Source organism: Lynx canadensis, chromosome A1 (assembly GCF_007474595.2).
Source record: "Lynx canadensis isolate LIC74 chromosome A1, mLynCan4.pri.v2, whole genome shotgun sequence".
Classification (NCBI taxonomy): domain Eukaryota; kingdom Metazoa; phylum Chordata; class Mammalia; order Carnivora; family Felidae; genus Lynx; species Lynx canadensis.
In genome coordinates, this window is record NC_044303.2 from 155,991,476 (window position 1) to 156,063,564 (window position 72,089).

A 72,089-nucleotide genomic window follows, 5' to 3' on the forward strand; every position below is an offset into this window, starting at 1 on the left:
AAGGAGATATCATCTCATACCGGTTAGGATGGCTATTATCAAAAAGACGAGAAAAGGGAATATACGTTGAAATATAAATTGATACAGGTATGGAAAAAGTATGGAGGTTTCTCAAGAATCAAAATTGGAACTACAAACTGTGGGATGTCTGGCTGGCTCAGTCAGTAAAGCATGTGACTCTGGATATTGGGGGTAGAGTTTATCCAAAAAAAAAAAAAAAAGGAAGGAAGGAAGGAAAGAAAGAAAGAAAGGGAGGAAGGAAGAAAGAAAACAGAACTACCTTATGATCCAGCAATCCTACATCTGTGTACATATTCAAAGAAAATAAGATCATCTCAAAGAGCTATCTGCATCCCCATGTTCACTATAGCATTATTCACAATAGCTAAGATATGGCAACAACCTAAGTGTCCATCATGGATTTTTAAAAAGGAATATTATTTAGCCAACAAAAAAAGGAAGGAGGAGCACTGGGGTGGCTCAGTTAGTTGAGCATCCAACTCTTGATTTCAGCTCATAGTCTCATGGTTCGTGAGTTCGAGAGCCCTGAGGGGGGTTCTATGCTGACAGCACAGGACCTGCTTGGGATTCTCTGTCTCCTCTCTCTCTGCCCCTCTTCTGTTCGTGTTCTCTCCCCCTCTCTCTCAAAAATGAGTACATAAACATTTAAAAAAAGAAAAAAAAGGAAGGAAACCCTGCCATTTGCAATAATGTGGATAAACTTGGAGGACATTGTGCTAAGTGAATTAAGTCAGGCAGAGAAAGACAAATACCATATGATCTCATTTTTATGCAGAATCTAAAAAAGTCAAACTCATAGGCTAGAAAGTAGAACAGTGGTTGTCAGGGTTGGGGGGCGGGCGGAAATGGGAAGATGTTAATTATAGGGTATGAACTTTCGGTTATAAATTCTGAAGATCTAATTATACAGCATAATAGTTAATTATATTGCATTGTATACATGAGATTTGTTAAGAGAGTAGACCTTAGGTGTTCTCAACCACACACACACACACACACACACACACACACACAAAGGTAACTATGTGGAGTGATAGATATGTTAATCAACTTTACTGTGGTAATCGTTTCACAATGTATAGGTACATTAAATTATCATGTTGTACACTATATAAGAGTAAATTTTTTAAAACTATGCTTTTTCCTGGTTTTGGCACCAAAAAAACCCAAAAAGCAAAAACAAACAAAACTATGATTTGCCATTAAGAAGTTACTGTGATACACAATATACTTCAGAAAAGTTGTTTAGAAGCTAAAGTGTATACACAAACACAAAGCCTGACATTAGTGAAACAAATATTCATAACTGAAACAAAGGCCAGAAATGATTAGTCATTATATTCTTGTACTATGAGCTAAATAATTGTGTCCCCTCAAAGTTCATGTGTTTAAGTCCTAATCCCAATTTAATAGTATTTAGAGGTAGAGCCTTTGGGAGGTAATTAGGTCTTGGGAGTGAAACTCATGAATGGGATTAGTGTCCTTACAAGACATGAGAGAGATGATCTCTCTCCCCACCACGTGAGGATACAGCAAGTAGGTAGCCATCTGCAAATCAGGAACAAGAGCCTCACCAGACACTGAATCTGTCAGCACCTTGATCTTGCACTTCCCAGACTTCAGAACTGTGAGGAATAAATGTTTGTCATTTAACTCACCCAACCAGTTTACGGGATTTGTTATAGCAGTCTGAACTGACCTGAACATATTGAAAAAGCAGCAACTAATTACTTATAGGACCTAAGAAAGAAAAATACAAGAATATGAAATTGTGCTATGCTTTCTTACAGAGATACAGGTAAAAGATCATGCATAAAGTAATGCAAATGAAGAAATGTTTGCCAAATCCTTTGGGAAAATGACAAATTTCTAAGCAACGAGGGTCAGTATGACCATTCATGCATCACATAATACTATTAATGCATTAGTAACATTTTTGTCTCTTTTAGTGGTACATAAATAAATGGTACATCTTTCAATTGACGGTATTTTAGATTTATGAAAACAGTACTTGAAGAAATCAAAAATTTTCCAGAACTGATCAAAGACACCAATCCACATAATCAAGAAACCAAAAGTTCCCAGGCAATATAAATAAAAGTAAATCCACACTTAAAGACATCACAAAAAAAACTATTTAAGTCTAAAAGAAAAGAACAGGACCTTAAAAACAACCACAGTGGGAGAAAAAAAAGGAAGGTTACCTTCAAAAGAAGGTCAGATGCCAGGTTTATGAAGCACATAGTTAAATATTGTTACAATGGCAATTCTCCCCAGGTTGATTTATATATTCAACACAATTCCTACCAGAACTTTGGCAGCCTTCTGTAAAAGATTGGTAAAGATAATCCTAAGATTTATATAGAATTGCAAATTACATAAAATTGCAAAATTTACATAGAATTTATACAGAATACCAAAACAATTTTGACAAAGGAAAATAAAGCTGGGGCACCTGGGTGGCTCAGTCAGTTGAGCATGCAACTCTTGATTTTGGCTCAGGTCGTGATCCCAGGGTCGTGGGATCAAGCCCCACATTGGGCTCCACCCTGAGTGGGAGCCTGCTTGAGATTCTCTCTCTCTCCCTCTTCCTCTGCCCCTCTCCCCTACTCACACTCCCTCTCTAAAATTAAATTAAATTTAAAAAAAGAAAGACAAGCAAAGCTGGACAACTTACACTTCCCAATTTCAAAACTTAATATAAAGCTACTTCAGTTGTTATCAACATGATGTTGTACCGGCAAAGGACAGACATGTAGAGGCACCTGGGTGGTTCAGTCCGTTAAATGTCCAACTCTTGATTTCAGCTCATGTCATGATCTCATGGTCATGAGATCAAGCCCTGAATCAGGCTCTGCACTGACAGTGTAGAGACTGCTTGGGATTCTCTCTCTCTCCCTCTCTCTCTGCCCCTCCCACATTTGTGCACGTACACACACACACACTTTCTCTCTCAAAAAAAAATAAATAAACTTAAAAAAAAAGATATGTAGATCAGTAGAATAGAACTGAGTACAGAAATAAACACTTGTATTTATAGTCAACTGACTTTCAACAAAGGTATAAAAGAAAGTCACAGAGGGAAAGGATAGCCTTTTAAATGAATGGTACTAGGAAAACTGAATATTCATATAAAAATTAACAGAAAATAAATCAGAAATTTGTTAGAGCTAAAACAAATTTTTAAAAGAAAACACATGTGATTATCTTTAAGACCCTGGGCTAGGCAAAAATTTCTTAGATATAACAAAAAGATTTTTGATAAAAGAGACCTCACCAAAATTCAAGTCTTTTGTACTTCAAAAGACGCCATTAAGAAAATTAAAAGACAAGCAACAGAGTGGGAGAAAATATTGCAAAATTTATATCTTATAAGGGACTTGTATACAAAATAGTCAAAGAATTCTTTGTATATAAGAAAAAAAACAATCTAAAAACAGTAAAATTTTCAAAAAAAAAAGCATTTCACCAAATATATATGAATGAATAATAAGCATATGAAAAGATATTCAATATCATTAGTGTAGGAAATGCAAATTAAAACTACAAGAAGCAATTTCACACCCACTAGGATGGTTATAATATTTTTTTTTAATAGATGATAATAGGGGCACCTGGCGGGCTCAGTCAGTAGAGACTCTTGATCTTGGGGTCATGAGTTCAAGCCCCATGTTAGGTGTAGAGATTACTTTAAATAATAGATGATAATATGGGGAAACAAGAATCCTTACACTTTGCAGGTGGGAATGCGAACACTTTAGGCAATAGTTTGACAGTCTCATATAAAAAGTTGGAAATAAATTTGCCAAGGGATGCCTGTGTGGCTCAGCTAGTTAAGCATTCAACTTCGGCTCAGGTCATGATCTTACAGTTCGAGAGTTCGAACCCCGCATCAGGCTCTGTGCTGACAGCTCAGAGCCTGGAGCCGCCTTCGGATTCTGTGTCTCCCTCTCTCTGCCCCTCCCCTGCTCACACTCTGTCTCTCTCTCTCAAAAATAAATAAACTTAAAAAAGAAAGAAAGAAAGAAATTTGCCAATTGAGTGGGTAATTCTACTCTTAGGTATTTACCCAAAAGAAATGAAAACATATACAAAGATTTACACATGAATTCTTTTAGCAGCATTATTCATATTCACAGTCAAAATCTGAAAAAAACTTAAATGTCCATCAACTGATGAAAAGAGAGACAAAATGTGGTATATCTATATAGTGGAATACTATTCATCAATAGAAAGAACAAATTACTGGGGCGCCTGGGTGGCGCAGTCGGTTGAGCGTCCGACTTCAGCCAGGTCACGATCTCGCACTCCGTGAGTCCGAGCCCCGCGTCGGGTTCTGGGCTGATGGCTCAGAGCCTGGAGCCTGTTTCCGATTCTGTGTCTCCCTCTCTCTCTGCCCCTCCCCCGTTCATGCTCTGTCTCTCTCTGTCCCAAAAATAAATAAACGTTGAAAAAAAAATTTAAAAAAAAAAAAAAAAAAAAGAAAGAACAAATTACTAATACATGCTTCAACATACACGAAACTCAAAAATATGCTAAGTGAAAGAATGCCAACACAAGAGATCACATATTGTGTGACTTGATTTATACAAAATTTCAAGAAAAGGCAAATCTACAGAGACAGAAAATAGATTAGTGTCGTTTGGGGTCAGGGAGAGGGAATGGGGATTAACAGGTAATGGACATGAGGTTTCTTATTAGGGTGACAGAAATGTTCTAAAACTAATCGATGATGGCTGCACAAAATTGCTGAATTTATTTTTTAAAATCACTGAATTATATACTTGAAATAGGTGAATTTATAATATACAAAATATATCTTCAAAGCTATACACACACACACACACATATATATCCATATATACATATACATATGTGAAGGTCAGATCAATAATTGACATCACAAAAACAACAGCAAAAACCAGAAAACATGGAATGAGATCTTAAATATGATGACAAAAATTACTGCTAATCCTGAATTTTACACCCAGCAAAATATGGTTAAAGAATAAAATAAAAAGACTTTGTCAGAACAATAAAAACAGTTTGTCATCAACACTTTCTAGAAGAAATGCCCAAGAATAAACTACTAGTAGCAGAAACATATTCCAGATAGAAGATCTAACATGGAAGAATTAACAGCAAATAAAGTGCTAAATATGTGAATATTTGTACATAAATATAACATATAAAAAATAGTAACAAGTCTCAAGGGTTAAAAAATATACAAAGCACAATAACAATGTCAGGTGGGGGGATAAATGGGGTTAAAGTGTTGTAAAGTTTTTGTATTATCCAAAAGGAGGTAAAAGGTACTGATTAACTTTAGACTATGAAAATTATGTTTATTATTCATTCTAGAGTAACCAATAAATGAACAGAGTGTATAACTTCTAAATTACATGGAAAATGGAAAATTTTTAAATTATCAATTGTATTCTTCAGGGATATCCAGAGAAACAGAACTAAAACCAACAGGATGGATATATACATATTGGTTCATGAAATTATGAATGCTGACACGTCCCAAGAGCTGCAGTAAACAAGCTGGAGGCCCAGGACAGCTGATGGTGTAGTTCCAATCCAAGCCCAAAGGCCTGAGAACTAGGTGAACCAATAGTATAGTTCCTGTCTGAAAGCCAGCTGGCTTGAAACCCAAGAAAAGCTAAATGTTTCAGTTCTATACAAACCTTCAACAGATTAGATGAGGCTCATCCATACTGGAAGGGCAAATTTCTTTACTCATCTACCAAGTCAAATATTAATCTCATCCAGAAACACCCTCATGAACACACCCAGAATTTTTTACGAAAGAATATTTGACCAAGTTTCTGATTACCATTCTGGCCCAGTGAAGGAGACAAAATTAATCATCATGTCGATCCAAAGACAGCAAGAACGGAGAGAAAAACAGAAAAGACATGTCAAATAGAAGATGTAAAGACAGCAAAGTCTACCATGTCAGTAAATACAATAAATGTAAATAAATTTAAATTCTACTTAGAATCTGCTACATGTCTAAGAGAAAATATATTAATTCAATCCACTCCTTCACCAGCATCTACTCTGTGTTATCTATGTTTTAGGTACTTGGACACATCAATGAACAGAACAAAACAATCAGATTACACAATAATAAATAAATGTCTTACATTTGTTTTTGTCTATCTAGAATATTTAAAAGACTGTGGTGATTTAGAACTTAAGATATTTGTATATAACAGGTTAACTTAAAAGTAAAGGAAGAGCTCAGTAATTAAACGAACAAACCATAGGGCATGATTACATGAGGTACCACAGACAAGGAAATTACTGAAAGTATTATGAGCTTATGGGCAGCCAAAACAAAAAGGGCAAAAGTTACATACTTTTAATTATTTGGCAAAAGCTTCATACTCTATGGAAGACAGAAACCTTTATTAGCCCTAAATTACAATGAAAACTAACATGGATCCTTCTATATTAGGGGATACCTAAATATATAGGCTATCCCAAAAGATCCAGTAGCCTTGCTAAGTTTCCTACAAAGACAAGCAGATTCAAACAGAATCTAAATTAAGTCTGAATCCTGTTCCATCACTTACTGTTTGTACAACCACGGGCAAGTTCCTTAACCTCTCTGAACATGGGTTTCCTCATCTCTAAAATAGATCTATGATTGATGGAATTAGAGAGAAGTTTCATAAAGTATCATGAAGTTTCATAAAGTAATTTTAAAAGAATTTTTGTTATTACTATGGCACATAATCAATAAACCTAACAGCAATATAAACGGATACAGACTAGAGTTTCTGCTTCTAGATTATAAGACATGGTGCTTTATTTTTTTGTTGCCATATAATTATTTTTAATGTCCAGCATTTATAATATAGGGCCAGAGTTTTCTTTGCAACTCAAGTTTATAAATTTTCGATTGTCTTGTGAGGCGAATAGGGATACTTCTTCTTGTCTAAGCTGCTTTCTGGGAAGACTTCATTCAGGTCCTCAATGGTCATCTGATCAAATGGAATTGTGTTCTTCATCTTCTCCAGCTCTTTTTCATATTCCTCAATCCTGGCCTTTGAGAGAGACAAAAACTCAGCACAACTTTTCACATCTTCTTCTTCTTCAGCATCCACCTAAATGGTATATTTATCCTCTGGCACAGGAATCTTCAGAGCATTAAACTTCTTAAAATCATCTACCTACCCAGCCTTCACCACACTGGCCTTATAGTAAGCCCCGTTGAGAGCAGGTAGATTGTCAGGGAGAAGAGCCCACCTGGAGGTGAGTGTCTCATTCCAGGATGTCAGGGAGTTAACAATGGCCTTCGTGTCAGGGTATGATCTCCCCAAAACCTACTCAGTATATGGCTTTTAAAGCAAGTTTTTTTCCCAGCCATCTTGAGATCCTTCACTGAACCCCACTGGCCCACCAAGACACAATGCTTTAAAAACAGTTCCACAGAACCAGTGAACTAAAATATGAAAAATTTCCAAAAGTGTTCTTAGAAATCTCTAAAAAAAACAGTATCAAATATAAATTATTTAACTAAAGAGATAATTGACAATTTTAGATCTTGAGATATAAGGTTTATGTACTAAAAATTTGCATAAGGCAAATTAGTAAAGTTGGGCTTTTGTTAAATGGGTTTGTCTTTGAGTTAACAACCACTTTGTCTCTTTCCTAAGCATCAACAATAATCATTATACGTGAAAGTAGAGTCCATTTGTGGTTTTGAATGCCATTCTTTTGCAATACTAGCACATAGAGAGCACTCAATTAATAATTCTTAATGAGCAAATGGCTATTGGCTATTATCTCTGGAATTAATAGTTTTCACTTCAAGGCAGTTGCCTAATATGTTCTGTGGTGACAGTTTGATAGCTTGACCCCAGGCATTTTTGTGACTTGTGACATAAATACTTTTTAAAAAGGCCAACTGTGATGATTAATTTTATTCGTCAACTTGGTTATAATTTATGTAGTGCCCAATTATTTAACAAAACACTAATCTACGTGTTGCTCTGAAAGTATTCTGTAGATGTCGCTACTATCTATAATCAGTTGACTTTAAAGAACGGGCATTATCCTCAATAATGTGGGTGGGCCTCATCTGATAAGTTGAAGACTTTAAGAAGAAAAATTGATGATCCTGGACAAGAAGGTATTTTGCCTCCAGACTGCAGCATTATCTCCTCAGTTTCCAGCCTGCCAGCCTGCCCTACAGATTTTAGACTTGCAGGCTGTACAAGACTGTGAGCCACTTTCTTAAAATAAATCATAAACATATACGTGTATATGTATATGTTATATGTATCTTATCAGTTCTATTTCTCTGGGGAACCCTCAGTGATACACCAATAAAAGTGAATGATGTTTTTTAGGCTGTAAAGTACTACATAGACATCAAAAATAGAACACACCAAATGATACTATATATTGGCTTCAACCTTTTGTTTTAATTAAAACAAAATGTTTTTTCTTTGATATCAATCCTAGATTACAGATACCAACCAGCATCTATCACCTTTAATATTCATGTCCCTTGAGTCTTCTTGCATAATAATAGTGATTTCTCAGAATCAAAACCATACATCATTAAATCCAATTAAAAGGAGATTCTAAAACAATTCTTTTAAAGATTATCCAACACATCAACAACACAGACAACTGAAATCATACAGAATGCATTTATACTATATCAGTACTCATGTAATAAAAAAGATACCATAATTGTGTACACCATACCTATTAATCTGTAGTTCTACCCTTTAGCATCCACCTAAGGAAGATAAATAAAGACCTTATCAAATCTAGGCCCATGAAGGATTAACCAAAAATACTCAGTATTATTTATTTATTTATTTGTTTGTTTGTTTGTTTATTTATTTATAAAGATTTTATTTTTAAGTAATCTCTACACCCAATATGGGGCTCAAACTCACAACCTCAAGATCAAGAGTCACATGCTCCACTGACTCAGCCTGCCAGGTATGCCCTGCCCAATGCTATTTAACAAGTCAGTTCATATCACCAAAATAGAAAATGTCACTTTTAACATAAAAACTAGAATAGGTACACCAACATAATGTTGATCTCGAGAAATGCAACATATTTAATTACATAATCTGAGACACTGGACCATGTTACAAAAGTGCACATTTTATTGTCTTGTACATTTTGTGGGATAAGGAAAGCAGAATAAATATCAAGGATTAAAGTATAAACTGGAACACAAGTCTTTGGCAGATTTTCTTTATACTGGACATCCTGACCCCCTTTATACACTTACCAAGAAAGACAAATACCAGAAATTCCTTCTTGAATATTTTCTTTCAGTTTCCCTATAATCTCCAGATACTCCCATTCTCTCTCCCAATGATTGTCCTAATGCTAAATTGTTCAAAGGAAGCAATTAATTGAAAAGCAATCATGTTGTACATCACAAAATGGAAACAATCTAGCAATCTCTTTTATTTAATCAACATAAACAAATGATCAAAATAATTCAGTCCATTTCTGGGGCCTGAAAACATATTCTTTGTCTCCTCCTTTCCACCCCACTCTTCTTCTATTCCCAAGTCCTATGGCCAGGTCACGGCAGCAAAAGCCCACTTTATCATATACTGCTTACCTCAATCTACATGAAGAAGTACAATGATGCTGCTAGATTCCAAATGTACAGCTATGTCGAAGTAAAAACCATCAAACCAGGCTTGAAAATGGCAGTATTCTATTACCTCAGTGGAGCTTATGGTCATTCTACAAAATCTACTGAAGTTATAAAACACTTAAAGTTTTTTCTATAATTAATAAATTGATCCTCTGTCTCTCCATTTCTAATTCCTTAATTCCAATACCCAGATGGCTTATATTGTTAAAAACATCTATGGAGGATTAATCTTTTGGTCATAATTTTTAAATGGATGCAATAATTGATTATATATATAATTCACTGCCTAATCAGAAATAAAACTGTAATCTCATAAAAGATGTTTAATAGCAATTTTAACTACTAGGCACATAATTAATGGTTAGGGTATTAAAAATTAAACTTCAAGGTGGCTAAAGCATAAATTTAAAAACTTTAGACAATTTCAAAGAAAACAAAACATTAAAATAAAAAGTGCATAATTGTGTTTCTAAAAGTATGTGTAATAATACATTGCTATTCTACATTTTCATATAAATTAATAGTAGATAGATATTATTCACCAAAAAAATTTTGTAAAATATTTTTAAAGACAGTGGAATAGCAATAAAACATTTTTAAATAACTGAATAGCAATAAAACCATTTTTAGTTATAAAGAAATCTTACATATAAAAAGAGCAAAGAAAGTAAGTTAAAGGCAATGGAACGCTGCAACACTAATTACTCTGTTTTTATATAAGGGAAAATATGGCAGCACAATTCGGTGATTGTTATATATGCAAAGCTTCCACTAACGTTGATGATGTCGTCCTCATAAGAAATACACAACTACCTTACCATATGTAATTTTTTTTTTATTAGTAAGGGGATCCATAACAACACCGTTACATAATTGGGGCCCTACATTCCCATGCCTGACAATTTTCAATGAACAAACCTCACTAAGGCAATGACTGAATTTTGTGCAAGATTCTCAAATTCTAAATATATCACATTAAGGAACACCCATTTTATTTTCAATTGCTTGAGTGGATGGGATTAAAGCAAATGCAGTTGTACTATAGGAATTTTCTGCCACTCAACTGCCAGTGAAGTAATGCATGAAGAATTCTTATTAAGTCAAAAGAGAAGAGAATGCATTTGAAAGCATAATTTACCCCCTTGATTAAGTTTTACGAATGGAAAGATTCAAGATTCAAGGCACTATGGACCCTTTTCCCAACTCAAAAAGAGACCCTTTTTATTAATAACCATTAAAATGCTCCACATTTTAAAGTATGCAACATCATGGCCTCATTACAAATTAGGTATTTAGGGAAAACCGCATTTCCTTCAAAGGAAAATGTTAACAACATACAATTCCTTCATCATGCATTTTTAAATACTAAGGAAAGTTATGCAACTGTTTTCACAACCCAGGCTCAGGCAACTGCCCAAGAAGCCTATAGAATTGATATCAATAGGAGTTTTATGCCTGATGGAAAACCAGTCTACAGATTTTTTTAATCTGAAAAATAATGTCATCACTGTGAATTCCACTTTGGAATACAAAAGCAAGGATTACACTGTGTTGTTAAAATGTTAACAAATGCATTTCATTCTTTGAAAAGGCTATATAATTTTCCTAAAATAAAGAGTTGATTGTATCTCTTATTACTGTTACAAGAATTTGATATATCACAAGGTTTAAGAGTTACAGCATGTGCCAACTATCAACCAGAAAAAATGAACCTGATTCATAATTCACTTTGAAATGTCTAGTTAGTCAATCAAGTGATTTGTAATCATGAAGACTGCCAGAAATGTAGTGAATAATGAGCTACAGTAAAATCCCTGGATTTTTTTTAGTATTCTTTTTCATTATGTGACTTTTGTTGCCATTTTTGATCACTGTTTCTCAGCAGCACACATATTTACTTACAAGTTTTTGACTATTAAATAGGTTAAAGGATATACAAGTTGAATGACCAGAGTATTTAATGTCTTCCCACAAAATTAAAAGTCTTACTGTTTGGGGTGCCTGGGTGGCTCAGTCAGTTAAGTGTCCGACTCTTGGTTTCAGCTCAGGTCATGATCTCACGGCTCATGGGATCGAGCTTTGTTTCAGGCTCTTCACTGTCAGCATGGAGCCTGCTTCAGATTCTCTCTCTCCTACTCTCTCTGTCCCTCCCCCACACACTCTCTCTCACTAAATAAATAAATGTTTTTTAAAAAGTCTTACTGTTTATAGCTTGAGCAAAGAAAATTACATTCCATCCAACTCCCTTCACGCACACCTCATTTTACTTATTTAGTGAATATGCTGTTTCAGCATAGCAAATTTTAATTCAGTACATTTTCATAAGTTGTTTCTATATAGCCTAAAACAAATAAAATCACTTAACATAATATAGTTAATCTCAGAAGCCATAAGCTTCCTTTTACTATCTTCATTGTATAACATTCCCTTAGTTAAAACTAATGTAAGCTGATGGCCAAAGAACATTTGACCTCTAACTAATATAATCTTATTAAATTATAAATAAACAAAATATAAATCAACCCAAAGTTCGGCATATAACTAAAAAGGTAATATGATAAATTAGTGTTTTTCTAAATGTAAAACTACTAACCTATGTTAGAATCTGTCATTCTGATAATACTGGCCATCATAACCATTTTAATCAGGATTACATGACATAAGAATTACAGTTTTAAAGCAAATAGAACTTTAGGGGTGCCTAGACAATGGCTCAGTCGGTTAAGTGTCCAACTCTTGATTCTGGCTCAGGTCATGATCTCACAGTTGGTGAGACGGAGCTCTGTACTGAGAGCACTAAGACCACTTGGGATTCTCTCTCTCTCTCTCTCTCTCTCTCTCTCTGTCTCTCTCTCTCTCTCTCTCTGCCGTTCCCCCACTTGTGCGCTCGCTCACGCTCTCTCTCTCAAAATAAACATTTAAAAAAAAACCTCTGAAGCAAATGAAACTTTATTTTTTTAATGTGTATTTATTTTTTGAGAGAGACACACAGAATGTGAGCATGGGAGAGGTACAGAGAGGGAGACACAGAATCTGAAGCAGGCTCCAGGCTCTGAGCTGTCAGCACACAGCCTGACAAGGGGCTCAAACTCACAAATGGTGAGATCATGACCTGAGCCGAAGTCAGACACTTAATCAACTGACCCACCCAGGCATCCCATGAAACTTTAAATGTGATAAGAAATAGGTTCATTCTTTCACTTATTTTTCATCATTTTCAAACAGGATCCTTTTCCAACTTTAGACTGATCATTATACCAAAGCACATGTGGATCTCCTTAAGGGAATTAATAGAGTCCTTAAGTCAAGATATATTACACTTATTATTAAAATATATTATTTCAGAAAAAATTCAACTATTGAAATTTTATGGGTAAATTTCCAATAAGTGGTTAGTTGTTTAAGATAACAAAATTGCAGACATACACTATACTGCCTCAAGGAAGCTAGTATGACCATGGTGAGACTTCAGGAACAATACTGTTTATAACACTGAATATCCCAGAAAAGTGTAGTAGCACTCCACCTTGGAATTCATTTTATCACCATTATCACACCAACTGTGAGGAAAATCTTTTCTTTCCTTGTAGGTTACCCATCTGTTTAATTCATTCACTTAACAAATGCTTATTAAGCATCTATATGTACCAGGAATTGTACTAAACCCTGGGGATATAAAAATGAATTAAACACATAGCCTTTGCGCTTGCCATTAAGATATGTAACAGTCTAGGGGCACCTGAGTAGTTCAGTTGATTAAGCTTCTGATGCTTGATTTTGGCTGAGGTCATGATCTCATGGTTCTCGAGTTTGGAGCTCTGTGCTGACAGTGCAGAGCCTGCTTGGGATTCTCTCTCTCTATCTCCCTCTCTCTGCCCTTCCCCTGCTTATGCGCGCTCGCTCTCTCTCTCTCTCTCTCTCTCTCTCTCTCAAAACAGATAAATAAATCAATAAATAATCCTTAAAAAAGAAAGAAATCTATAGTCTAGAGAGATATAATAAGTACAATAAAATGTAAAGGTACATAAATATAAAATATAAGGTTCCCGGTTTAACTGAGGTAGACATGTAAGGAGTATACATGACATGGGAGAGTAAGGAAGAGGGCTGCCGGAGGCAAGCTTGAGACAACATGGAATGGACCACTAACAGAAAACCTTGTATGTATGCTAAAGAGAACACAATCTGTACCTTAAAATCCTTCAATGGTTTCTCCTGTTTGTGGAGGGAAAAATCATGGGATCATAGGTTTCCAGAATGTCTATTCAATTTATGTAATATGGCTTTCCTCAACAATGGTCACACTAACATTTCATATTGCATTATACACCTGTTAGAGAACTAATATCACCATTTTAGCCTATCTGCTTTATATCAACATGTAAATAATCTCCCAGAACAAGGATCTCCAGCTCTAGCAAACTTGCAAATTAAACAACAATTTTACTACCTGAAGAGCGGGGCAGACACTAAAGTTATAGCAAGTTTTCCAAGAAAGCATTATCAAGAATCCATACACGTGATAACATGCACGCAGCATACACACAACACGAAGTATACATAATATACTGGCAGACTGTCCAACGTTATGTCTACATAAAGTCACAAAAGCAAATGTTTCAGCCAGATACATTTTGGTGTACCTCAGTCAGTCGTACAAAATCACTGTGAACTGGCCAGACTGTGCCTCAAAAGTGAAACAGCGCATTCTCAAGTTGCGTAAGTAAACCTTTCAAGCAGCTTAACACAGCACTTATAAATAGGAGCTCTGGGCAGAAGTTCTGAGGCCACATAGTTCAGGACTGAAATCCTTCGTCATTCACTGACCTTACGCAAATTATTGAACTCTGGCTCTAAGTTTTCTCGTCTATAAACCTGAGATAATTATTCCTACCCCACATAACTGTTGTAAAAATATAATAAAATATAAAAAGCACTTAGAGTGGAACAAATTACATCAGTTTTAATAACAATTATATAATTATAATTATTAATTATTCAAAAAGTAGTATCACATCACTACACCTACAATAGAAATTATTCTAGTAAAGACAAACTCAAGTTTATACACTAAATAAGTTTAACTTCCACTATAATGTTAAAGAAATTTCCAAAGTCTAGTCCAACTGAAAATGTTTGAGCTAGGCCTAATGAGAAAACAATAATACTGAGACAATCATCTTAAAATAATGCTTTCAAGAAATGAGACTTTTGAAAACGCAATGAGTTATACTTAATAACTACTTATAAAGCATGGGAAGGGAAAGCCCAATCTTCCTACAAAAATATTGAGTGCCTTTTTGAGGAAAAGAAAACTATGCAATCAAACGTTTTCTCCAAATATAGTGCCGTGTTATTCCTTTTTATATTTTGTGGCCTTTTATAAGCCATTTAGTATAGATGGTAAGGCTGGTTATAATCATGGAACATCATGTACCTGTAAAGATCCTCTCCCTACAGAGAGACCTGTTTTTTGAAGTCAGTGAGCATCAGTCCTACCAGTCTTTGATTTGGGATTTGTTTATATCCCAAAAGAAGAAAAATTAAAAGGGAACAGTGACAACAAAAAAGATAGAATAGTACTAAAGCAGAACTGTAAAAGAAAATTTACTTTGACAACCTGACATTGGTGATGATTCAAGTGAAAACAACTTGAGTAAAGAGGGCCAAAGCAACATCAGTAACTGTTATCAAGTTACTTACATACAATGTTACACACATGCAGACACACACACAAACATCATGGTTAGGAAGGGTTAGGTCAAATCACAAATGTAATTTGTAAAGTGAAGTAATGATTAATGAATATGCATTAAATAATAATGACCTGAATTACAGATTGCTATTAGATACACTACTACCCCTTGTAATAATATTAAACATATATGGTCATCCACTATATAGCTAGGAAAGAAAGCCTGTGGCAAGCATCAACAATGGCTACCAGTTGAAAGACCAAATAATGTATTTGAAAACAGACGAGAATCTTTACATTGATACTGCAGTTATCTGAAATTTCCCGAAATTAGTAATATATTTTATTTTTTATATAAATTTTTTAATGTTTATTTATTCTTAAGAGAGCAGAAAGAGACAGAGCATGAGTTGGGGGAGGGCCAGAGAGAGAGGAAGACACAAAATCCAAAGCAGCCTCCAGGCTCCAAGCTGTCAGCACAGAGCCCAATGCGGGGCTCAAACCCACAAACCACAAGATCATGACCTGAGCCGAAGTCGGATGCTTAACCACTGAGCCACCCAGGCGCCCCTGAAATCAGTAATATATTTTAAAATAAATAAGTAACATATGTGATTCTTTTCTAGCCAATATTCATTCAAATAAAAGTCAAGAATTATAAGTTAGCTAGCATGTGTTATATGGAAATAAGAATGGAGGTGAGAAAGAGTACTCAAATTGGGGCACCTGGCTGGCTCACTTGGAAGAGCATGTGACTCTTGATCTTGAGGTCAAGTTCGAGCCCCACACTGGATATAGAGATTATCCTTAAAAATAAATAAACTTTAAAAAATAAAAGAAAGAAAAGAAAGAGTACCCCTACTACTTTTAGGTATATTCATAAACACCAAACTGTCACTTCCACCCCTTTTCATTGTCAGGTTGATTTCTGTGTGAATCTTCATTACACTCTAGTAATAAAGCATGATGGTTTAACATCCCATAAAACAAAGTTTAAACCAAACTATCGCTTGATAATGCTGAAAACATCAAATAACACTAGTGTGATCTTTCCTGTGTGAAGATGACACTGACTCACCTTCAACAGAGATGAGCTTCAAGTTGTTTTTCCCCAAGGGAGATGAACTCGCTGATCTGGCCAATTCTCTTGCCAAAGCTCCCTGGTGAACAACAGCTTATATCTGCAAGATGAGTGTTACCAGTGGTCACAGAAAATAACAAAATAAAATTATTAACATAGAAATGAAACCTATGCCTTGGTCCCAAGCCACTATGTTTTAATGAACTAAAAACAAAGTCAGACAAATATATATATTTTATAATACTTACATACAAAATTGTACATGTATTTACTCTCATTCATTTTATTTGATCTTTCCCTGACCTAAAAATACAGTCAAAGGCTGACCTCTATTCCTGAGTAAAAATGTTCTCAGCTGTCTTACCTAAAACAAAGATTGCTTCTGACATGTAAAATCAAAAGTGTATAATGAAAATGCTCAAAACATGAAAGCATGCCAACTTTACATCCCTCATCACCAGTAGCAATAACTGAGGAAATTACAGAATATTTTTGTTAATGTTAGCAACATTTTCAATAGCATTAAATTCAGTATGACTACAGCCAAAATTACTGTGACATTTCCTAAAATCCTGAAAAATACTTCCATTTTTTATGAAGAAAAAATACTTTCATTACTAGCTATAGTGTTTATTCATGTTAAAACAGAAGTTTGTAATTAAATATTCCTGATATGGAATTTTATTAGTTACCAGATGAATCTCCTTCATAAGAGTTAAGAAGTTGGTTCAACATTACCTGAAGACATAGTTTTTAAGTATAAGTAAAGTTGATGTTATGTGCTTCTTTATTATTGAAAGGAATAAAAATTAGATTAGCATCTGTTAATAATCAATAAGGAGCTACTTACAACTAGATACAATTCAAACAAAAACACAATGCTAAGCATCTACAATGAGCAAGGCACTCACTATTTGGGGTTTCTGTGAACAGGTATAAGAATAACAAAGCATAATACACAACCTCAAAGAAATCACAATATCAGTATTATTAAAACATTCCACTTCCAGTTCTACATAACTGTTTGCAATAACAAACAGCGAGAATATAAAGGGTGAAATAGAAAGCACAGCATCATACCAGAGAATGGTAGCTACCACAGGGATGAGGCTCCTGGGCTCCTCTTGCAAGTGGATATAAGGAAGTCTCGATAGAAACGTTGAGAACATCTGCTACAACCTGTGATGCAGGCCCAATGCCACCTGTAACCAAATAAACTTTGTTAATTTAAAGTCACTATACAACTGTTTCCACTCACAATTCTATTTCAGTGGGTCGGTCCCCTTAACCAGTCTTCACTGTATTTCTTACCGTGATTCCCCACCCACTCACCAAAACTGGAAGTTCTCCACTAGGCTGCAAACTCTTAAAGTTCTCCTTCATTATTTTTTTTTCATTTTTTTTAACATTTATTCATTTTCGAGAGATGGAGAGAAACAGAGCGTCAGTGGGGGAGGGGCAGAAAGAGAGGGAGACACAGATCTGAAGCAGGCTCCAGGCTCTGAGCTATCAACACAGAGCCCGATGCAGGGCTCAAACTCATGAACTGTGAAATCATGACCTGAGCCGAGGTCGCACACCCAACTCAATGAGCCACCCAGGTGCCCCTAAAGTTCTCCTTCACTTTAGTTTCCCATTTCTACAATGCCCAGCAGAATACCTCACAAACTGTAAATGCCTAATAATTGCTTGATAACTTGAAATGAACTATCAAAATACCACTTATTCTTGCTATAGTTCTATTCCTGGCAAGACAGTATTAGATGAAAACACAAGATTGTTTACTTATTCAGCAAACATCTTGCTCAAACACCTACTAGGTACAATGCTGAGTGCTATATATACTAACATAACTAGCACATGACCCTTGCTCTTAAGTAATTCAGTCTAGTAAAAAAGATAAAGATGGTAGACTCTGAAAACTATAAAAACACTGATTAAAGAAATTAAAGATGATGGGGTGGCTCAGTTGGTTAAGCGCTTGACTCTTGATCTCAGTTCAGGTCATGATCTCATGGTTCGTAAGTTCAAGCCCTGAGTCGGGCTCTGCGCTGACAGTGCAGAGCTTGCTTGGCATTCTCTCTCTCCCCTCTCTCTCTCTGCCCCCAACACGCTTGCTCTCTCTCAAAATAAATAAACTTTAAAAAAATTAAAAAAAAGAAAAGAAATTGGAGATGACACAAGAAATGGAAAGACAATCCATGCTCACGGATTGGAAGAACAAATATTGTTAAAATGTCTATACTACCTAAAGCAATCTACACATTTAATGCAGCCACCAATACCAACAGCATTTTTCACAGAGCTAGAACAAACAATCCTGAAATTTGTATGGAACCACAAAAGACCCAAATAGCCAAAGCAATCTTGAAGAAGAAAAAGCAAAGTTGGAACCATCACAATTCCAGACTTCAAGGTATATTACAAAGCTGTAATCATCAAGACTGTATGGTACTGGCATAAAAACAGACACATAGATCAACAGAACAGAATAGAAAACCCAGAAATGGACCCACAACTATATTCTCAGCTAATCTTTGACAAAGCAGGAAAGAATATCCAAAGGAAAAAAGTCTCTTCAACAAATGGTGTTGAGAAAACTGGACAGCGACATGCAAAAGAATGAAACTGGACCACTTTCTTACACCCTACACAAAAATAAATTCAAAAGGGATGAAAGACCTAAATGTGAGACATGAAACTATAAAAATCATAGAGGAGAACACAGGTGGCAACTTCTTTGACATTGGCCACAGCAACTTCTCACTAGATATGTCTCCTGAGGCAAAAGAAACAAAAGCAAACATGAACTAAAGGGACTTCATCAAGATAAAAAGCCTCTGCACAGCAAGGGAAACAATCAACAAAACTGAAAGACAACGTTCAGAATGGCAGAAGATAATTGCAAATGACACATCTAATAGATCCAAAATCTATAAAGAACTTATTAGCAAACTCAACACCCAAAAAAAAACAAATAATTCAATGAAGAAATGGGCAGAAGACATGAATAGACATTTTCCAAAGAAGACATTCAGATGGTTAACGGACACATGAAAAGATGCTCAACATCACTCATCATCAGAGAAATGCAAATCAAAACTACAATGAGATATCACTTCACACCTATAAAATGGCTAAAATTAATAACAAAGGAAACTACAGATGTTGGCAAGGATGCAGAGAAAGGGGAACCCTCCTACATGGTTGGTGGGAATGCAAACTGGTGTAGCCACTCTGGAAAACAGTGTGGAGGTTTGTCAAAAAAAGTAAAAATAGAACTACACTATGATCCAGCAGTTGCACTACTAGGTATTTACCCAAAGGATACAAAAATACTGATTTGAAGGAATACACCCAACTCGATGTTTAAAGCAGCATCATCAATAGCCAAATTATGGAAACAGCCCAAATGTCCATCGACTGATGAATGGATAAAGAAGTTGTGGTGCATATATATAATAGAATATTACTCACCATCAAAAAGGATGACATCTTGCCATTTGCAATGATGTGGATGAAGCTAGAATGTATTATGCTAAATGAAATATGTCAGAGAAAGACAAATACTATATGATTTCACTCATATGTGGAATTTACGAAACCAAACAGATGAACATGGGTCGGGGAAGCGGTGGGAGAGGCAAACCATAAAACAGACTCCTAACCATAGAAAACAAACTGAGGGTTGCTGAAGGTGAAGTGGGTGATGGAATGGGTTAAAAGGGTGATGAATATTAAGGAAGGCACTTGTTGTGATGAGTGCTGGGTGTCATATGTAAGTGATGAATCACTAAATCCTTTTCCTGAAACGAACACTGGAACTTAAAGCCTGTAACACTGTAACTAGTATTTAAGGCTTGAAACTAAAAAAAGAAAAAAGATGTGGTATACACACACACACACACACACACACACACACACACACACACACACACACTGGAATATTACTTAGTCATGAAAAATAAATGAAATCTTGCCATTTACAACAACATGGATAGAATAGAGGATTATGCAAAATAAGTCAGTCAGCAAAAGACAAATACCATATTATTTCACTCATATGTGGAATGTAATTAAAAAAACAAGCAAGCAAAGGAGAAAATGAGAGAGAAGCAAACCAAGAAACATACCCTTACCTACAGAAAACAAGTTGATGGTTACCAGAGGGGAGATGGGAGGGGGGATAGGTGAAATAGGTGATGGGGATTAAGGAGTGCACAAGTTTTGATGAACACCAGGTATTGTATGGAAGTGCTGAATCACTATACTGTACACCCGAAACTAATATTACACTCTGTTAACAACTAGAATTTAAACTTTCTTTAAAAAGAAAAAAATAAGAAAGATAAAGAAGGAAATTAGTCACTATGATACCCTGTCATCAGTTTATAGCCAGTTTTCTAGAAAGTGCTACAGATACTAAAAGAAAACTGGCTTAGAATAAAGGCTTTAGAGAAGAAACGTCATGTGAAATGAGTATTTAAAAAATAACAGCCATTGAACAGAGGGACAAAAAGAAAGAAGACATTCTTAGTGCAGGGGAGAGGTGAAAAATTATAGAGGTGCAAAAGGGTACACAATATTCTGAGAAATTCTAAAAGCTTTTTGGAAAGTATAAAATGAGAAGAAAAAGGCATGAAAAAGATCACAGAGATGCCTATTATGCTAAATAGCTGGACCTCGGTCTGACTAAAGGAGGTAAGCCAGAGGAGTGATGTAATCATTAAAAAGATCTTGGCAGTAGTGTGAAAGACAGGAGGAAGGACAACAGGACAAGGCAAAGGACTAAATCACATGAGACAAAACTGTCTTGACCTAATGGTTTATGGAATTATGGTGACCCGATTCATCATCAGTGGTCATTAGGTCTGTTCCCCAACGGGTCTCAAATTCAGATACATATTTAGAAACAGGTGTTGATTTATTTTAGTAAACTATTTAGGTGGTATAATCTCAATCAAAAAGCATGGCAGGAATTTCATAAGAATTGTATCAAGATGCCAAAATGTTAATAACAACTAGCACTGGGTAGTAGAGATACAGGTCATGTTTTTCTTGTTAATGATATATTTCAAATTGTCTACACAGTAAAATTAAAAATAAATCCTACAGGAATTTCTTGAAACTTTAAAATTGGCCTTAACTCTAAAGGGCCAGAGCCAGGATTCCTTCACAATATAACTGGCCCAAAGCCTCCCCTTATCACCATGGCCCACTCTACATAAAATACACATTCCTACAACAGAACCTCAACCCATAACCTCTCTGTTTCTATAGCATCCTCTTGCTCTGAATATCTGTCTAAATCCCAACTTCATCATACCACCAGCTATACTGATTTTGTACTTGAATTTCCAAAAGCTCATTATCTGCTCCATACACTGTGACACTCCATCGTATCATTTATTGAAATCCTTCCTAAATACTTCTCCAGTCTGTTCTTCCTACAGTGTTTTAAGAATACTAAGGTAAAATCAGTCCTATTCCAAAATGAATATTCAGACCTGACTCACTTATGGGCAGACATGCATATAATTATACCAATGAATTGATAAACTGCAAACATTGATCACTATTAAAGAGTTTTCAAATCTATTATCTCAGAAAAAGTTGCCTACTGTTATAAGTTGAATGGTGTCCCCCCAAAAATATGTTGAAGTCCTAACCCTCAGTACCTGTGAATGTGACCTTATTTGGAAATAAGGTCTTTGCAGATTATCAAGTTAAATGAGGTCATCAGGATAGGCTCTAATCCAATATGACTGGTGTCTTTATAAATAAGGAAACTTTGGACATAAAGACAGAAACATACACAGGGAGGTCACCACATGAAGATGACGACAGGGATCAGGATGACGCATCTGTAAACCAAAGTATACCAAAGATTACCAACAAACCACCACAAGCTAGGAGAGAGGCATGTAATCGATTATCTTTCTCACAGCCATTGGAAGGAATTACCTTGACAACACCTTGATCTTGGACTTCTAGCCTCAAGAACCAGGCAACAATAAATTTCTGTTGCTTAAGCTACCCCTTTTGTGGTACAATGCTACACAGCCCAAGCAAAATAATATACCTAATAAGGGAAACTGATTTGTCCCCCTGGAAGTCACTAAAGACAAAAACATTCTGAAGATTGCAAATCAGTAATAATAAATTTTCTTGCTATTCATTTTTCAACCACTAGCAAAGGTGGTATTTAATAGCTAAGTCAACCTAGTACCAAATGACTCTAAGGAAAGAGTTTCATCTATAAAGTACCATTTATAAAGCACATAATCAAACAGAGAGAATATTATCCTATAGCTATTGGGACATAAAAATAACATGAAATTATATAGATTTTCCTTTGTTTTATGAAAGAGTTGCTCTATGCACTTTTATGTGCCTGTGAGAATACAATTTGACCTATAATCCAAAGATAATACAATGAGTTACTTGATGAGAAGCAGGGAAATCAGCATAGATCAGGAATGGGCTCTAGAGGGACACATACTTCAAATCCTTGCTATGTTACTCATCAGCTATGTGACTTGAGCAAATTACTTAACCACGGTTGAGCCTCAAATTCTTCACCAGTAAAATGGGAATTTTACAGTTTATATAAACAGATTAAACAATATATGAAATATGCTTAGCATATAATGATAAGAAGGTTTTACAATGTATATAAAAAGGAAAATTCATAATTAAGGATTTTTTTATACTTCTCTTGGGTAGGACAACTATTAAGCAAGTTTATGTAAGAACAAAACTCTTCATCATACACATTGTATATAAAAATATAGTCTTTGGCTAGTTCCCTACTATAAAATGCAGAAGTTTCAGAATTTTAAACCTATTGGTCAAAACTCAAAACACATTTAAACTGATTAATATTGGAAATGAAATACAAACAGGATCTTGGTGACTTTTGGCTCTGTCACAGACATCAGTTGGTATGCTGCTTTCGAAGCTCTGTAATACCACTCCCTTATTCCTTCAGATCACTAAGCTCTAGACAGTCCAAACAACAACCCGTAAATTGTCAAACTAGACTGACATGAGCCTGAGCCTAATAGTATAGTACAATCCACTGGAACCTTCTACCAAATATTACTGGTTTTTTTGCCTTTTTAAAAATATCTTATAAAATACACATCTCAAAACTGTAGCTAAATAAAAAGGGACTTATTTTGGAATGTGTATATTTGTTGTGGGGTTTTTTTTAATGTTTGTTTATTTCTGAATGAGAGAGAGACAAAGCGCAGGTGAGGGAGGGGCAGAGAGGGGGAGATGCAGAATCCAAAGCAGGCTCCAGGCACCAAACTGTCAGCACAGAGCGACACAGAGCTAGAACCCACAAAGTGCAAGATCATGACCTGAGCTGAAGCCTGACAAAACCGACTGAGCCACTCAGGCGTCCCAGGAATGTGTATATTTGTTTTGAGAAATGTATAAATAATGCAAAACCTTATCAATCACTAAAATTCAAAAGGACCATATTTTCTCACTCTACACAAAATATAAATTATACTTTGACTGTTTATTGTAATACTTGTAAATTGAAACTTACACCTATATCCACATATAAACAGATAGAAAAACTACAAGATTAAATCCAAAAAGACTTTATTATAGGGGTAGGGGTATTTTTGTTAAACTTTTTTATCAAAAACAGCTATCTACCTAGGTCAGATCTATTGGCAAAGAAATCAACAACTCATTTTTTGTGTGACAGCCAAATAGTAACTGTTCTTAGCATCCTTTAATAAACTTTGGTGAACTATAAAAACATGTTCATTTGTAATGCTATAAAAACATGTGCAGGGGCATCTAGGTGGCTCAGTAGTTTGAGCGTCCGACTGTTGATTTCAGCTCAGGTCATGGACTGAGACGCACATAGGGCCCCACACTAAGAATGGAGCCTGCTTGGGATTCTCTCCCTCTCTCTCTGCCCCTCTGCCCTGCTCACAGTCCCTTGCTCTCTCTCGCTCTCTCTCTCTCTCTCTAAAAAAGTAAACAGAAACATGTTCAATGCAAAAATTCAGTATTTCCATCGAAGCTAATGGGAAGTCAAAATCAAACACAGGTATTTTTCTAAATATCTATGAAAATATGTTTTGCCTTCATACTTAGTGTAGTTCCCAACTTTAATTTAAATATACTGTTAGTTGAGGTTTTTTTTAAATTTACATTGAAGTTAGTTAGCATATAGTAACAACGATTTCAGAAGAAGATTCCTTAATGCCCCTTACCCATTTAGCCCATCTCTCCTCCCACAACCCCTCCAGTATGGAACCCTCTGTTCTCCATATTTAAGAATCTCTTGGGGCGCCTGGGTGGCGCAGTCGGTTAGGCGTCCGACTTCAGCCAGGTCACGATCTCGCAGTCCGTGAGTTCGAGCCCCGCGTCAGGCTCTGGGCTGATGGCTCAGAGCCTGGAGCCTGTTTCCGATTCTGTGTCTCCCTCTCTCTCTGCCCCTCCCCCGTTCATGCTCTGTCTCTCTCTGTCCCAAAAATAAATAAACGTTGAAAAAAAAAATTTTTTTTTAAAATAAAATAAAAATAAAAAATAAAAAAAAAAGAATCTCTTATGTTTTGTCCCCCTCCCTGTTTTTATATTATTTTTGCTTCCCTTCCCTTGCGTTCATCTGTTCTGTGTCTTAAAGTCCTCACATAAGTGAAGTCATATGATATTTGTCTTTCTCTAATTTCGCTTAGCATAACATCCTCTACTTCCATCCACGTAGTTACAAATGGCAAGATTTTCTTTTCTTTTTTTTTTTTTTTTGAGCTTTGAAAAAAATGAACCTGCTTCTTGCTAAAGCAGTAGCACAAAGGGTGCTTTTCAGAAACATTGTTAGGCAATTGTTTTTTATTTACAGAGAGATATTGTTAGGCAATTACTTTTTATTTACAGAGAGATAATTAGACTGGTATACTTAATTTAAACAAAATAGGGTATCAGGAAAAATTCTTAGATCTTATATTCTTTAAAAAAACTGATTTAAAGTTAGCAAATGCCACATCCTATTTGTTCAAGATACTATATTAATATCATTTTGGCTGATCCCAAATTATAACTCCAACAATTTTTCAAAAGGCAAAGAACAGCAATGGAAACCTAAATGTATTTTCTTTTTCTCTTAAAGTCTTCATGTAGTAATACTAATAAAATCACAAATACATTATATTAAGAAAATATAATCTGTTAAATTATTGGCAAAAGACCATATCAATAATTATTCCCTGAAGAGCAATGACTTTGCTTTTATCTATCTCACATGCAGTAAGCATGACAAGAATTCAATAAATAGGTGTTAACTGTCTATCTCTCAAGAACAATAAGCACAACAGCAGCATAATTCTCCTAAGAATCAAATAGTGAGAAAATCCTAAAGATCTGGGATTTCGAAACAGGCCATGAACAAAATTTTACAACATGCAAATCTAACGTTAGTAGAAGAAAACTCTACCTTTTACCCACAGAAAAATTCTGAGATCACATCTGAAAATTGTGTGTTGGCTGTGTCCATAGAAAATACACAGCCAATGCTAGTTTTGAAATAATCTCAACTTGGTCTAAAGTACAGTCATTAAGAACGGAGTACAAAAAGCGCAGATATTTAAGCACCTATAATCCTGATAGTATATATGGCAAAAAATACACATAATATACAATCATATAAATATATACATACATACATAAAAATACATACACTTTTTTTTCCAAATTTAGAGGTTTCTGTAAACAATACATCACCTTTCTTCAAAGAGCTATATAACTAAAATAGTAAAATAATATAAATGGACTATACATTGTTGTGTCTCACCGTGGTTTCTCTAGTGTTAGCACTACTGGCTTGGTGATTAAGATTCCATATTCTCACCACTACTGTCCAGGTTCATATTATGGTCAAGGAGAAACAAGTTAGCAAGGGGCTAGTTTCCTCTACTCACATTTTTTCTGCTGAGTTTCACCTACCTGATAGAGCAACAATGGAGAAATTTAATGAGTGTAGAAAAGTCTTTATATTACCCATTACAGACGTTCACCAGAACTTTCAACTAGACAAATGCCTTGCAAATATTTACAGACAGACATACACACACAGACACACACAGACACACACACACACACACACACAGCTTTCTCTCCAGACAGAAATGTTACAGATATGAAAGAAATAATATTTAGTATGAGCAAATAAATATGCTTCATAAAAAGCAATATGCATTTATAAATGCTAAATAAAAGGAGTACTGAATGTTGATATCTGATTACATTGGATCTCTCCTCCCCAAACTAACATGCTAGGGAAAATTTCCTACTAGCAGCTGCTGAACACATAAGATAACTGATCTAAAATAGAGAAAAATGTATTACCTGCCTTGCTTGTTAAAACACAACTACCTTGAGAATATTTATAGCACTGACAAAGCTACGATTAGTAGCTTCATCTTCCCTAAAAAGAATGATTGCTACGATTACAAGTTTCCTAGTATGTATTCATAGAACCAAATAATTTATTAAACCAAGTTTTTGGTCTTAAAGCAACAGATTTGGGAACAGATAGTCTTATAATAGGATACATTAACTCCATCTCTAGTTACACTGAAATTTTTTCATAGGAAAGGCACGGCACTGTGAATATTATGACTCAAGCTTACTCATCTCAACTAAGAATGAATTAAATTCGATAGAGTAAAAACCTGAAAGAACGTACATGCATGGAATTCTAGGTTCCCATTTTTAGAATAGGGTTTTTCTCCAAAGAGATTTTAAAAATGTGTTTCAAAATTATTCTATTTGTGCTACTCTCACTTTAGTGCTCTGATAAGTTGCTTGCTAAATAGAAACAAGAAACAAACTCATTTTCAAATAGAAAGTCATTTGTGATTTGACCACAACATAAGCTACAAAAAAAAAAAGAAAGAAAGAAGCAATTTGTCAAAGTCCTGACTGCCAAAATATATTGAAAAATAGATATATGTACACGTAAAGAGACACTTATATTTGTGCCCATTCCTATTTTCCTGGTCCAGTTACCATGAAGAGATCAGAAAACTGACCACACAGTAAGACAACTATCAAAAGCTTCATTGTACCCAAACTACCATTTTTTCCAGGAAAGTCCAGAAAATAAAGAAGAAAACCACAGCCTCTATAGGAGGCTACACATTCAGTCTTCTCCTTCTATAGGTAGCTTACAGGCTGATAATGGCTTCAATGTTTTCCCCTACAGGAAAAATACTCTTAGAGAAAAACCTTTTCTGCATACACAATCACAAAATTATAAAAGCCTACAGACAGTCTTTAACCACAGGATACCACAGTGGTCAGTTAGCCAGTACCCAAAGCAGACAACGTGAACTGAAGAGAAGAGTGCTTTGAATGGAAGTCAGGAGAACTAAGTTTCATTCCTGGCTCTAGATTTACTATATGGTCTTCAGTAAGTTACTTAAATTTCTCTGGGCCTTTTCCTTTTGTTTTATTTCATATGGAAAATAAGAGGTAATCAAAAAACTTTAATTATGCCTAGGAGGACATCAAAGAACATGTGGATCTGTCCACAACTTCACAGATGAAACATGATCACTCACAGGTGATTAGACGAAAAAGGTTCCAACAGCTTTCACAGCTTCAACATCTTAAAATTAATTCATTTAAAAGGACAAGTCACTTACAACAAATCTTTAGACATGTCAAGAAAAATACTTAAGAGGCAAAAAAGATAATGATCAAATTTAGGATGATGATTATCTCTTCAAGAAGCCATCAGGGAGTAAGATCAGGAAGAGCTTCAATTGTACAGGTAACACTTTACTTCTCAAACAGTTTGGAGCACATGTCTGTTTTTCTTGATATGCCACATTTTGCCTGAAATACTTTCTAACCATTTTTTTTTTAAGTAACCACCAAAACATCTTTAACCAAAAGTTGAATGAAATAAATGAAAACACTTCCCTGGAATATTAAAGGTCAATGGAAATAGTGTGTCAGTTTCAAACATTCTCCTCATGAGCTTAAAAGGCAAGTATCACTATGATCCCCTAATATGTGGGGGAAAAGAGTGCTGGGCTGTAAAAAAAAAAAAAAAAAAAAAAAAAAAAGGAGGGGGCGTTGCCTGGGTGTCTCAGATGATTAAGGGACCACCTGACTCTTGATTTTAGCTCAGGTCATGATCTCATAATTCGCGGTATCAAGCGCCACTTCAGGCTCTGGGCAGATAGCTAGGATGCCGCTACGGATTCTCTCTCCTCTCTTCTGCCCTCCCCCGCTCACATGTGTGTGCACTGTGTGCAGCGTGCACGCACTCTCTCTCAAAATAAATAAACATTTTAAAATATATTCCAAAAATATGTACATAAAACTATTTCCAATTTCCAGCTTAGTAAAATATTAAAAGAACACACACAGCGCAAAACACAAAACGAACTGTATTATTAGCACCATGATTGAATCACTTAAGAATACTCAGATAGCTAATAACTTTTACTCTAAACATCTGCCTAAGAAAAATACATTCAAGAGTCACATCCGATAGCCTAGTGTTTAATCTTCAGGGTTGTTTTTACCGAGATCGCAATGATTCGCCTAAACTAATCAAAGGCCTGTCTAAACCTCTACATGGGACCTACCTGTAAAAACTAAATGCCTCTGCAATTTCTGAAATTTTCCAACAAGAGAGTACAGGTCATTCAGCAAAATATATTTACTGTATACTACCATAATAGCTATTTAATTGTTATCATTATGATGCAGATATATAATGGAAACAGATGTTCCTTTTTCCTTTCAGCAAAGCACAGGAAAAGCATAAACTTGCTGATATTGCATGGACTACTATCATAGCACAATAGAGGGGGAAAAAACATTAGCACATGACAATATTAGTTTTTACTACACAACTAATTGCATAAAAAGTATAACTTGAGATCATTAAATCAATGATCTACAGAAGGGAAACAAATAGATTTGTATAACCAGCCTATTTCACATCTGCAGTTGAGAAAATACTTCTGAGAGACTAAGTGTATGCAAAATGCTACCAGTGCTTTCAGAAGACAAGGAAAGAATGTTGTTCTATTTTCTTTGCTCATGTAACATAGATTACAATGCTGCCTCTACAGAGAAATTTTTTTCAATAGTACCAGTATAAACTGGAAGAACTTTTCTGGAAAACAATTTGGCCATCAATATCAAGAACCTTAAAAAAAGTCTATACCCTCATCCAAGTGAATTCTTTTGTAATAATATATTGTAAGGAAATAGCCAGAGGGATGAATAAGATTTATTTAAAAAGCCATTTATGATAACTTTATTTATAATTATGGAAAATTAAAAATCTAACTCTCCAATAGAACAATGAATAATTATACATGCTAAAACATTAAACAGTCAACATAAATGACTTTAATAATTTTAATTACACAGGAAATTTTCTACTATTTAATGCCAACTGAAAAAAGCAAGATACAAAGTGGTGTCTATCTATATATAAATAAAACATATAAATGCTTGGAGAAAGGCTTAGAGAAATATACAAAATGTCATTTTTAACTTTTGCAAATTATTATGAGCAAATACTAACTAGCTTTTCAATCACAAAAAGTTATATTTTCTTTAAATAATTAATTCTATATCTATGCTCTAATACTCTGTGTCCTTGTCCAAAGTTCCTAAAAATTCTTTGCACCAAATAGCCCTATAAGTATTTATAAGTAAATTTACCTAAATTTATGTTGACAAGTTACTTGATCCTAAAATTTGACATATAAAGAAAAGTGTTTGTCAATCACATAGACAACACATTTTTTTCCTGAGTTAAATAGGATGCTTACAAATTAGAGAAAACTTTTATGGGACAAATATTATAAATGCTTACTTACAAACTACCAATATGATGTGTTTTAAGTCACCAAGTCAAAGACATTTTTCAAATAAAACTATTTCTAAGCCAGATAAAGTAGCCTATTAATTGTTCTCTCCAATATGCCAATAAAAAGTTTGCCATAGCTTTCATTAGGATTCCTGGTTTCATGATTCTATTTTTACAAAAAGGAGCTGATTTGTCTTAGGCTATTACTGTCTATTACTTCTAGAAGTCTTGAGGAAAGGTGGGAAGCAGCAAATTCTGGCAATCTGCCTAAAGAGAAATCAATGAAACAAATTAATCCTTCGCAGGCTGCAATGACACAGTAATCCATCATTCAGAGCTGCTTTTATATACCAAATCAGAGAGCAGAGGAAAGAGCCCTGGGGGACATCACAGACAACAACTTACACCAACACTGGGAAAATACTGAGGAATCAGTTTATTTAAAGAGGATAGATTTCAGTTGATTGCCTATTTCGTCAAATAAAGATTTTTTCTTTCACAGTGTAGTGAACCCAAGGCCCAATGACTTTATCTTCAGAATTCACTACCAAATACGCTGGCTGACATCAATAGGGGATGAATGTTTTTAAATAATTAGCATCATTAATCAGTATAAACAAATATCTGGCTAAAGTAATATTACTTTTTCCATTAAAACTCCAGGTGTTAAACACATTCCTTGTTTTCAGTACAGACTAATTCTAAATTCACCTACTAATCTCCAACTTAACTGACCAATTTCTGGTAAACCACATTGAAGTATTTCTTTCACACATAAAATGTAGCCATTTACAATATGGGTAATTTTCTAAGTACTGTGTCCAGTTTAAGGACTTGAAAATTTTAATTTCATCTCTTGCCATTTAAGATTCAACAGCAAATCAGATTATAAATAACTTCTTTCACAATAATAAATAGTTCTTTAGCTTTTAATATCATTGGCAATGCTGAAAGATAAAATTAAACATGGTTTCTTTTTTAAAAATAAACATATCAATGTATGGCAGTACATTCACATTGAGTATATTTATTTACACATATACAAGAACATATGCATCTAAATTTATTCATGCTTATGTAGAAACTTATGCACCTGGGTACATCTTACTCTAGTAAGATGTACTGAGTGGGATTATATTTCCTAGATGAAAACTAATGACAAGAACAATACAGTCACAGCAATATTACTATTCCTAAATACAAATGCATCATTCTTGTGGCTGAACGTGAGAAGTGAAAGAAAAGAATTTCCAAGAAATAAACAAAAACAACAAAAACCTGTCACGATGGTCTCTGAAATGTTAAAACCCAGAGCATCTAATCATAGATGCAAAATAGAAAAAGGTTAAATAAATGCTAACTAGTCAATTTTTGAGTGGCATCTTCGATTCTGTGGTCCATGGCCATATGATTGCAATTCCTGGCCATGCTGATACATTTTTAATTCAATACATGGATCTAGTATTTATTGATTTAATAAGGTTAGGGTATTACATTGTGGCTGCTACTGATGAACTGTCAGCAGTTCTATCTAGTAAAATCTTACAGAGGAGTATCTATTTTAGGGGAGAGACAGAGAACAGCTACGTAAATGTAACCCCTTCACTACCTGACAGTGGCAAGAGTAAGGTCCCTTCTTTCCTAGACTGCTTCGAGCTCCACACATCTTCTACGACTGAAGATGTTGGCTGCCAACTGACCGAGGTGACCGTGAAGAGACTGCAGCAAAGCCTTCCAGGTACACCTTCAAAATGAGGGAAAGCAGTGATTTACATCCCCATCTCCACCCTCTGGCCTCTCCTCATAGGTTGTGAAGCACATACACACGCAAGGACATTACACATGCGCGGACACACCCAAAGACCTGAGCCCTTACCTTGTCACCTAACAGAGTTTAAAGGAGCCTTCAGTGACTTCTCTCTCTGGACCCTAACATCGTCCACTGCTTCGTTAGCATGCAGGCAGACATAAAAGAAGGGAGAAAATTCACTTTCTCGAAAACAGTTCTGCCAAAATGCAACCCAAGGAGAGAGGCTTTAAAGGCTCTGTGAAATAAGGAGGTATCACAGGATCCAGCACCAGAAAAGGGGAGAGAAATCCACCAAAGTTGCTGAAACACTTGGGGACTATTAAGAAAGCTTTTTGCACTGCTGTGCTACCCTGCTTGTGGGCTTATTTTCCCAACCTAGACACCTGGGAAGCATGTTGTGCTCCAGCTTTTCTCTGACTTTGAAGAAATGGATAATCTAAGGAGTGGTGCTGCTGCTGGGGTCAGTAAAACTATGCTAATTGGTGAACCTAATTGCTTCAAGCAGTCCTGCCTCTAAACAGGGAGAGCACAGTTGATGGAGTCAGTCTGTTCCTAATAAAATGAAGAAGCACTGAATTAAATTCCCAAGGAAGGCACTATAAAAGTTTCCACAGTGTAACCAAATGACTTCACCTATGCTATTACCCCTAAGATGACATCTTTGAAAGAAAGCAGAGCCCAGTCAGGCTCCATATTCATAAATTGGCTGAGCTTAGGCCAGTGAATCTGGATTGATTTAAAAAGGCTTTTTCATCCTTCCAATCAAATGAAGTCACTGTTAATTAGATACTTTCTGTTAACAATGTCACTCTTCTCCACGTTACCTGCTCACACTTGCAGCGCCTCTAGTGCAACATCTGGAGCACCAGTTTCCCTGCAATCAGTCCTCACAAGTTTGGCTGGAGGGTGGTGGTATTTCCGTTTCTCAATCCCTGTCTGGAGGAAGATACTATTCAGTGCACCGGTGGCGAGATACATACCAGCTCGCTAATTTGCAAGATTATACAACACTCTCTGAGAAAACTCTCCAGATACGGTCCCCCAAAACATTTTTTGATGAACTGCACGGCGGTTTCTCTGTGCTGTTCCCGCCTTGCAGGGGTTTTCAAAAACCCCAAAGGCCACAAAGTTAACTCCCACTGACTTTGCGGCTTCTTCAGGCCAAAACTAGAAAATCGGGTTTGAGGTTTCCTGGCCGCGCCCCAGGCCTTGCTGCCTACCCCTCTCAGCCCAAAACCTGAAGGGGACTAGGTGCTCAAGGCAGGGCCCAGCGTTAGTCAGCCCCGGAGCACCGCAAAGGCTCAGAGCGCTCTCGCCAGGGAGGGGAAGACTGCAAAGGCGGTCTCTTTCGACGGTGAGTCTCTGAACTTGACCAAGTTGCGGAGAAGTCGGCTCCCACCCGCTCCGGGCCCATTCCCAGGAAGCTTGCTGCGCCGACCCCGGGACACAAACCGCCAGCGCTGACCGACAGCGTGGGCCTGGGGTTCTCGCAGCGTGCGCCACTCGCCGGTCGAGCCCGTCTTCCTTAAACCTTGAGCCCGCACAGGCCCAGCTCGCGGGCTGGGGACCCCCAGCGCCCGCGAGAGCGCGACCCCTGCCCTCCGACGAGGCCCCGGCGCGCGGATCCCTCGGCCAGGGCCCCTCACCGCGCGCAGCGACACACTTGCGTCGAGCGCCCGGAAGCCAATTCCGCGAGCGAGGCTTCGTGCCCGGATGTGGGCCTAGCTTCCGGGAACTGCTCCCGCCCTGGCGGTGCCCAGGACTGAGTTCCCGGGCTTCGAGGGAAGGTGTGGGGCCGCCCTGGAGCCCCGACACCGGAGCCTGGTTCGCAGAGAGCAGAATCGTTCGCAAGGGAGCGCCCTTGTTGGGGTGAGAAATGTGAGGAGACACACGGGAGTAAAGGCCCTCGACTGAGCCGGGGATGACGAGGAATCGCGCCAGGTGCCTCCCGGCCGCCCTCAGGGCCCAACGCTGATCCGAGGGCTTAGGCGGACAAGAGGCCGCCACAGGCAGCTCAGGACCCTGGCAGCCCAAAGGCGGCTCGTCGTTAGGAAAGACTCAGGGACCTGCCGCCAGGTCACGGACCTCATCTGAGGCAGGGAGCTCCTGAGCGAGAGTCGCTGACCAGGGCGTGCACCTGCACCTGGGACCCTGCCCCTGACTCTGCGGCGCCCACGAACCTTGAAGACCGCGGCCATGGAGTTCTCCCCTGCCAGGGAAGGCAGAGGGGCGAGGGGGGTGGGGGCGGTGGACGGCAAGGCAACAGTGAGACTTGAATTCCTAGACATCAGTGAGGGCAGAAACAGACTAGATGAGGTTAGACAGTGACGGTGGAAGGACAGAACCATACCGAGACAGGCACACTCTGGGAGTTGGAACTCTTAATTACATTTCTTCAAATCTTTGACCCCAAAGCTTCGCCCGTGACAACGTATGCCTTCTCCGCAAGAGGGTTTGGGGAAATTAAGTTTCCTGGGACTCTTTGATCCCTGGTATGTGGGCTCACAGAGGAAAGCAGACAATAGCAGCCGCCGAAGCACCTGCGATCTCTCAATATAATAAAATCTGGACAGTAATTGGAGTTGTTTCTCCTTACGCTTCCAGAGGGAGCTCAAACCTGAAGCATCAAGGTTATCCCTCTCCAAAGAGTAAAACAGGATACTCGCAAAATCTGCTAGAGACACAACCGCTCGCACCTAAAGGGGGTTCCCCCTTGCAAACGGGAAAGGCGATCTGGATTTTTTGTTTTGGTTTTTTCATTTCAGCACTTGAGTGGCCCTACGTTGGGGGCTTGCTCAGTGCGGTACACTCCTTTGACACTGACGACTACACTAGAACTGCGCAAAGAGAAATCAGGCGAGGGATAGGGAAGGTGCTGAGGAGAGAGTGTTGGGCAGAAGTCTGGGGAGATGGTGGGCCGGAGACACTCTGAGCGGCGACGGGACCTAGCGCCGGTAAACCTCAGGACTCCCGGCCCTAGGGCTCTGGGCAAACCTGGCAAAAATACGGCCACGTGCTTTGGTTTTGCGTTTCAGGGCCACACACACACACACACACACACACACACACACAGCGGCACGTGTCTTTCTCTCCTGGTGCTGAGGTCCCAGAGGTTGTTGAGACAGCGTAACCCCGCAAGTTCCCGCCGAGCTCGGCCACTTGACCACTTCGCTCATGCTGGATGAAGGGTAGCTCTAGCGAGGGCAGAAAGAAACGCTAGCTGTGTGGGGATCCAGCCCCGTGCAGGGGAAGGGCTAATGTAGAGTCAGAGTCCGGGATGGGGCGGCATCCACCCTGGCTCGGGGCTCCTCCCCGCCGCCATTCAGTGCGATCACTTGTCATCCTGAGCTCTCCCGGGTCCTCGTCAGGCCCCCGCTCTCCGCGACCACGCGACAACCCCCGACAGCCCGAGTTGCGCGCGCTGGTGGCCCCCAGGTGCCCCAGCCCTGACAGCCAGGGCTCACCCCTCACTGAAGCCTCTAGATACAAACGGCACAAGCGCTGCTTTTCCTGCCTCCAGATCCGCGTCGTATCCTCCCACCTATCAATGACTCGCCGAGGTTTGGGGTGGTGGTTGTTCTTTTAAAAGTATATTAAAGGATCATTGGCGTCTCCCCGTCAAGTCATTACGCCTTTATCCCCATCAATTAACCACACCTCAGAGGGCTGCTATTAAGAGCTAAATTGAGCTGCAAAAGTAGGTATCCCGTTTCAGGCAGATGTTGTCATCTCCCGCAGAGCTAAGCAGCCGGCGGGGCCAGACCCGCAGCTTCAGCAGCTGCCTGGGCAGCGCTGGACCAGGTTAAGGACTAGGAAGTGCGGGACCAGAAAGGCGGTCCCCGTCCTCCGTTGTGCTGGTGTGCCGGGAGCCTGGTAGAGCAGGGAGGGCCCTAGCTCCCGGACTTCAAGCGTCGTGCATGTCAGAGGCAAGAGTCTCCAGAGTTGTGCCAGGGAAAACGCCAAAAACGAGCCGTGCGTTTTTGCGCAGAGAAGTAGAGTGGAGAATGTTCGCAAAGCCGGAGCTCCCCTCCAGAAGAGGGGCGTGGAAGAGAAGAGGGCAAAGTAATGAGTTTGGTTGGCAGCCTTACCCCAGCAAACCTCACCTCCTCTTCCCGCCACCTTTAGCCTCCTTTTTCCCTGGTAGCAGGCCCCCAGAACCTCAGACCCCCTGGTGGAAGAAGGCGCAGTGTTGTACAGGGATGCTAGCTATACATGGAACTAGGGAATCTGGGACAGAAAGGTGGCATTTAGGACAAAGGGGTTCCCTAGGAACCGCCGCGGACTTCTATACGGGTGTGTCTTTTTACTCTTCCTCACCCCCAGTCACTCCCTAGGTCTTGGGGCAAGGCTGTCCCACGAAACTGAGAGGCCCCGGAGGCTAAGGGAAAGAGGGAATAGGGGACGTGGCCCTCGCTGCAGTTACAGGGCTTTCCTCCCGACAGTGACCACAATAAATTTAGCCAAGACTAAAGGAGATTAATTTCCCAGCATAATCCAATTAAAAGATTTCTAAAGTAATCTTTTGCGAAAATGAAAAAAAAAAAGTGCGCAGCGAAAGAGGGGACTGGTTTTGATGACAGTGATTTATAACCTCCGCACAGCTGCGCTGGTCCCTCGCTCTCATGCACGCGATTTGACCAAAGCATCCCGTCGGTGCCTCCAGTCGAAACCCTCGCCTTTCTGAAAGACAGCCATCCATCACGCCAACCTGGGCTAGGGTTGCTTACAAGCACCATAGACTTTTTTAAGTGCTATTAGATTTATGGTCTCTTTTTCGACGCCCATCCAGAGTAATTAGCACATATGTTCTAAATAGATGATAGTTTTGTGAGCAATAAAGCAATTACCCATCGTTGGAGCTGACAGTTCCTCCAACTAAACTCCAACCAGCAGCTAATTGGAAAAGTCATTTCAGCTCCATTGTCTGCAATTAGTCCTGCTAAACTACTACACCCCAACTAGCTGGTTTGAGGTTAATTTATTCAGTGTTGTATTTGCAGGAACGAGACACCAGCACGAAGGGACTTGCCTTTTGCCCCTCCAGACTGCGCCCTGCAACTAGAGGAGCAGGTGGGTGTGAGAGGCCAATATTTTGGGGGTTGGTATGATTCTCAGGGGAGGTAGTGCCTGGCCTCCTCAGCTTCAAGGTCAGTGTCCAGCTCGCTGAACACAGCAAACAGAAAAAGCTATTGTTTCTCCTACTGGGCAGTAACTGAAGGAAACTGCTCAGTTTGTGCTACAAAACCTTGGTTAAAAATAAGCATAAAAGAGGGGGGAACATAAGCATAGTAGAGGTGACAGGATTCTGAGTTCACCTTTCCTCTCGCATACCCAGTCCTGACCCTGCCACCAAACTGCCCCCTAAAGAATAAATGTGGACTCAGACCCACACAAAACAGCAAAACTCTGTGCCCTCATTGGGGAAAGACAGCGTTCAATTCTTGGAGTAGTTCAGGGGAAGAAAAGACTAGAAAAGTCAGGAAGCCCTGCTTCTGCCTTCAGCCTTTCTGAACTCAAAGTCACTTTATCCTTGAAACTGGGGGTTCTCCTTGACTTTTTTCCTTTTTTTTCTTCCTATTTTCCTTCCTTCTTATCTTTTTTCCTCTTTCCTTTCTAAAGTTAAGCCCAATGAATCCAATATTTGTGCACAGTGAGTGGAAAAAAAGTGTTAAACGTCAGTTTGACACCCCACCGGAGCTTCCAAATATCCAGCGTCTGGGATTCTTCTACTTAATTTAATCTTTATTAGAAAGGGCGGCTCCTACCCTCCTATTCACCAGGAAACCCCGGGAAACAGATCTGTTGGGGTTCAGAATTGAGGACGGCAAGGAGAGGAGTTAAAGAAGGATTAATCCTCTCCCATCCAACCTCGAACTTTGGAACTTCGATCTCCAGTAGGCTGGGGGACGGGGGAGGGGTTCAAGGTCCCAGCCCTGACAGCCAAGGGTCTCTGCAATCTGGAGCAGGGGGGCAGGGAGGCTGGCAGGTTGAGATGGGAACTTGTAGCCCTGGTAACCAAGTATTCTTCTAAAGGAATTTACAGCAAAGTGTCCCAGGCTCTGGGAGCAATGCGAATCTTATTTAAAAGAACATTGCGGGGGAGGGGAAGCATTTCTTAGGAGGTAAAGCCCAGTGCTTTTCAGTCCTAGAAATCAAATGTCCTTTTCTGGATAGTCATTTATACTTCACCTGAGGGCTGTTTCTCCTTTTTAAAGTAAATGTGATGCTTAAGGAAGACAACTTAGGTGGTATTTTAGTTAGCATATGAGACTTACTAGAATAATTCTAATTTCAAATTTCAAAACAAATTGTAACCAATTTCTCACCTTCAAAGGTTTGGAGTTATGTATCTATAGCAAGAAAAACTTTTAAATTTCCTAATGTCAGGCTCTTGTTTTCCACTTATTTATTGTGTTTTAACCAATTTAATTCCAAGAAAGACCGAAAAGAAAAAATATTGGGGAGAAATTGAAAGCAATGGTCTCGTGTTACCCTATCACCTCTCTCTCACCTGTCACACAGTCTCCACCCTCTGAAAAGAAATCCTCCTGTCAGTGTGACTTCCAGTTGAAAATGGAAAAGAAATGAGATGTTTTCACTAAAAGGCTGTCCATCGTGCTCTCAATTATTTGTTTTTTTTTTTTAACTAATATGACATCCCGCAGAGTGAGGACAAGAAAGAACTGAAGGAAAAGTGACTCCAAGTATCACCTAGACTTGGTAGAGAATCTTCATGTGGGTGTGTGCATATTCATGTGTAAAGGCAAAATAAGCAACCCAATCCAACCCTGCCCCCAGAGTGTATAGGAAACATTTACATACATATCCATGTACTCCGAAAAATCTCTAAGCACACGTGTGCAGAAATGTAGTCCTACGCAAGCTCAGCTTGCACACACAAGCTCCACACACATGTATTCACTTCTGGACTAAAGGCATTTCATTGCTGCCATAGTTTCTTTCCATTAAGAGCGATTAGATAATGTCCATTCAAAGTTGCTGATCCAGAGAGAAAATAAGAGTAGATAAAAGGAGATTTCAAGTGACCTCCTCGTCCCTTTCACACCAACCTGAGCCCTAGAATAGCCAAGGATCAACTAACACAAAAGCCCTTTCCTTTTGCTTTTCAGCTTCAGAAGATTTCATGCAAAGGGTTAAACAATAAAACAGAACTATCCTCAAGTTTTGTTAGATCATGCTTTTGGAATACTTTATTAACTCCTCCCATAGTTGAGCTAGGTTTATTATTCACCTCTGAAACGAGTAAATAAAATATACATAGCATAACAGAAGGCATAATTATTTATTGCTCCATGTGGTTTATATCAGTGGTATAGCATGCTCATTCTTTTTCATTTAAACTTTACCTAATCCCCCTCTCTCCTTGGTGATGGAGGACACTGTGATAAACATATCTTTCCACTGACAGTTTAGAAGGAAATGTCAGCTTTATTATTTAGATCAACCTTCTGATAGGTAAATACTATTGTAATATGACCATAGTTACCAATAGATCTGCTGGCTTTGTGAGTCAATACTTTTTCACCAGTTTCTTTTATAGACAGTTAAGAAAGTGACATTAAAGAATTAAACATATTCGAGCAGAATTTAATCAGTGAATGTCCAACTCAGATCTACTCTGATGGGCTAATCCTGCAGTAAAAAAAAAATAGGTGTTCTGACAGGTAACTATTAAAAGAAATTATTATATGGTGCAGTTGATTTATTGTCAGGGTACTTTAACAAGCTTCAAACTCATTTCAAAATTCCAACTTTTCATCCAGACCCAAATCATTTACCCCAGGAAAAAGAACCACGCGGTTATTCTTCACTCTAGTCTCCATTTAAAATTTAAAAATACATTCTGTAACACAGAAGTCTCTAGTTCTTTCTTTCTTTTTGCATAAATGCATTTAGATAGCTAAGGCTTGATTTCTACAAAAAGTAAATATTTGTCCCTGGCTTCTCTAGTGTACTAGGAATGATTGTCACTTTTCCTCCGATAAAAGGCTTGATTTGCATCCAAAGGTCAGCACTTGCTCTCCTGCCACCCTCCCATGGCTACTCCTGGCCCTCTAACGGGAGGCCCAAGCAGAAAGCGGAAGTGCTTCCTTTATCTCTCTTTCCAAAACACATGCTTTAAATGGCTGGTTTGTGATAGAAAACTAAACCGTTTTCTAAGGTAAAGCACTTATCTCTGGACATTCTGACCCAAAGGTGACAAAGAAGAAATGCTCAGACTACCAGAGTGATAGTGAATATGCAAGCCTGCTCATCCGTGGTTCAACCACAAGGGCAGGCTAAGAGCAGCCAGTCCAACAGAAGTTCAGCTCCCAATTTGGCCTTCCCATCTTTGTTTTCATTTTGACAAAGGCAGAAGTTTTTACAACTGGGCAGCCACAATACAGACTGAGTTCAGTCTTGTGAGGGGGTTTTCCTGACTTAGGCAGCGGCTTTTGCTTATTTGTTTGGGTTTTGGTTTTGGCTTTTTAATAATCACAAAACATTAGGCAGGCATTCCTGTGCCTCTCTCTATCCTTCAAAGTATCATTCTAAAGACAATTTTAAATATATCTTCTTCAACTGTGTTCCTCCCAACCTTAATCTCATGCCAAGGGAGACTAATTGACTTGCACCTTTAAAACAAGCTCTTTGGGAAAGGTCTGCAGTAAGAGCAGTAGAACTGACCTTTCTCCGAACAATTGCAGGCATACTCATTTCTCCAGATGGGCTTGATAAAACAGGGTTATTTCTGTTCTGTGGTCTCTCTAAACTGAAAAATGCCATTTTAACAATTTAGGAGGTAGGAAAAACGTATGAGAGAAAATTTCCTACACATATCTGGTCATTTGCAGGGTCTCAACCACTTTTGAATTAGATGTAGAAAATTTTTTGCAAGGCCACCTTGTTCAGTGTGATTTACCAAAAAGCCAAAATGAATGATCTAGTGAGTTTGGGGAGAGCAACATGCCAATATCAAAGAGGTCATGGGATTGATGAAGAATAATTCAGCCTTCAAGGAAAGAAAGATTTGGGATAGCAGGGTGTTAATCAACTAGAAAGTCTGCTTAGATCCAGACTCTGGGGCCTGGAATGCAAGTCAGCACAGTATACGCCACCACCAATCTCTGCTTCTCTCCTTCTCCCCAGCAGGTCATAACTGTTTACCAGCGATCTGGCTGGGAGAGATCAAGTGTTGGGTGGAAGATATTTTAAAAAGCGATTCAGGCTGAGCCATAATGCTAGCAACCCACAAGGGAAATTGCAAGCTTACAACCTGATTCCTCTTTCCCAAGCAGAGGGGTAACTTCTCATCATCTCTTGGGGGAACCACACTGGAGACTTTATGCGCATTGAATGGGCCTGTGGGGACCACATGGCCAGAGAAAGACTTGAAAAGGGAGACTGGGGATCCCAGACCCCGGTGAGCTTTTCCCCATCCCTAGACCAGCCTCACCAGGTGAGAGAGACCTTGGAGAGGACCGAGTATATATGGTCACTGGGCTGGCAGTCTCAAGTAGGGTACTGAGGCAAGGGCCACAGTGGGTCTAGGTCCAAGAGCTACCTCTATATGCTTAGACTTAAAGGCAACCAAGGTGGAGGACTTAGTTGAAAAAGGAGAGAGAGAGATCTGGAGAAGAGGCCTAAAATAAAGGTGGAAATTGCAACTGTGTTTTCTTCTCCTGCAGTTGAGTAGGCCTGGACACTTGCGGGGAATTTCAGTTTGTGGACCTACCTACTCCCACAAAATATGATTATTTTTATGTCCTCATGGGGCGCATAAGGCCCCAGGACCAGTGTGCCAAGTTGAACCAAGAACAAAGGAGAGCTTCGCAGAGAGAAAGCAGAGCTGCCCAGGACCTGAGCTGACCCCTCAGTCCCTCCATGGAAGCCATTTTGCTGGGGCTGAGGCTGTGAGCACAAGAGGAGGCACACCCACACAGTGTGCAAACGCGATACGGAACACAAGGTCCGTAAGAAGAATTGAGCCCTGAGTGTCGCTCGGGCTGTACAAGTCCCAGAGGGGGACAGCACCTTTCTTCCAAAAAGCTCGGGTTTCTTCCTGCCCCCTGGCAAGACAGAAATTTGGCACATAGGGCCGGCAGAAGAGCGATCTCTCCACTGCTCTGAAAAGCCGAGATTTTCCACAGCTACGGTCACCACCGCCAACCAGCCCCATCTTTGGATTATGGCGGTACTACATCCCTTTTTCCCTTCCTCCTGGAGGAGGGGGGTGGCTTCGCCTGAAGCTTCGAGGGCCCCAATTCTCCCCATTCCCAGGGTCATGCCGGATCCCAGGGGCCTCTTTCATGTTTGGAAGCTCAGGGTGGGGGCTAGCGGAAAGAGCCCACAGTGAGGGTGAACGGGCGCCACCGCTCTCAGGAAGTCTCAGCTCGTCTCAGCGCCACGCCTTGTCCCTAGCCTGCGTGGCGGGACCGAGGCCAACCCAGTCCGGCTGGCTGAACCTCTAGCCCATGCAGCCCCGGGGCGCGGCCCGCGGCGTCGACTCCCCCCGCCCCCTGCGCCCGCCCTGCGCGCCCTCTGACGCAAACGCGCGCCCCTGCCCAGCGCAGAGGAAAGCGCTCTTGTAGGTTTTAATTGAGGCTCTTCCTTTCACGCACACCCCCTCAGTCCCCACCCCTGGGAGGTGACCCCTCCCCGCCCCCAGCCCTCGTGCTGCCGCGCGAGGAGCCAGGCTGGGCTTCGGGGCTAGGGATCTGATGCTCGGTCGCCGCCGCCGCCGCCGCGGGTTCTCCACTCGGGAGAGCGGCTTGGTGTCCCTTTTAATCCGCTGACACTATCGCCCACATCAAAGAGGCAGCCATCGATCGCGTTACGTTAGGGGATCCCATTACAAACGGCGCCCGCAGGTGGGCGGCGGGAGCAGAGCTCGTCAGGCTCTAGCCATAGCCAGGCAAGGCGCGGGCAACCGGGCCAGCCCAGCCGGACCCCGCAGCCGGTTCCACCGCAGCTCCGGCTCTGCACTGGCGGCACGGATGCTAAACGCCACCCCCCTCCTCAGCCACCGCGCTGGAGGCCCGGCAGCGGTTGCCCACTGGTGGGGGGGGGGAGCGGGGGTGGGGGGTAGGATGATGGGGGTGGGGAGACCTGTTTTGAATTTGGACTGAAGCTCGGCTGGCAGGATCCTCAGCTGCAGAAGGGCGCGACGGCCGCAGTCCCTGTCCTCGCGCTTTGGCGGGACAGAGGCTGGGTGAGGGTGGCTCCTGAGCAGGCCCCGCGGAAAGTTCTCCTCATCCCGCCCTGGCTGCCTGGACTCCGGCCCCGGCCTGCCGAGGCCAAGAGAGTCAACGCCTCCTCCCGGCCTGTCCGCGTTGCCAGCCCCGAGTTCAAAAGAAACAATTATCATTGCGTTACTTGCCTGGTGGAGAAGGACTTGGCGAAGTCTCGCTTCTGGTGCCCACGACTCACGGTCCAGGGTCCGAGGGTGGCTGGGCCCGCAGACCCGGCGTCCAGCGGGCCTCCGGTTCCCTGGAGCTCGCTTTCGCCGCCTCTTCCACTCGCTCTCTCTCCACGTTCTCTTTCCTTCTCCTTGTCTCCCTCTCTCTGCCTGCTTCCTCTACCCTCGACTGCCTTTCTCTGTACTAGATGGGGAGTAAAATTTAGAATTTGGATATAAAAAGCTTGTCCTTTCTTTTTTCTCTTTTTAATCTTCTCGTCTTTTCTTTCTTCCTTTTCCTTTTTTTTTCTTTCTTTCCTTTTTTCTTTTTTTGTCTTTTAATCGTGTTCGTTTCACCTTTTAATTGACCAGGAGACGTGAGAGCGTTTATTTGGGGGAGAAGGCCGAGGACAAGGAGCTCCTGCCTGCCCCATTCGCCTCCTCTCCGTCAGCTGCGTACAATGGGCCGCCGCTTGCAGAGTGCATTGACTGTCTCTCCATTATTCGAGCTGGAGGGGCTGTGGGGCAGGCACGGAAAAGGCTTTATTCTGCTGTTTAAAATCATCGCTAGTCACTAAGCGGTCGCTGACTCCCGACTTGGAGGCTGGAGTGACCGGGAAGCGCAAAACGCACCGCGAACACGCAGCGTTTCCCAAACCCCTCCCTGGTGAAATTTAAAGTGAGAACGAGTATTAAAAAACAAACCCTACCTCTGTCAATACAGCGTGGCCATTTGCTCCCACCTTTACCTGAGGGCGTGTTGAGGATCGGGATGCTGGAGCTGAGACAAACTTTTACGCTCTCCCGAGTCGAAGGGCGGGCAGGCGAGCGCGGCTCCCACCCCCAGCGGCTGCCGCGGCGGCTTTGTCACTCCGCACAGCTCCGCACCCGCCTGAGCCTGCCTAGGGAGCGATCTCAAAACGAGGGGGGTGCGAGTGTGCTATTGGAGAATATGTAACTAATAGAAGTATCATTTTCCCCAGTACGATCTTTCAAGGAAAAAAATCCATTGAAAGAATTTTCAAAGTGCTGTCTCCGTTTGGAGAAAAGGCGCAGGCTGCCTGCGGGGAGGGGAGGAGAGACCCGGCTGTGCGCCTCCCGGGCGCGGCTCCCGTCCGCTAGGTGGCAGCCAGAGCCAGCGATTCCTGCAGGCCCCGCGGCGGGACCCGCTCCTCCCTCCCGCCCCTCCTCCCACGACCAATCGCCTTCGGGAATCGGGGTCTCTCTCTCTCTCTCTCTCTCTCTCTCTCTCTCTCTCTCTCTCTCTCTCTCTCTCTCTCCTCGCTCTCGCTCTCTCGCTCTCTCTCTTCTCTCTCCCCATCCCTCCCTCCTCGGTCTCTCTCTCTCTCTCTCTCACTCTCTCCCCCTCCTTCCCCCTCTCCCCTCTGTCCTCTCTCGCGCGCTCTGTCTCTCTCTGTCTCTCTTTCCCTCGCCTTCCCTCCCTCTCGCTCTCCCTCCCGCTCTCCCGCTCTCCTCCCTCTCCCCTGCAGCTCCCCCCTCGTCCTCTCCCCACTCCCCTCTCCCCCACCTCTCCCCATCTCCCATTTTCCCTTGTCGGTCGCTCTCCCCTTTCCTCTTTTCCTAGGACTCTGACTTAACCGCACTAACCGCCCCCCCCATGAGGACTTACTACTGTTTTATTAATAATTATTTAAGCGTTGTTTGAAGTTTGGAACTGCCTGAGAATACCAAAGAGGAGAAAAGAAAGGAAAAACCAGACTGATTGTAAAGTTTATTTTTAAAATCATCATGGGATGAATAGGAACCGTTGATTCAGATTGATTTTGTGGCAATAGCTGCATATTCCAGGAGTGTGTTTTGTCATAATTAAACCTTTAAAACCATTATATACTTTGGGCCAAAAAATAGGAAGTCCTTACTTTGTTTCTTAAAACGATATAAAATGAGCAGAATCCACACTTGGATTATGCTTATATATGCGAACGAAGAAAACAATTCAAACCCAGTATATTTCATGAATCATTAAAATGGTGAGAGTTTAATTCCCATTAAAAATTTCCCTAACATATTCAACGACACTGTCTTCACGCTCATAAAACCTAATTTTAAAAACTTTTCAGAAGAAATCAAAATAATTTCCTTCTAATTCTCTTTTACCCATTACAAGGCTTTCTCCCCCTCGCCATCCCTTCCCCCTCTAGTGTTCGTGTGCGTGTGTGTGTGTGTGTGTGTGTGACCATAGACGACCCATACTAATCAGGTCTCAGAGTAAATAGCAGCGCAGGGCGATCTCAATGTAAATTGCGCTTGTCAGAAGCACCCCCCCCCCCCCACTTTCCCTCCTCCTCCCCTCACCATCCCCGTCAGTAGGTAGCTAAGAGGGAGGGGGAAAAAAAAAAAGAAAGAAAGAAAAGAGGAGGGGGGGAGGGGCTCTCCAACCAATGGCGTGCGGAGGCTTGGCTAACCTTAGACTCCCATTTCTCTCCCCCCCGATTCAGGGCTCTGACCAGTCAGTCGCCTTTGATTATCAGTTGCCAGCAGCCCTTCTCTTGGCTCCTTGACACGAGCTCCATATAAGGCAGCGATCTCCATAGAAACGTGTCAGTTTCAATAGTAGTGTCAAAGTTCACTATATACAGACATTCGCGCAGATCCCCCTTTCGGAAACATTGCTCTGCGAGTCCTCCCGTTTAAACGCATTCATTTTGGGGTCTCTCTCTCTCTCTCTCTCCTCTCTTCTCCTCTCTCTCTCCTCTCTCTCTTCTCTCTCTCTTCTCCTCCTCCTCCGCCTCTCTCTCAATCTCTCTCAATCTCTTTCTCTCTTTTCTTCCCTCTCCTCTCTCCCTTTTCTTTTCTTACATATTCTATTAGTTGTTTCCCTTGTATTCTTCTTCTTTCTCTTTTTCTCCTCCTTCTGTCTTTTACTCCATTCCTGCAGAAGAGAGAGGGCTAAACTTTAAAAAAAAAAAAAAAGGAGAGGAGGCACCCCCTTCGTATTCTTCTTATCGTTATTTTATACATATATGATTTTTTTTTGGAGGGAGGGTGTTGGTTCCCGGCTGAAGAGCACTTATTTAAAATACTAAAAAAAGAACATTTTTGGGCGATCTCCAGGGTTTTTTTTAACTAGCTCTGTGTGTTATAGCAGAAGAAGCAGAAGAAGGAGCAAGAAAGAGGAAAAGAAGAGGATTATTTATTCGACCTACTTTGGATGTCTCTCGCTTTTTTTTTAATTGAAATTCTTTTTCTTCTGATTTTTATTTTTTCGATTTTGCTGTGAATTCGTCGCCGGCGTGAATTATCTCGTATTTTTCTCCCTCTCCGTCACCTCCCGAAAGAAGAAGGCAGCGAGAACCCGGCGCCACCGGCACAACAAAAAGAGCAAAGTGTGTGATCCTCCTCGCCGGCTGCCTCCCTCTCTCCAGCGCTGCCTTCCTGAATGGCTGGCTGCGTCCAGCCCTGGACCTGGCCCCCCGACACCAACGCGCCCTGATCGCCGCCTGCAGCCTCGCCCCGCGCCCTGCTCGGCTCACCGCGCTCCCCTCAATCCCGAGCCCAGCGAGGGCTCCCGCCGGGACAGCCGCGGCGGCGCGGGCGGCCCCGACCCGGGCTCGCGCTCCGGCTGCGGCCCCGACTCCAGCTCGGACTCCGGCCCGGGCCCCGGCTCCTCCAGCGGCGCTCGCCGCTGCAGCTGAGGCGGCGACTCCAGCGGCGCCTGCAGCCGCGACCTCCTCCTCCTCCTCCTCCTCCGCCTCCTCCTCCTCCGCCGCCGCCGCCGCCCTCGCCGGCTTCCTCTATGTCGCCTCAGCCGGCGCGCAGCGTGTAGCCCGAGCGGCCGGCGGGCGGGCGGGCGCCCGGCGCGGGTGAGCGAGTGTGTGTGAGAGTGTGTGTGTGCGCGGGGGTGCGGGCGAGGCGGAGGGCGAGTGTGTGCGCGCGCCGTGGCCCATGCCCGCCGCCCCCGGCGCTGCGCCCCGCGCCGCTCCCGGCTGCCGCCTGTGCCATTTCTGATTTTGCAACTTGGGGAAGAAGAAAAAAGCGAGAGAAGGGAGCTTGCTCCGTGGGGGGGGGTGGGGAGGGGGGGGAAAGGAGAGCGTGGCCCCCCCCAGGATCGGAGCGCGGGGGGAGCGGGCGAGGGGAGCAGGGGTGTTGGGGGGGGGAGCCTGAGAGCCTGGGGGGGCTGCAAAAAGAGAGAAAGAAAACAGCAGGAACCACAACAAAACGCCAGCAGGGCGGGCGGGCGCGCAGCAGCAGCGGGGCGGCCGAGGCAGTAGCGGCGGCAGCGGCGGCGGCGGCGGAGGCAGCGGCCGGTGCCCGGCTCGGGCTCGGCTCCCGCGACCCCGGGGCGCCCGGCGGGCCCCCCGCCCCCTCCCCCTCCCCCCTTCCCCTTCCCCTTCCCCTCCCAGCGCGCCCGCGCGCCCCGCGGCCCTCGGCGAGCAGCTCGGCTCCCCCCAGCGCTCCCCGGGCCCAAAGATATGGCAATGGTAGTTAGCAGCTGGCGAGATCCGCAGGACGACGTGGCCGGGGGCAACCCCGGCGGCCCCAACCCCGCAGCGCAAGCGGCCCGCGGCGGCGGCGGCGGCGGTGGCGAGCAGCAGCAGCAGGCGGGCTCGGGCGCGCCGCACACGCCGCAGACCCCGGGCCAGCCCGGAGCGCCCGCCACCCCCGGCACGGCAGGGGACAAGGGCCAGGGCCCGCCCGGCTCGGGCCAGAGCCAGCAGCACATCGAGTGCGTGGTGTGCGGGGACAAGTCGAGCGGCAAGCACTACGGCCAATTCACCTGCGAGGGCTGCAAAAGTTTCTTCAAGAGGAGCGTCCGCAGGAACTTAACTTACACATGCCGTGCCAACAGGAACTGTCCCATCGACCAGCACCACCGCAACCAGTGCCAATACTGCCGCCTCAAGAAGTGCCTCAAAGTGGGCATGAGGCGGGAAGGTGAATATTTCTTCTCTGCTTCTTTCCCTGAGCTTCGCCCGCCTCCCCGGCCCTCTTTCTTTCTCTCGCGGGGGTGGCTGCTGTATGGGACTGGAGCTCCTGCGGTCCCTGCCCCGTCCCAGCTTCCCCTGTCCCCGCTGCCTTCCACCCCCGGCGTCACCCCCCCCCCCCACCAAGCTCGCTGCCGCTGCCTCCCCCTCCCGGCCTGCGCTCCTCTCCCCGGCTCCTCCACCCCTCCCGCTGCCTGCTCAGGATTGTGTCCCTGGGATCGTGAGCTGTGGCTGAAAATCCCCTTCCTTCCTCTGTCTTGGATGTGCTCGGTGTGTGTCCCTTTCCCGCGTGTGCGTGAGGGTGCTTGGGGGCTGTGCTGGCATGAACTTGGGGAGGGGGTGCTTATTTCCCCCAGAAAACTCTTTTCTGTGTTTTTCATTCCACTTTCCCCTCCACCTCTTCATACCCTTTATTTAAAATTGGGGAGGGCTGGGGACTGGAGTACCCAGAACCATAGATTCACTGCTGCATCATCCTTTTGGAAGCTTAGCTTGGAAAAACAGGAGTGAGATTTATTGCACTTGTAGGTCTAATTAGGGGGGAAGGGGGGCTTCTGGCCTGTTCACTGGTTCCCTCTCCTCTTCACCGAGCTGGGGCCGCCTCCTCCAGAGCTGTGGCCTTGTTTTCACCCCTCTACTTTGAAAGGAAAGTTTGTGACTGAACCGTCCTTTCATAGTTGTGTCATTTTTTTTAAAGCATGATACTCGTTTTATTTCTTCATCAAACTCCACCCTCTGCTTAAATACTGCATACAAATTACAATTTACAACGGCATTTACCGATCCTTCTGATTTGGCTATAATGCATAGACTGCAGCTGGCATGAGCTTCCCCTTCATTTAATCCCTGTGTTGTATGGGTTTGGTTTCTTTTAACACAACTTTTGATGTTGTATTTAGATATGCTTCATGTTCATGTGGCAGGAGATGCAGCACTTTTCTTATAAATATACTTAGCCGTTTACAGTTAAAGTTTATCTCCTGACAATCATTAAAGATGTCTTATAGTCAAATTAGCGAACCAGTCAATTTTGCAGAATGCAGATTACTCCTTCTTGTAATTGACTTTAAAATTATATTTTATATGCCACAAGAAAAGAAATTGAATTCCTTCAGATCTCAAGGAGCAGGCAAATATGACGACTTCATTTCCAGCTCCAGGGAGATTTTGTAGGCATCTGAAAAAAAAAAACTGAATTGTGCTCTCATTTAATTGAAAAATAACTGCCAAGTTCAAAACTATAATTAGAAAAAAGTATTCTAGCTGTTATGTTTCAAGAGCTTAAATTGCATTGGGGCTTGCATTAAAATTAGAACCAAAGCAAACTTAAGAAAATAGTGCACAACTTGAAATAAGACAGCTATGTGTACATGGACATATCTATATTAATTTGTTGGGGGGAGAGTTCAGTAGCCCTAACTTTTCCTAAAGTTGTCTTTGTTTACATGGCAATTTAAAGCGCTGGCACTGTTGAAGTAAAACATACACATTAAAAAAAAAAAAAAAACTTTGGTCAGCTTTAAGAACTCAAAGCATGCTTACGTTTTGCATTCAGATGGTTAATGAATCCAGTGTTTTTGCAGTTGCAAGCTCGTGCATTCACTGGGCAAAAGCTGGCTGCAGGTTGCAGTGGCACCTCACAGGACAGACATTAATTCTATTTCCCACTTTTTTCAATAATGTTTGGCTACTGTAAGTTCAACTTTTTTCTTGAAAATTTTCAATTTTCTGTTGCTTTTAAGAGTGAACTTTGTGTGGGGCGAAGGGGAGGAGGGGACAGGGGAGGGGTGCAGGATACTTGTTTTCTATTCAAAAGTTGTAAGTGGTTATGTAACTTGTATCTATTTTAAGGATAATTCTATAGCATTTGGGGAGAATATGGAAACATTTTGAGCAAAACACTGCTTGCTTGCAAATGAAGAGGCGGCTAGGCATTTGCCTAGAACCACAACCTTTCTCTGGTGTTCGCCTGTTCTTTTTTGTTTGTTTTTGCTTTACTTTGATTTGTTTCATTCTGGAGGGGTGAGTGGTATTTCATTAACCTGAGTGTCACACCTTGGTGTGAAGGGGTTGGGTGCGCTTTCTTGACCATGCCGGGCTGGGGGCCCTGAGGTCAGGCCTAGTTCTGGCAGGGTTGGGGTGGCCAGGGGCGCAGGCGATGGCTGGGCAAATTGAGCCGCGGAGCTGGAGGCCCTCACCCCAGATTTCCTCCGGGTGTGGGCTGTGAGTGAGAGCGAGCGCGAGAGAAGATGCACCGGGCGCCTGTGGCTGCAGAAAGAGCCTCCGCATTGTGTCGGGTGCGCTGCGGCACGCCGATGTTCGCAAGCCCCCTGGATGCACATTGCCTCTTTTCTCTCTTTCTTTTTGTCAGCGGTTCAGCGAGGAAGAATGCCTCCAACCCAACCCAATCCAGGCCAGTACGCACTCACCAACGGGGACCCCCTCAACGGCCACTGCTACCTGTCCGGCTACATCTCGCTGCTGCTGCGCGCGGAACCCTACCCCACGTCGCGCTACGGCAGCCAATGCATGCAGCCCAACAACATCATGGGCATCGAGAACATCTGCGAGCTGGCCGCGCGCCTGCTCTTCAGCGCCGTCGAGTGGGCCCGAAACATCCCCTTCTTCCCGGATCTGCAGATCACCGACCAAGTGTCCCTGTTGCGCCTCACCTGGAGCGAGCTGTTCGTGCTCAACGCGGCCCAGTGCTCCATGCCGCTGCACGTGGCGCCGCTGCTGGCCGCCGCCGGCCTGCACGCCTCGCCCATGTCCGCCGACCGCGTCGTGGCCTTCATGGACCACATCCGCATCTTCCAGGAGCAGGTGGAGAAGCTCAAGGCGCTGCACGTCGACTCAGCCGAGTACAGCTGCCTCAAAGCCATCGTGCTGTTCACGTCAGGTGAGGCTGTGGCCGCTGGGCGGGCAGGCCGCGCCGGGAGCGACAGTAGGCCGCGCTCCGCGGGGCCCGGCCTCCTACGCCGCGTCGCCGCGCGGGCCTGGCCGGCCCTCGCCCGACCTTGGGCCCGGCCGGGACTTGCGGCCCCCGCGCCCGGACGCGGCCCGCGGCGCCGCTGCCATCTTGGGAACGCGGCAGTGCGGGAGCCGAGGCGGCTGGGATGCGGGCGGCGGGCGGCCCGGCCTGGGGGCCTGGACCCCCACGAGGGGCTGCGGCGGCGGCGGCGGCGGCGGGTGCGCGTCTCGTGTGTGCGTGGGGGGTGTTGGATCTGTCTGGCTGCGCGAGTGTGCGGTGTGTATGTGTGTGCGATGAGCGTGTGCGTGTGTGTGCGCCAGCGCTTAGTGTTTCTGGGGGAGGAGAGGGAAGGAAGAGAACGTGGGAATGTGGCTTTCTCCTCTGTGTGGCAAGCTCCCTGGATGAGTTTCCCGACACAGAGAGACACACACAGAGGTGGAAAGAGAAGAATACGCGCAAATAAATCATAAATAATCCCGCTTTATTGCTGCCTGATTTTCCCTTATCGGAAACCATTCATGTTTGCAGTTGCTGAGGTTATTGAGGGTCGTAAAAAACGGTTTCAATCTAAACAAGAAAGATAAAAAACAAAAGGAACACTGTAGATCCCGCAAGTATGGGAGGATTCCCGCCCCAGAGATAAATCTCATAGCCATGCAAAACACATGAACATTGGAAATTTAACAGAGTGCCTTAAAAATATCAAATTAAATGTAGGTGGTGGTAACATGCATGTTAACAATTTCTCTTATGATAGATGGTTCAAATTAACTTCCAGGAAAGTGCATTAACGTTGCCTTTGAAGGCTCTAGTCTGAGCCTCTGAGAACACTGCCCGCTTTTTATTATTGTAACCTGCAAGAGGGAAACATATAAACACCCGGGACAGCAGGTAATGGGGGGAAATATAAACAAAGCCAGAAAGGAGGCTGGTGGGGAACAGAGCTGCTCAGATTGGGTCTCCGGCCTTGCCCACTGCGAGTAGGGTTAGCTGCAGCTTTACCCCCATTATTGGCACTATTGTTTTTAATTTCTCCATTCAGAGAACAAATAAACCATCCTAATAAATCTATCCTAGAGCCAGGACCTCCAAAGGCCAAATTAAAACCATTCCTGAGCAGAGATGGCAAAACCCCTTTCCCAAGGCCTTGTTGAACAGTAAGCAATGGAATAATCTATCAATATTTCCTGGCTTTCATGCGTGAAGAATCGTATTTACATTGTATTAAAATGACTCTTAAATTTGCACAATATTGTAATGTAGCAAATGTAGTATTAATATCGATCTGAACAGCAGATAATTTATTTAGACAAGAGCATCTCATTTGTATGCAGGGTGGCCAGAGCCATGGACTTGGACTGCCCCCCTTTTACTTTCAGTGCAAATGCAGGTCTGCTAGTGGGAGAGGGAGTTATTCTTTGCAAGAGGATAAAGTGCAAACCTTAAAACAAATGGAAGATTTATTGAATAGCCTCCTCAGTGTTTGAATGCATTTTATCTTAATAAGTCTTCTTGATGGAAACGTGTTTTTCAAAAGTGACAAAGAGCCTGGGAAGCAGCAACCGGGCTGCTTTAGCTCTGGCAGGCCTGGGGCCTGGCTGGCTCTCTACTACCCAGCTCTTTAGCCAAATTAATCAGGAAGCAAGCCAGTGTCGGGGAAGCTGGGGTTTTAAAAATCTCATCCAGTGAGGTGTCTTGAAGCAGAAATGTGACTTGGAGCTGGACAGAGGTCTTCTCAGGAAAGATCTTTCCTCCCTTTCCCTTGTCCCCTACTAAGGTTCTTTGAACTCCCTTGACTTTTCTGATCTCCTGCCCTTTCCCAGAGAGAGGCAAGGACCGTGCTGGCTGCAGGGAGGATTGTGGAATTATTCATGCTTTTCTTTCAACTCGCCATCCTAAAACATCCCCGTGAAAAGTGTTCCTTTTTAAAAAGTTTTCCCGAAGAAGTTACTTGAACAAAGTCTTCAAGGTGCAAAGGAGGCTGAGAAGCGAACAATAACATTATTTTGTTGGAAATTGCAAGCAGAATATCTGAAAATGGAAATGGAGCTGTCAGTAGTAATTCACCCCCCTCCTCCATACAACACATTTCCACTTTTGACTAAACTTGTTTTGATTGCTAGCCAGAAGGGAATTCATGGGAAGCCTTCTCAAAGTCATCCAACTTTTAAGCAAACTTTGAATGATGGAAAAGACAGTTTTAGACATATTGTCCAACGAGGTTTGCTCCGGCTAAGTATTTGAAGCTGGCACGGGGGTTCCCTGTGGTGGTTTTCACATTTGGCCTCCGGATGGTATGCTTAATCCTTAATATTCTGGACAGCATCCAAGGACTAGGTCATGACCTGAACTTACTTTTTTAAAAAATTCATTAATTCATACACCTAAATGTTCCCTCAAATAAATGGGACCTCCTCTGAAAGGAGCCATCTAGTTAACATAAATACAATAAATCCATTTTCACCACAATAATAACTTTGATTTCTAGTTATGGCAGCTGATTACATCTATATTTCCTGAACACTAAACTCTTCTGAATGCACAACATGAAATACATTCTCTGCACTACAAAGGCTAAGCCGGGAGGGCCTGAGCAGTAATGGTTATTTATTTACATAATTTCTTTCCCATATACTTTAGGAGAAATATTGACACTACCATATAAAAAGTGAGACATTGATTTTGTACGTTTCTACCCCCTTTTCTTATCTTGGGTATATCTCCTGGGATCTAAGTATGTACTGCGTTACACCCCCTGCTCACCTAGCTTTGCTACCACAACCACCCAATCGATCTGAGAGCTCACACTATCTATCCATAGTTGGGGGGGATCCTGTTGCAGGAATATCCAGAGAGGGAATGAATATCTAGAGTGGGAATCCAGGCCTGAAGTAGGACTCCTGCTGGAGAGAGGCCACAGAGCTGGCCGGCTGGCACCTGGCAGCCAGGCCCAGCTACAGGCATTCTGCCTTCAGAGGAGGAAAGAAATCCAAGCAGCCAGCACAGGGCCCAAGTAAGCCTTTCCTGGGCTTCTCTCTTTTGGAGTGGCATAGCTGGGAGAAGAGTAGTGTCCTTGCACTCTGGGGGCCCTAATTGTAAATATCAGATAAATATTTTACAGACCTGAGGGAATGCCATATGGGTGATTAAAAGAAAAAAAATCTGCTGGGGTATCAGTGGGTCTTTTTCATCCTGCATTGTCTAAGGCTGAAAGGGATCCTGTGGCATAATGGGCAGATAATGCATGTAAAGCAAGATATATGTAAATATGAGTCTGCATAGTGGCCTTTCAGCAGGGCCAGGTTAGCAATCAGGACCAAGGGCAGACCTCAGGGTCCCCTCTCTAAGCAGTGAAGCCCCAAAGTGCTTCTGCCCTCGCCCTTCTAGCCATAAAAATCTCACTGGCTTCCCCAGTCAGGCCAGTGTGGATGCACCCAAGTGGCTGGCTGGAGTAATTAGACATCTGAGAGGAACCCATTCTGGATCTGGGGTCAGAGGGGACCTGCCTTAGAAGTTCTTGAATTAGCACTGGTTTTATTTGTATTTTTGCTCAAGGCCATTGCCTTGTAGATGAAGGTGTTAGAATGCTTTGTACATCCCAATTCTTGAAATAGAAAGACATAAAGCTGAGGAACTCAGCAGACACGGGTTTCACTTTGAATCATTTGGTGTGACTTCTTAGGGTCACATTTACCCATTCACAATTATATAACGTCCTTTTGGGGGCATTGCCATGCATGAGTTTCTTCCCAGATCTATATATTAGCAAACTCTGCCTTTGATCTCTAGTCAACCTCCTGACTGGCTAAGGGCTCCTCTGTGATCTTCCTGTTTTTAAAATATTTATTATTAATACAAGAAATAGCATGGGTGTTTGAACTCAGAGAGGAAGCTTTCACTTCATTCCTCTAATTCCCCCTTCTCTTCCATTTCTTCGCCTTTAGTTAGTTAGTTGATATAGTATAAACTGCTGTCTTGAAATATTTTTAGGAGACCGTGAGGAGCCTTGGTTGATATGAGATAAACACACAGGTTTTAAGATGCTGTCATTGTGTGCAAGTGCCTTTTTCCCGTTGGTCCTGCAACAGGAAGCCCATCTCCCCAAGTCCCCCCTAAACTCCCCAGCTCCCAGTTTGGAAACAGCAACAGCAGCTGCCTCTAGCCCAGCTTTGTGTCTGATCGCTGAAGATGTCTCCTTCCTGCAGCCTGGAGTAACTGAGCCATATTCCTCCTGATTATTATACAGCTTACAGAGATGTGACCAATTTTCAATTACTTGATCTAAAGCACAGATAGAAGTATACACCCTCACCAAGGATTTGCTGCAGAGTTCTTGCTTGCATAGATAGTGGATCTAAAATCCTATAGTGCTAAAGCATGGGCTTGATCTGATTCCATGCAATGCCAGCCCATGACTCCTTCCCCCTCCCATGCGTTTGTTCACTGTACAATCTAGGTTCTCCTTGAAGATTTTGGTTGGGGTCATTTGGGTTTGAGAGGGAGGACTCCAAGAAGCCTGTAAGAACTACCTCCAGGCTACATATTTCTTCAGGGCTTCTGAACACCCTGAAATCAGGGGCAAAGGGGCAAAAGTCCTCACTTTAATGAGCACAGCGGAAAGATGCACCCCTGCAGGCGGAGGACAGGTTGCTACGCACAGCAAACATGGCTCCAGCATCGTACATTATTTAATCCAAAGGTGAAAGAGGAAAAACAAAGAGACTAGAGAGGTTGCTGCCTCTGCATGTGTGTGCTTCTGTCTCCAGCTCCCCTAGGCTTGGTGGGGGTTTGATTTATTTTTATTTGTACTGGGGTCTGAGTGGGGGGAATGGTGAGGAAGGATTGGGGAGGTATGGAGAGGAAGATTTTTTTTTTCTTTTCCCTTCTCTTTCTTTTTCCCTCTTTTACCAACTTAAAAAAAAATTGAATGGCTTGTTTGTGCCTTTGCTGTTCACTAACCTGTGTATCCTCTCCCCTTGTGTCTCCTTCTTGTGGCTGCTCGGGCAGATGCCTGTGGCCTGTCGGATGCCGCCCATATCGAGAGCCTGCAAGAGAAGTCGCAGTGTGCACTGGAGGAGTATGTGAGGAGCCAGTACCCTAACCAGCCCAGCCGCTTCGGCAAACTCCTACTGCGACTGCCCTCCCTGCGTACCGTGTCCTCCTCGGTCATCGAGCAGCTCTTCTTCGTCCGTTTGGTAGGTAAAACCCCCATCGAAACTCTCATCCGGGATATGTTACTGTCTGGGAGCAGCTTCAACTGGCCTTACATGTCCATCCAGTGCTCCTAGACCTTGGGCGCTTCCCACCTGCCCCCACCCCCCTAGAGACTCAGAGGACCGGCGGGGGCCATGGACTCCAAAGCTTCGGGGACATCAGGTGGCTGTTGCAGGGTGCAGCCAGGCAGGGGGGAGGTGGGCTGGGCCAACAGGAGCAGCCCACCCTGCAGGAATGCAACCCGAGCTGCAAACCAGGAGAAAAAGAGACTCTCTTTAGGATCAGATCTGTGAACAAGTTGGAAAGGAAAGAAAAAGGACCTTGTGTCTGGTGAGAAAAGGAAAAAAAAATTTGAAGAGAGGACCATGAGAATTTTAATAAAACAGAAGGAGACTAATGGACCTTCCAGGATTTATTGTGGACGGATGTGGATATATTCTGTACAGAAAAACAACACACATGAAGTGGACTGAATTCTATGTAGAAACACACACACACGCACACACAAACACACATACACACCCCAAACATTGTTATTCATTTTGTAAAATACTAGTCTTTATTTTCATTTTTTTGTAAAATTTAAACATCGTATGCACATAAAAAAAGGAAACAAGAATTAGGGGAAAATAACATTTTCCAAATAATTATAAAAAAATTGTCCTGTGTCTATGTATCTATATCTGTTTTGTATTTTTTTCTGGTTCCAAACCAGATTTCCTGTGATTCTATACTAATAATTTTTGATATAACCCTTTGCTTCTTATAATGAGTGCGATATATGTTGTCGAGGCTGTTCTTCAAGAATTAAAATTGAAGTGAAAATTTAAACAAAAATAAAAGAATTTAGCAAAACCCATGTGTCTGGTTACTTGACAGATGTCATAAGTGCAAGAGAACCCTCCAATTAATTTTCACTGCAATTATTATTAGAATGGGGAGGTGAGGTGGAAACTTTTAAGGTCCATTACAAAGTTGTCTAGATTTATTTCCTAAACCCAAGACGCTGCCTTGGTTTTGTAAATGCAGGGGATCAGGCTCTGCATGGGCTGGGGTGGGCAGGGAGAGGGCAGGGCACCTCGGTTGCCCCCAGCAGCTCATGTCACCTCTCGGGTGGCTGGTGCTCCGCATGGAGCTAAGCAGGCAGCTGGGGTAGGCTGGGCTCGGCCCCGAGTGGAGGCCTAGTCTCGGTAGCCACCAGCTTCAGTGACTGCAGGTGGGAACGTGCCTGGCTGGAGAGGCTGTGAAGAGAGGCATGGAGAGCTGACTGTGGGGGTCTAGGGAGGAGAGGGCCGCTCAGAAGCCTCTCAGAAGACCATCGGCCTCTCCTCAGCTCTGGGAGACAGAGTTAGGGCCTCAGCGCTGCCAAACCTAGCTTTGCTCCCCCTTTGGTCCGGAGCACAGCAGGCTAGGGTTTACCCTTCACTCCAGACCCTGTGACAGGGGTTCCCTGGAGGGCTCTCAAGCTCAGTTGAGCGAACAGAAAGGCCCTCCTGTGGCACTTAGGGACGTGGACCTGGAACCTGGGAGTTGGTGAGCTAGGTAGGCTAGACTACACTATTTACAGAAGCAGCGTTTGGGCCCTAGTGGAGCATTCAGGGCAGAAACCTAACGCTGAGGCCTCACTTTGGGTGTGCAGGGGGCGAAGGTTGGGGGGAGTGCTGCTCTCTGTTACAGCTTTTGGAGCATGAATGTTTTATAGGATTCTAGTCGGTGTTGCGAGAACACATACTACCAAGGGAGCTTTTTCCTAACGTATTAATAAAGCCCGATCTTTTGAAATAACACCTCTCACCTCCTCTCCCGCCCCTCACCCCAAACAGGCCTTGGATGAGGCAAGTGCTTCACTTTCAGAAGTCATTGACAAAAGTTTTGCTTTCCTTTGCTGCCTGGGAATCTCCAGGTTCCCCCACTCTTTAAGAAATGTATTAACAAGCTCTAAGCCGCCCGAAGTCTTCCTGTTCTAGGTGCAGTGCAGCCTGGGCAATGCCGGGCTCTGTGTGGAGAAACCCCCGCAGGTCGCCCGCCTCCCGGCCTGAGACTTTGGGAGACTGGGCGGGTACCGCGTGTGGTGTGTGGGACCGCCAGAGGCCGTCCCACCGTCCCATGGGTCCCCACCTGCCTTGGGCTCAGCCTTTGCACTACACCCAGGGGTAGTGTCTTTGGGCCTAGGCTGACTTCCCTGCACAGTGAGCACCCAAGGCAGGAGGGGCGAGGGAAGAGCTCCTATTTAACCCCTGACCGCCTCCCAGAAAGTCTCTGAGAGCCCTCCCGGGCTGCGGGATCAGGGAATGTGGGAATTGGGGTGGGGTAGGCAGCAGCCGGGCGCGGAGGGGGAGGGGAATCGAGCTGCCTCCAAACGCTCACGGATCTTTGCTGCCTTTCTTGAAATGAGATGTAAATATATTCATTACAGTGTGATCCCTCTGATGAAAACAGATAAACATTTTTGTAGGTCGGAAACGTATTTTTCAATTAATTTCAATATGGAGGCCCAAGCACAAAGTGCCCAGTGTGGGGACTGGCCCGCAAGCCGAGGCCCGGGGTTTACGAGGCACTTGCTGTGGGGTCCAGAGGTGACAGCGGTAACCTGCCTCTTGCCTGACGCGGCTGGAAGCGCTGCCCATGGCCTGAGGGATCGGGCGACCCTCCTCAGCCTGGGTCCCAGACCCGGGCTGGCCAAGCACGGTGTAGGAAGCAGAGCAGGCCTTCCTACGTATGGCTTCACAGACCCCTTCGCAGACTCAGTCCAGGAACCAGGACACTTGGGGCCGAGCGGAAGAGAGAGGGAAAAGGTGGTCGGCTCCCATTCTTGGCGGGGCCGGTCTAGGGACCCGCAGGCAGAGGGTTTCTCCTGTGCTGTCTCCCTGGTACATACGGCAAGGCAGTTGTCTTCAGAGGTCTCTGTGTGTCCCAGCCAGAGAGACAGAGATTCCCCAGAGATTCAGTGGCCCTGTGGGCGACCCCGCGGTACAAGACCGGCTGCCTGCATTCCGTGGTTTTTCACTCTCAGAGGGCGCAGTCGGGACCCACAAATCTGATCCTGCTAAGGCACGTTTTGGAGCCGAGACTGCAGCGTTTAAGCCATGGGTTAAACCTTCCGACCACGAGAAAGCGTCCTCTCTGCTCCCAGGGCGTTTTAAAGGCTCCTTGGCGGGGCTGACCAGTGTCCGTGGCCCAAGAGCTGGGGGGCTCTAGTGGCCCCGGGGCCTCCTTGCTGTGCGAAGGGCAGCCCCAGTAGGGGTCGGGCCGCTTCCGTTCAATGTCCTGTGCCCCCTCAGATCCTGGAAGCCAGTGGGCAAAAGGAGACATGGAGCAGGTGGGAGTCTCCTCTGCCTGGGTGGCCGCCGGGAGGCCCCTGAGCGATGAGCCCGCTTTCGAAACGAGCGCCAGGGGGAGCAGTGGAACTTGGGTGTGAGGCCACAGGCAGGTGTAGGTCCGACGGTCACCTTGGGACCCGCAGTCATGCCTCGGCCTACGGAGGCTTAGCAGCCCTAAGGAGTTGGGAGAATATGATTGGGCTAACCGGGTGGGATGCGACTGACTGGGTCCCCAGGACCAGAGGAAATACAGCTTAACAGTTGGAGAGCGGCCCACACAAGGTGACTTCCCTCTCAAAATTACCTGTGACACATGAAAGTCAAACACTCCCTCTTCTAACCCAAACACTTGCTGGGCGACTGAGAAATTTAGGGGCTTTGAAGTCGGTTTAAACTACTTTAGCCACAAGCTTTTCTGAAAGCATAAAAAAAAAAAAGCCATCTTAGGACGCGCTATCCTCTAGGACTCTCTAGGGTACCAGGCTGCGGCTCCTCCGCCGCCTGGGGACAAAGAATGGCGCAAGGGAGTTAAGATGCGACCTCTGCCCCCACAGGCACACCCCACCCTGCGACCAGGCCTAGGGGAAGCCCAGGGGTGGGAATGGGCCTCCCTTCTGGCCACCGGAACAACCTTGGGCTTCCGGGACTCTGCCCCTTACGTTGGTTCAGGCCCTCGGTCTCTGGCTGTCGGAAAGGGTCTCACAGGGCTCCCGGAGGCCCACCGACCAGCTTTGAGCTCAGGGGCACTAGGGATATGGAGCTCCCTCGATCCAAACCCACCTGAGCTCGGCTGCTTGGTGAGTGCAAAAAGTTTTCTTTAAAAAAAAAAAAAAAAATCCTCCTCTTCAGCGTATAGGCAGTCCTTGTATCTCCTACAGTGCCAGAATCACCTCCTGTAAGCTACTCGATTCTTCAGAACAAATCACCTGAATGTCTCTACAAATGGAAAACCATGGAGAGCGGGGAGGGTAGGCTGGGAGACACAAGTGGAAACTAATAAAACTCTTGTTAGAGGGCCTGCTCAGGATTCGTGGCGTCACTGGGCCTTTTACTTGGAAAGCCAAAGAGTTGTATTCCTAAATGAGTTAAAGACCCATTTACCTCTGTCGTGTTCTATTCATCAAGCCACAAGTTGAGAGTTCCTAACATGAAACTATTTGTTTGCTTACACAACCAGCTGGGCGCAATTTCACGTCTGAGATATCTATCTGAAAGCGCCTCTCATTTATTATCTCTCCTTGTCAGCGAATCCATTTTCCAGCTCCCCCTCCCCCCTTTGGAGTTTATTTATTTATTTATTTTTGGTGGGACTTCTTTGCCTGGGAGGGCCTGGTTCTGGAATGCTCCCCAGGGAGCAGCCGCTCCCTGCGGGGTTCCTGCCGCGCCCAGGGCGCGTGGACCAGGGCGCAGCCGAGGCGAGCTCGCCGCCACCGCTGACCCCCCGCGGGCGGGCAGAAGGGCCTGGGTGAGGGGCGGGCAGCGGGTAGGCCGGGCGGGACACTGCGAAGCTGCCTTTCTCCCAGGATGTCCTTCCTGCTAGCTCTCCCAGAGTGAGCCGCAACCACCTGTGCGAGGAGGGGGTGGGAGGAGACCCCGGAGGGGAGTCCAGGAGCCTCTCTCCCAGATGGAGGCCCGAGATACGGATTTGAGAGATGCTTTTACAAAGCCTCACCTAATCCCATGGGGCCAATTTCTTCTCCTGGGCTGGGCCGAAGCGCAGAGTGAGTAACCAAGATGTAAATAGTTGTGTGATGGGTTGGGGGAGGGGGCAGAGCATTTATTGTGTGTGCGGAGGGAAGAAGGCTGCACGTGGTTTCAATTTTGAAGCACAAAGAAATAACATGCAATGCAGAAAATAGGTTTATGAATGTAATTGAGAGGAAAGAAAACAATTAACACGGTGCAAGGTTGCACACTCGATTCTCCACCCCTCGCCTTCTCTTCTACCCCAATTTTGAGAAATCCGGGTCTTGTGAATAGAGTGGGTCTAGGCACTTGGATCCGGCTCATAAGGGAACCCCTGATGGAGATCACAGTGATGGGTGGATAATGGTGTCTATCCATCTCTTAGTCTGCTGAGGCCTCCTCCAACCAAGCTGAAAGCGAGGGATCAAATCCCCAAGTCCAGCGTATAAAATATCCCTAGTTGTAAAGGTAGAAAGGAGAAGGGGTGTCTGTAAGGGAGGGGAGAGGGAGAACGAGAAAGAAAGATAGCGAGGGATTTCTTTAAGACAGACCAGGCTGGTCTCTGCAAGCTATCCTATTGTGTTGATTTAGGAGGACATTTGCTGTATATAACGTTTAAGGCTGATAATATCATTGCGCAGCCAGATAAATAAAGCATTGGCCCAACAGTGGGGTCAGCGATCGATCTCTGGGCTCAGAGGAAAAAGGAGAGAGACAGGATCGAGCACGAGGCTCTGTCTGTGTGCTTGTCAGTCGGCATGCAGGAGCCCGAGTGTGTGTGTGAGCGTCAGGGTGTGCGAGAGAGAACCTAGTCTTCAGCTGGCCAAGAGGCTCATTAGCATTCCTAACCCATGGACCTGCGCTGACAACTAACAGAGATATCCCGCTCACCACCAGGCCTCCTCTCCTTTTGTCTTCAGATCTGGAGGAGAAAAAGATTTCTCGGTGGAAGCTGGAGCCTGAACTTCCATGTGGTTGATGGAGATTCAGGGTATAAAGAGACATTTCGGGATCTTGCCTGATCGTTCACTCTGCTTTTTAAAACTTCCCTCCTAAAGAAGGAACTTTTTTTTGCTTTTCTCTCTTAAAGTGTAATATGTTTGTTGAAACTCCAGGCTTAAACGAGAGAGAAAATTCTCTGAAAATATTTTGCCATTTCTCCTTGTTGACATGCAGAGAGGTGGATGTTTATATGTTTGGCTCACATGCACATATAAAGCTGGTAAAGATTTCTAGAACATAGCAACCAGGGGTTGTTTGAGATTTTTGTTTCTCTTCTTTCTTCTGCTTGGCTTTGTTTTTGTTATAAAATTCTTCTGATTTTCTATAATAAATGTTCTGCTTATTACTTTATCAGTCCGTTGTTTGAATAAAGCACATCTTTCAAAATTAAATAGGGTCTGATTTTGTGTTAACTATCAGAAATGTGCAATTTTAGAGGCCTCCACTATTCTAAGAAACATTTTAAAATTATACTCATTCATGCAGTTTTAATCACCTTACACCTATTTTGGGAAAAGTGTCTTAGTTAACTACATGTCACAGGGATAAATACTTATGTACTGCTCTCCTAGATCCTGTGCCTTGAACTCCATCAAATGAGGCAGATAGTTTTACATCGGAGTGTACAAATTATCCCATGTTGACAGATGTTTGTCACTTAGTAACTTCTTTCCAAGTTTTCCCCCCTCCCCTAAGCCTTCTTTCTTGCTTGCTTTGTTGTTTTAAAATATGCATGTCTCTCACTGGAATGCCAGTCACGAGTGCAAACTTTGTGTCCAACCTCCCACATGAAATGATCCTTTTAGAGGGAACTCGATATGTCTCAATCTGCACTTCACTCAAAGCCTGTGGGTACGGACCACTCACTCACTGGTCCTGGCTCCAAAATAACTCAGCAGAAACGAGTTTCCAACTAAAAATCCCCTCGAATGTCTCCCAGGGAAGAAATATAGCTCCTATAATTAAAGGAGGCAACGGCCAGAGGGGGAATGCAGCCGGCAGCCAAAAAAAAAAAGTAAGAGTTTTATTTATTTGCTGATTGAACTTGGGTTGTCACGACCAGCAGGTTTATCCACACTGGAAGTGCCGGAGGTTTGTCCTGTGTGCGCACAAGAGGGAGAGGTGGGCAGAGAAGAAGGGGAAGGGGACGGAAGGGGAGGATGACATGGAATAGGGAGAATGAATGAGGCGAGGACAACTTTGGGAGACAGAAAATGATCTCTGTGGGACAATGTGAGGAAATTTCCTAGCACTGGGTTTGTGTAAAAACCTGTAGCTGAGGGATATGGGAGGGGGGGACCTCAGAGGAGATGAGGGGGTAATTAGAGTAAACTCTTAAATGTGGGGTATCGGCAGGAAAAGGAGGACTCTGATTTCCCCAGAAAAGTAATGTGACAGCAGGAAAATTATTAGCTGTGCTGTGTGTGGCGGTTTCGGTGTGTGGGGGGTGGAATTATGAAGACAGGAACCGGAGAGTAGGGAAGAAGTTTCAGGACTCAAAGGAGAAGTACCAAGGAGCCAGAAGCCCTCCACCCTCCTTGGCAAAAGTTGCCTAGTAGGTGTGGATGTGAAGTCTCTAGAAGACATCATCTTTACTTTAATTAGTTTCATCCATTTGAACTGATTCTGGCATTAGAACCACTTATAGGATGATTCAGCTCCAGGGATGAAGAACACCTCCCAATCTCTTTGACCACCTCTCCAACCCCCCCCCTCCCCAAAAAAAAACGCTTCAGAACAGAAGGAGTACTCAGGCTGGGCAGCTCATTTCTATTAAAAAGGCAAAACTTTAGCACTGATGAAAAACAGATGAATTTTTTCTCCCTCTCTCTGAAACAGTTACTCTTTTACTGATGTGAAGTGACGTCAGCAATGCCTGTCCTATCCCCTTGGAGAGAAGGGAGGGAGGAGGAGGGGATGGAAGGAGGGAGCTGGGAGAAAGAGCTAGAGAAAAAGAGAAAGAGCGAGCTGAGAGAAGAGGGGAAAGGGAGGGGGCGGGAGGGAAAAATTGAGAATGAATATTCTACACTTTTTGCCCAAAATTCCACAAAGAGTGGGCAAAACAATGCTTCAGAAGCCCGCAATTGATAGGACACCTTTCTCTGCTCTCGCCCGATCTACATATTCTAACATATGGAAAGCTTACAGGCCCTGTGCACTTATAGAAGCCGATAATGCATTAGCTCTCAGCAATATTTACAGCACCACTTTTAATACACACCAGATGGTTCGCGACTGTGCCGCCTCAGCCAGCTCACTCCTCGATTTTACTCGGCGGCACTTTGTTGCAATTACGCTCCATGCTGAGACCAATTTTATTGGTGACCTATTTTTCATATTTGCAGCATTTTATGTTAAAAACCTCCTCCCTGGCCTTTTTGTAAAGGGCAGCGCTCGGGAAGGGAGAGCTTAGGAGGACGGTGGAGCTGTCTAGGTGGATATTAATATTTATCATGATGTTACATACCTCAGGTTTAAGCGAGTAAACCGGATAGACATAAATACTCTGGTCATTACGTTTGTTCACTCACCTCCTGTTTGTCAGACCCCCACGGACTGTCTACACGGCGCGCTTGCCTCAGAGTCAATACATCGGACCATAAATATTGTATTCCATTAATTATCACGCCACTGGCTTATCCTGGGCGCCGGCGTCCTCGAGCGACGCAGGGCAAATGAGGACGCTTCCTGAGCATATTTCTAGGCTGGGAACCCCGCTGAAATTTCCGCCGTGCCTGGGAATTCCTAGAGCCTGAGCGCCTGGCTCAACTCGGGCTGGGCCTGGGGCTGGCTCGCGGGGGAGGGGGGTGCGGCGGGCAAAGGCCCGACGCCGCCAGGAGCGCTCAGTACCTGTTATCTAGCGACGCAGAAGGCCACGGGGAGAATCCCATTTGGCACGCCAGGAAAGGCTTTCAACTTTATCTCCCGCCATGTAAATATCCCCGAGTGCCCAACTGAGGGACTTTGTTTTGCACTGAACAATATAAATATCCTATTTGCTACAACGCAGGTGTGCCCTTCCTACCCAAACTCTTTTCCCCCCTCATTTATAGTAACTCTTTATACCCCCTTCCCTGGTTAAAAAAAAACAAAACCCACAGATGTTTACTTTATTGATATAACCTATACCATGGTTAGGCTGAGAATAATATGCTTCAACTAACAGTCATTTAGCAAATAATAGAGGCGTTCTGGATGCTTTCCAACGTTACACATGTACTTGGTCATAAAATGATACGTGAAAAAATTAACATCTGCTTTCCTAAAATAAAGTGTGCCAAGTAGCTTTTTATGAATGCTTCCCTCATTTTAAAAAGAAATATGGAGAGATAAACTGGCACGCAGATGTATAGCATATTTATAATGGTTTTAGGATTTAAAGGTAGCTATTCATTGCACAAACCATTTAAAAACTGACGGTTTAAAAGCTACTTAACCCCAGACATCTTCGAATCCTGAAGAGTCTTCTCAATTTTATTATTTAGAGAGGAATTTACTGTAATTTAATTGTGTACCAAAGCAGAACTATGTGCAAGTCGGGGCACTGCAGCCTGAGCGAGCTCAACAGAAATTCCAGCCCGCCTTTTATTTACCTAATTTCTCAGCAAGGTTCCCAGGCCCTTAAGAAAGCAGAGCTGGAAAGTTTAGTTGGGCTCTTTTTTGTTGTTGTTTAATTCCACTATTAGGAAATGAGGCCTACCTTTGAATTATTTCATTAGGATTTGGCCTTTTGGGGGAAGGGGTGGGAACCATAATCATTAGTGGCTTTTTATTATTTCTACAATAAATGGCTAGATTCTTTGTTGAATAAGCTGCTTGAATGTTTTGCAGATGTTCCACTTAGTCCAAATCTGACCCCCTATTTCCTCCCAAATAAGTCGCTTAAACTCTCCCACCAGTGCATTTACTCGAGAGCATACTCCCCCATCCTGGCAAGTTTATAAGTGGAGAGCATATTCTTATGAAATTTCCACCTAAGTGCACACACGCACACGCACACACACATTTACACACACACACACTCCCACCCACCGAGCCTCTGAGCGTGGCAGAGGATAAGAGAAGAGGAAAAAAAAAAAAAAAAAAAAGGAGAAACTGGTGAGGCGGAATGGAAAGGAGGAGGGAAGTCAGCCCAGTGGTTACTCCCCTGTGCGGAGGCGCGCCCTCCTCGGGCCTCTCACCCCCCTTTGTGCCTTTGGTTTGAAACATAGGGGGTGGCCCGGATCCGTTTCCCCCAAAGTGCGGGGGATCTTGTTCCGCCAAGTGCTGGCGGGGGCGGGGGCGGGTGGCGGGCGTCCGCCCTAGGTGTTTCAGGGCTGTCCGAAAGGGCGGCGGCGGAGCCGGGCCGTTGCCCCGCGGTCATCCCGGAGCATCCGTGCGGCGGCACCGCCCAGCCGCTGCGGCCGCGCGTGGGGACCGAGGGGCTAACAAAGGGCTCTGTGGGGCGCGGGGCGCGGGCACGTGACGGCTCGAGCGCCGCGACGCGGGGCCGCCGCGGGGAGGGGCGGTCAGCCCAGGGTGCCTGGTGGCTTCTTGACATAAAAAGCGGTGCCCGCCTCGGGCCGGCCGCGCCGGGCCGCGCTCTGCCGGGGACAGAAGTACTTGTCTGGCTCTGCGTTGGAGAAGCCGCACCTCTCCTCTCCAGCTCTTACTTGAAAAGCACTTGGAAGAAACTGTGTGTGCGGGGAGGGCCGCGGGGTGGGCCGGGGCCAGGCTGTGAGGCTGAGGGGGGCCGACTTGTGGGTGGATGGGGAGGAGGTGGAAGAAACAGCTCCTTTCTGAGTGACAGGACTCCTTTTCAAAGGGCAAACAGGGAAAGGGGGGGGGAAAAAAACCTCCTAATATGAATAGGAGAATTTTCAAGGTTTCGCAGTTACTCTCACTCCTCCCCTTTTTAAGCCGGAGATCTTTCTATGTTTCTTTTTCTTCCCTTTCCCATTCCTTTCTTTCTCTTCTTAGGTGGCAAGTGAGTGTGCAAACGTGTGTGGGTGTGTTTCAGGAGGAAGAATGCTCTATTAACTTTTAGACATCTTTTCGGACTGGTAAAAATTACTGAAACATTTTCCCATGTTTTTGTGGACTCATTGACCAGGCTGGATAAGGCGGTCGATGAGGCACGCTCTCAGACGAGGTCTTCAGTTAAAGATGGTGTATTTGTGAGGCAGAGAAAGGGAGTATCTTACAAAGTTCTCCCTCACCCTAGTAGCAAAACCTGCCACATGTTTACTTTCTACTAGAAAAGAGAGAGCTTCCTTATTTGAACACTTCTGAGTTGATTATTAGATGCCTCTGTGAAAAATCAGGTTGGGAGAGGACAGCTCATCACACACACACACACACACACACGGATTTTAAAGCCTGCCTGTATTTATAATTTAATCTTAGAAACACTTTTATTATCTCCATTCTCAACCCTAGCTTTTTTTTTTTTAATTGTTGAAGGACCATGCCTTATAGAGGAGAAAACTTTCTTTTCAAAAAAGATTTCAACCCACAGTACCAGTTGTTTGTTGTTGTTATCATGATTATGATGGTTATTATGTCATCCCTCCTTTTTGCACTTGATCTGATGAGAGAACTTTTTAAAAGAGTGTGAAATGAAGGACACAAAGACAGTATATCAATGAAAAGAAGAAAGTGGCCCTTTTAATGAGAACTAAAGAAAACCCAAATGTAGATGAAGTGTACCGTAAAAGCTGCTTCAAAGTCCATCTTAATTCCCTTGGGCTCAGCCATCACGAACTTGTGGTAATTGGGAGTTCTTCACGGAGGTAAGGCGGCCATGGGTGGGAAGTCATGCGGATGTACCCCCCTGCCCTATAATTCCTAATACATTTTAACCAAGAACTTGGAGATTTTACAGAACTCAGATTTGACTACTTCACTTTCAAATGCTACCTGTCCATTAAAGTAATTTGTTTTCTTCCTGAGTAACTGTACTCACTAAGGGAGCTTCAACCTTCTGCACCCCCCAACCCCCAGCAGGTTGGTATATGCTGGGCCATATTCTAGGTTTTGACTATTATTTTGTGATCAACTCTGTTTAATTTTCTATTTATTTTTGGACCTCAGCCTTTCTGGATCACAAAAGTCCCCACAAGCAACACAGCAATAAATCCAAGCAAAAATAAGACAGATTTCCTCATCGATGTGTAATAAAGTTAAAGGACATTGTTTTGTCAGACAAGCGCTAAGTAGAAAATAAATCTCAGAGTCTGGGGAAACAAAACGGAGCGCTGCTGGCATGTGTGTAAATTTACTTTTAAAAGCAATAAATCAATGTTAAATTAAACAGCTGGGTACCCTGTCTAAGAGAAGGTTCAGTGTTTAAGAAGACCTTGATGGAGAAATGTGCTATTTAACAAGACACCAAAAAAAAAAAAGTTAAATTTTTATTGTGATCTGAGGCAAGACTGGCCTGGGAACTTCTCTGAACTTCATAGAGGAAGAGAAGGCAGTGTGAATTGTATCTATTTGCCATCCTGAGATCTTTACATATGTTTTCAGGCATCAGGAAGCAATGAGGGTTCGTGGAAATGCTTTAGATGTTTTGGAAATTGTCGATTAAGCTCTGAGATCCTGTCTTTATTGGCTTAGGTTTGTTGGAGGAGGGGTTATAGTTTTTGTGTGATTTTTTTTTTCTGTGAATACTATAACCTGTGGAGATATTTTAATGAGCACATTGAACATATTCTTATCAAATGGTTCTTTTATTCTCACTGTGGCTATTTTGCACAGTAAATAGCATAGGAAAAAATAAAGAGATCTGTTATTTCATATCTATTATGCCTGTTTTGATTGAGAAGCAAAACCTGGGAGTGGAGTAGTATTTAAAACTCAACTGGAATATTGTAATAGTCATTTTCTAAGGGTGTGTGTGTGTGTGTGTGTGTGTGCACGTGCTGTGCTTGGTTGGTTGTTGTTATGGTTGTTGTTTTTTACAAAATACTTCACAGGAAAAACTGTATGTGTGGGGTTGGGCAGGGGCCAGAACAATAGAAATACAAAGCTCTGGCTTTGTATTCTAAGAACAATGTGAATCAATGAGTTATTACAAAGGCAATCATCAATAGCAAGAAATTAGGATAGTTTAAGGCTAGTATATATGTACATTGGGTTTCTACCCCCACCCCTCCCAACCTTAAAGTGAAATTCTGGAAAGGCTGAACAGAGAAGTACTTTAGAAAGCAGACATATTATTGAGATGAGCCCTCTTGGTTTTTTAAATTCAGATCGACTGGTTTAAAAGAAAACTATGGGGTTGTTGCCTATACAGAAACTAGTAGATTATTCTTTACTTTTCTTCATATCACAATCTCAGAAGCTTTCTTTTGTTAGCCCAGTTGCACAGAATATTCATATAATTAGGTAACATCATTTAAACCTAAAAAATGGGATAGGTGCTGTGTTTCCCCTCAAGCTACAAACTAACAGGCGTTGTTTGGCAGCGTCCTAGCTACCTTTGACTTTTCTCCAGCCAAAGGAGCTATCAAAGACCCGGTTGCCTGGAGAAGACTGAAGTTATACTATTTATATTTCGAAGGCAGCATTCAGTTTCCCTGACCATCCGTGGCATGTTAAGGAAATCTGTGTCTTATGCCACTCAGAGATAGCTCGGATTGCCTGACAGGAGACGTCTGGGCAGCCCTGTAAACTCAGAATGACTTCTCAAATCCTGCTAGGTTTTCCCAGAGATGTGCTTTCCTCTGCGCTGAAGCCCTGGGAGTCAAGTCAGCCCAAGGTGAGCCTTTCAGGCGCTGCTCTTTGTCCCCATCTGGATAGGAAGGTGCAGAATTAGCTAGACGCTGGGCTGGTTTTGGCGGGGGGGGGGGGGGGGGGGGAATGGAAAGGCCGCTTGTTCTAATTAAATACAATAAGCAACCCTGTGAGGAGCTGTCCTTTAGCCTTAGCTTGAGGCGGAAAGGGTCTGTCTCACCTCAGTGGTCAAGTTTGTTTGAACTGGCTGGTGGGGTGAAGAGTAGAAAACTGCAGGTAGAGCCGGGCTCAGGTGACACGGGGCTGGTGGTTAAGTCACAGCAAGTACATCTTGAAGTCCCTCTCTGCCTCCCAGTCCTCTGGTGTCTGTGCTCTGTGCTGGACTCAGGAGCACTTTGATTCTAACTTTGCTTGCTAGATGGCGCTCGGTGTCTCAGGACCTTCCATTTCAGAATTAAAGCGGCTTTTTAGCACCGTTGTTCTCAACTAGTTGTGGATATTTGATTAGCACAGTGCTAGCAATGTTATTATTGCCCTTGCTTTTGTCACCCTTGTTCCCTTTTTGATTAAAGTAGCGCTCAGGTGGGAGTTACCCATCTTAATCTGGGTAATAATAAAATTCAGTGAAACTCTGCACCTGAATTTAGGGCACATTTACGGCTCAATTACTCTTTGTGATGCATTTCAAAAAGCACTTTAGTAACTTTTCCTCCAGTAATCGGATTGAGGTTTTCAGGAAGAAGATAAATCAGCAGGTCCGGATGGATATTTACAATCCTTGAGGTTTACCACCAGAGTGCACCTCCCACTTTACCATTGCTAACCCATTCCCATTTTAAGGTGAATTAAACTGATCTTAGGGAACTTATTACTTTCATTTATCATTTGTGGTATGCCATTAATTGATTTTACAGGTATCATAATTTGTTTACAACCCAAATACTGAAATTCATACCCACAGAAGATGTGTTTTAATATTGGTGGTAAAAGCCTACACAAAGCTTGTTTCATGGGAAGGGTGGTTTGTGGATTCTAATGTATATTTATTTCAAACACTCATGATTCTTCTCAGATATTCAAAACACTTCTTAAAACTCCTTTGTGTTGAAGCACAAAGAGACAGAAAATCAATAGTTCTAAGTTTCTGATGGAAAAAAAAAATTAAGATGAGCCAGAAAGAATTGTATATTGTTTTCTCGAAAGAAGATGTCACTTTCAGAGCAACCACCGCTCTCCTACAATTGTGTGTCCCTTTTAGACAAGGATGCAGGTGAGGAAGGGTAATGGAAAAAAAAAAAAGCCCACACCTCTATATAGACATTTTGCAAACACTTTGACAAAAGAGAGTTAAACTTGTTACTTGCTTTTAGGATTTAGAGAACTAACTTATATGGAAATGTTCCACCTTTGGGAAAATCAATAACACTCAGAGCTGTGTGGTTTGGAAACCTTTTATCAAACCTTGGCTGCTTTGGTGAAGAACCCCGCAAAGTCTCTCTCTAGGTGTTAGGCTGAAACTAGCAGGCGCTGAAAACCTAAAGCGGAAAATTTACAACTTGATCAGCCCCAGCCACACACCAAAAACCTGCTACTGCTGCAAACATATGTTCCAGATTAAGTTAAGCAAATGGCTCTTGTTTCTCAGGGTTGAAAGTTGATCATGAAAATTCAAATTTGAGTGAGTTGTGCTTCCAGTGGATCACC

General features: G+C 43.1%; 1 protein-coding gene and 1 pseudogene across 1 annotated transcript; one reads left to right on the forward strand and one right to left on the reverse strand.

Moving 5' to 3' along the window:
• Window positions 1-6,816: 6,816 nt before the first annotated feature.
• LOC115519199 lies at window positions 6,817-33,110 on the reverse strand (annotated as a pseudogene).
• A 14,833-nt stretch (window positions 33,111-47,943) lies between these two features.
• On the forward strand, window positions 47,944-56,966 carry NR2F1 (nuclear receptor subfamily 2 group F member 1). The gene is made up of 3 exons (XM_030324735.1): window positions 47,944-48,426; window positions 50,848-51,375; window positions 56,455-56,966. Exons 1-3 carry the CDS (start codon window positions 47,964-47,966, stop codon window positions 56,733-56,735), a joined length of 1,272 nt encoding a protein of 423 aa, XP_030180595.1. The 5' UTR covers window positions 47,944-47,963; the 3' UTR covers window positions 56,736-56,966.
• Window positions 56,967-72,089: the final 15,123 nt, after the last annotated feature.

What these genes read in the sequence shown, in the direction of transcription:
- NR2F1 (XM_030324735.1), top strand. Translation starts at nt 47,964, where the DNA reads ATGGCAATGGTAGTTAGCAGCTGGCGAGATCCGCAGGACGACGTGGCC. An exon ending in AGTGGGCATGAGGCGGGAAG is followed by an intron (nt 48,427 to 50,847) that starts GTGAATATTTCT and finishes TCTTTTTGTCAG; the next exon opens with CGGTTCAGCGAGGAAGAATG. An exon ending in CATCGTGCTGTTCACGTCAG is followed by an intron (nt 51,376 to 56,454) that starts GTGAGGCTGTGG and finishes CTGCTCGGGCAG; the next exon opens with ATGCCTGTGGCCTGTCGGAT.